Genomic DNA, 72,089 nt, shown 5'->3' with positions numbered 1-72,089 from the left:
CATGGGACTTTTTAGAGCAAATCCCATGTCTGAAACCAATATGAGTATTGCCTGTGATTAGGAATGACACTGAGTAATTTACAGAGAAAGTTAGTGAAATAAAGACCAAAACAGGGCAAAGGAAATTCATTTTGTTTAATCAGCTCAGCTCCTCATGTTCCTCTTACAGTGTTGCGGTTAAAAAGGCATTTTCTTCTTTCAGGTCTTTTCCAGTTAGCAGTTCTTTAGACAAATGCAGGGACCACTCATTTAAGGATGGCTGCTGTTTTTGCAAATTAATTAATTCAGCTCTTCAACACTCATGCTGCCAGTGGCCTCTCCTGCTGCTTTCCCACGTCTGTCCTTCAAAAAGAATCTACATTTTGACAAGTGTTATCCAGTCAGGAGCCACTGAGAGCTGAGAGCACTTCACTACAACAAAAACACCAGTCAGAACAATTTCAGTCACAGGGTGGCCATTAATTCGTGAAATCAGTTGCTGTGTTGTTTGCTTGTAATAAAAACCTTCATGCTCTGTGCCTTTAGTGGTACATCGAACATGAATCTTTTAGTATAACAATGTGTCAATTTACTATTATTTGCGTATGTTGTAGTTACACACTTAACTTAAACAACATGTTTGTGCACAGATTTTTGGAAGTGATCCTATGGTTCAAATTACTGAGAAAAAAAAACGATTTTATTGTTACAACATACTTTTGACTGTCTGATACTTTTTTTATCACAGCAAACTAGAAAAAAAGCAACATTTGGTTTGGTTTATGCTTGTGTAATCAACATATAAACAGAGTAAATGCAACACAGACAGCGTTTATCTCGCAATGATATACATTTGAACTTGAAGACTGCGTAGTCAGTTATTTGGTTTGAAATGAATAAACTTCATTCTCCTTGTATTGACCATTAAACATCTTTTTTTTTAATAATAAAAAACATGTGTAGCATCAAAAGGAAAGTTTGCCAATTTTTAACCACCCATCTATCATTACAATGTGTCCTCTATATGCAAATAAACAATCTTTAACTTCCCTTTATGTTGCCTGCTCATTCCCCGCTCATTTTCCGGCAAATATCGGCCAGATGCTGGATGATGCAAAATGTGGACAATGGAGATCTGCCTTAGACTACAAACTACATTTCCTAATTTTTTAGTAGTGGTGCCTTTTAGGAAGGTACAATGTGGGTGAACCAAAACAATCCCGTCCCATGTTGTGCCAGTGAAAGGGAAAAGCAGACACGAGATATAATGCTACTAAATACTTTCAAAAATCAGGATGTTTGGAAGACTTGTGCTGTTCAATCCTCTTCCACACACAATTGAATCTGGAAGGGGAAGCCACCACTGGACCAGAGCGACAGCTAAGCTAAGCTAAACTGCTACATTTATTCATGATACATACAGAAGAGCTCAGTCTAACACAAAGAAACATCTAGCTTTACAATATAATATCGGACCAGCGCTGTGTAAATTAGCGCTGTGTAATCAGACAAAAGAGAGCTGCTACGTTGCTCCATGATAACACTAACATTAACTCAAACAAACAACATAATATCAGAGAACAGAGGTGGTGCCACTATTACAACTGATGAGGCCATATATGGTGCTGTGGATTTAGACAAGTCAAGAATGTAGAGGAGAGGGTGCTGTAACAGTGCCTGGTGACTGCTGGTGATCATCAGAGAGACAAACTGAAAACTCTGCACTGCAGTAAAGTTTGTTTTGCTTTGGTGAACCTGACTGGTTTTTGGCAGAATATTATATCAGACCTTTCCAGTGAACAAACAACAACTGTGAACAGCAACTGTGTTACCTTTACTTATTTACACTTAATGTAACTGACTCCAGTATAGTGGTTTGTTTTATGATCCTTTGAAAACAGGATGATTTTCCCAGACTGTGAATTAAAATAAACCTCAGTAAAGAGATACGGCTATGCTGCTCACTAACTGTGTTTGAGCACACCATTAGTCAAGTCAGTCAGCCTGATTGGACGGGACAGGTGCAGAGCCTTGGAGTTGCTGAAGGATTCCCCCTTTAGGCAAGGCAAGGCAAGGCAGTTTTATATATATAGTGCATTTCATACACAATGGCAACTCAATGTGCTTTACATAAAACAGAAAAACATAGAAACATTAAAACATACAATTAATCCCCCCCCCCATAATAAAAACAAAGTACAGAAAAATAGAAAGAGAGAAATAAAATGCTAGAATAGAGCATTAAATATAAGATTGCAGCATAAAATAATGATTTGCATGAAATAATGAGTGCAAATGAAAGATTGAAATGTAAAGTGCTTTAAAAGAGCTCAATCATAAGCACAGGAGAAGAGAAATGTTTTTAACCTGGATTTAAAAGTGTTCACAGTTGGGGCTGATTTCAGTTCAGCTGGTAGTTTGTTCCAGTTGTGTGCAGCATAACAGCTAAAAGCTGCTTCATCATGTTTAGTTTGAACTCTGGGCTCAACTATCTGACCTGAGTCAGTAGATCTCAGAGCTCTACTGGGTTTATATTCTACTAACATGTCATTTATGTATTCTGGACCTAAACCATTCAGTGATTTGTAGACCAGTAGCAGAACTGAGCTGCAGCTGTTTAATGCTTTTTTGTGGGAGTCCAGTCAGAAGACCGTTACAGTAGTCGAGTCTACTTGAGATGGAAGCATGAATCAACTTCTCCTGGTCTGTTTGAGACATAAAACCCTCCACTCTGGATATGTTCTTAAGCTGATAGAAGGTTGTTTAGGTGATTGAGACTGGTATAAGGAGTCTACAAATTCTCTTAGTTGTCTATAATCATAGGGCACAAAACTAAAAAAATATTTGCACTTTTGTACTACATGAGATCATCATATTCACATCAGTACATTTTTCCCTTAAATTAATGAATACAAAAATCATAAACAATCACATTGCCATCATTGGCAGCATCTACTGGCTTTCACGCTGCATTTTACATTACAAACCACTGTATGTGATTTTGTAGGAGATATGCTGCATTGCTTTGTGGCAGAACAAAAAAAAAGAGCAAAAGCAACACAAACAGATAATATTTCAGACTTTTTGCTAATGGTGCATAATGAAACCAGAGAACAGCAGATGGAAAAAATCCTTTCAAATTTGTTTGACCTCCAAAAGATGCAAAACAATGTGCCTGAAGACGAGGACAAGTAGCAACATCTTTATTTCATCAGTAAGCATCAGTGTTTACTCCTAACATGATCTTAATTTCAGGAAGCACGATACCGCTGCAATGAGATAGAGGCTACCCGCTGTCAGCACTGTGGCCTCATTTGTCTACAGTAATTATACAAGGTATGTCCAGTGTTCAAAAATACTTCATGTCACACTTTTTTGTTTCATCATTGTCTAGTATATGGTTTCAAGTTACACAACAACTGCAAGAGAACATGTCATGAGAAATGGCAGATAGCTGTCATTCTGTAGAGAAAACATGCATCTCCTAATGCATATTTAAGGTGTAATTTGCATATTACTTCTAAAATAAGGCCATCAATAAGGCACTTTTATATACTGTATCCAACAATAAGGTACTTGATATCTTTCTGTTTGAGAAGTACAACTTATTTACAAGGCTGGGAGTCTCTGAGAGCATAGATTTGTGCCAGAGATCAATTACCTTGCAACAACATTTTCTGATATCTACTCGCAGTGTGACAAAAGCTATCAGGGGAGAATCCAACCAATACTGTTGTGAGCACATGATTGACTCTTTGTCTCTCTCCACAACCACTGATCTGCCGTTACATGACAACTTCCTCAATGAAAACAGAACTTGAAGTGCACATGGGAACCCCCTCCCTGGCACAGATAAGCCCTCAGCAAAGACAGGCTGTCATCTCAAGCACCTCGCATTCCTGCCAACACTCTGACACTCCTCTCCATCCCCACTCTGTGCCTCTCATCCTGTATGAAACATGTATGGGAGCCTCTTTCCTGGTGCAAACAAGAGATCCCAAAAGACTTGGGGTTGCGGTGACACTGACACCTTGAATGGTTCTCTCTCACCCTGCTGTGACCTTCGTGTTCACTTGTAGGCTTGCTTGTGAATAGATGCACATGGAGGGGGTGGGGGGGGGGGTTACTCCACTTAATTAAACTACTGAACACGTCCCAGTGGCGCTGAAGGGGTTTAGAAAGGTCACATACACACAGCGCTCACAAGGGAGAAAAGATGGAGATGTTTTTGGGGGGGTTTTGTTGTGTGCAATTTCATTCATTTATTACCCATACATCTGTGAAACTTCTTGATGTCTTCATTATCTTGAAAAAGTCAGATGATAGCAGATCTTCCTCTTTCAGAGGTTCTACAACTGGTTTAAAGGGCTGGTTCACCTTAAATATATGAGTATGAACTCATACATCTTGAGGTTACCTTGAACTTGTCAAAACCTTTTAATTTAGCCTTCTGTAATTTGTCCCAGAATTTCTTTTGGAGATAAACTTGTTTCACTGTAGCCTCTATGAATATTTCTCAAAGCTACAGTGTATATTGCTAAATGTTGCTTTTCTTCCAAAAGATTTTGAAATGGTGTTATGAATCATCTGTAAGATCGTGCGTCCAAGCGCGCCTGCTTTGGAGAGAGCTGTGCGTAAAGGAGGGGTAGGTCCCTTGAAGCGCTGCTGCAGCTACTCTCTCTCTCTCTCTCTTTCTCTCTCTCTGCTGTAGAGGCGTGGTGTCTCCCTCTCTTTCTGGCTGACACAGACGTCTGTTAGGCAGCTGTTGCAAGTGGAGAAGGGAAGGAGCTGCAGCCTGTCGAGTGGAGTCAGTGAATCATATCAGCACCAGGCAGAGCAGCAGTCAGTCCGCGGACGGGACAACCAGCTGCACGGTTAAAGACCCTTTTTACGCACCTGGGCGAATCACCTAGAAACGCAAATGTGGGCATCTTGAGAAGAGAGATCCCACCTGTTAAATTATCCTGGAAATATTCTGTTTGATTGTTTTCACAAGTTTTGATATTAGGCTAAAAAGGAAGAACATTTCTTCAGGATGAGAGGATTTACATCTTTCTTCAGCATGATTCTTGTTGCGCAACTTGTCGCAGTTTCAGCAAACAAGTTAAATGTGCCGCGCTTGAGACTGTCACACAAAGGTAATTAAGTCATCTATCTATCTATCTATCTATCTATCTATCTATCCAATCCAATCCCATCCATCCATCCATCCATCCACGCTCATATGCTCTTCATCACTCTTTATCCATGGTCGCGCGTGCTCTGCAGGTGGTGTTAATTGGCAATCCTGACGGTCTGGTGTGAAACATTTGGAGTCTTTTCTCAGTTTTTTTCTCAGCAGACATCTGTGTTTTCTGTGAATGTTTCAACTTAACACCCACCTCTTAACAAAGCTTAAAGGCTTATTTATTTCTGGTTTGTGCATTTTTCTCCAACTACTTTTTCTCTTCGCGGTGGTCGGCGCTGGAAACTTTAAATCCTTTTGGACATTTTGGCTACTGTTTTGGGAGGTTTATGTGTTGTAGAAGGCACGAATACGTCAGTTTACTGGTTTCCAGTTTGAAACAGCTTCGCAGTGCTGGCGGGGTGTCCAGCCAGAGGAGATTTTGGCGGAGCTTCATCGTTCTGCGGTGGGATGCACCGGGGTGCGATTGTCTCATTATAAAAGTTTATAAGGAGCGACAACCGCAACGAAACACCCAGGGAGGGAGTTAGATTTTTTTTCCCAATGAAATGGTTATTAGCAATACAGGGGGGGGGGGGGGGTCATTATAAATAGACACACATACCCTACAAGAGCAGAATAGCATACACTTGTATTTGTGGCCTTAAAAAAGTCATGTTGCATCTGCACAGTTCAAGTTCAGACAGTCCAGAATGACCTTTGATCTTTAAAACATTCAAAATGTTGTTTCTGCTGTTTAGCATTCATCATAGGATTATTAAACTGATTGTATTTTGATGCTAGCTTTTTCTATTCACATACTGAAGGTTAAATAGTTTGATAAATGCTAACATTTCCATATTTAGAATGTTTTTGGCCAGTTCAGTTACCCTCTCTCTTCCTCCCCTTCTCTCTAATCTAAACCCTGTTGTTGGCCATGACTCACCCAGGGTTAATGATAAGGCAGTAAAGGATCCAGGGTGTGTGTGTGTGTGTGTGTGTGTGTGTGTGTTTAAGTGCTGCTGCGTTGTTGCCAGACCAAGCTCATTGTTTCGTTTCACACAGGCTTGAGCGAGTCTGCAATCATCATCAGCGATAGATATCACACAGGATTTCCTCTCGTTCAGCTCCATGTTTTCGGGAGAAAAGTCACCATCTGAGCTCACCGGTCTTCCTGTTGGAATAAGTGGAACTACTGCTCAGAAAGGGGGACAGAAAAAGGGAGAGATGTAAACTGATAAAGAAAGTGGAAATTGAAATTCTGAAAACAGATAGAGGCCTGGGCAACAGATGAGAAATGCAAACACGTAAAGAATTAGTGAAATGCTTAACTTGTGCATACTTGTTTTTGGATAATTCACTGTCAACATACAGGAACTTTTTTTATTTAACAATGCCCTGGGCAAACACTTTAAATGGAAAAGGTAATGCCCAAGATTGTGAGTCACTGCATCACGAAAGCCTTTTTTTCAAAGTACCACAGTTTCACTTTGGTCTAGTAATAAACAGCACCAAAATAGCGTCAGGTTTTCACTCCCATCTCATGAAGTTAGTATTATGAGGAGTGTGGGAAGAAACTCTGCCTATAAGATTCTCATTAGTGTTCAACTGGTTCCTTGTTTCCTGTGCAGATGACCTCAAACCTGATCCCACAGTTTACACTCTTTTAAATAATTTCCCCCCGTGACTCAACTCTCTCTTTTCTTTGTCTCTCTTTAAACACTATCTTTCCTCTCTATGCATCTCGTATTCTCACTCTATAGTTCAATTTCTCATTCCTCTTTCTCACCTCTGTGTTCTTTCTTTCCCCTCTGTTTGGCTCTGTCTGTCTATTCCTCTATCGCCTCATCTCTCATTACAACTCGGAGAAGCCCAGAGGGTGTTTGTATTCCCAGGAGGATGCAGAGGTAATTTAGTGACAGGAAAAGCTGTCATTATCTAATTTCAATCAATTAGTGTGTAGAAGTTCAAGCAGGAAGACGGTCATTTTTACCTCCGAACTATTAAAGTATTTCCTCTCCTCTCCTCTCCTCTCCTCTCTTCTCCTCTCCTCTCCTCTCCTCCCAAACCAGACTAACTGTTTCAACAGCCTGTTCTAAATACATGTTTAAATAAATGCTGTGGAAACAGAAAAGGTGACCTATATGTCTAAAAAAATAGCTTTTCAACTAAATCTACCCACATAAATCATATTAATGCTTGCTGAGGCTTTATTCTTTTATTTATTCATTTACCATTACTTATTTATATTATACTATTGATCTGATATTAATATATATAATTTTTTACAAATCTAAACTGCAGTTCAGTGTGTGTGTGTGTGTGTGTGTGTGTGTGTGTGTGTGTGAGAATGAGTGTGTATGTTACGAAGTCACAATGAATCGTTGAGGTTAGTGTTGTGTGTGTGTTTGTGTGTGTGTGTGTGTTACGAGGTGACAATGAATCGTTGAGGTTAGCGTTGTGTGTGTGTGTGTGTGTGTGTGTGGCGTGTGTGTGTGTGTGTGTGTGTGTGTGTGTGTGTGTGTTACGAGGTGACAATGAATCGACGAGGTGGGCGACGTGTTTGTGTGTGTGTGTGTGTGCGTGTGTGTGGTTGGCGGTACTCCCAGCCTTTTGCCAAGCCAACCTCCCATCATGCATCTCTCTGTCTTTCTCTTTCTACATCGGTATGTCTTTCATTTGTCTTCCTCTCCCTTCAATCTGCCTACATCTTTTATTCATTTGAATTCCCTGTGTCCATTTGCGCACTCTCACACAAACAGAACCATGCACTGACTCTAGACACACCATCTAATACAATATTCACTTTGTCTAACCAAAGGCAGGGGGCCCTTGGAAGCGAGACTGCTCACATCAGCGTCCTGTTTTGATCGGATTGCATTAGTTCTCAGAGTGAAGAGTTCTGTTTGTTTTTTGCTCTCAGCCTGTGAATGAATGAGTTTGTTTTCTCAGTCAGCATCGCCCAGATGTAGATACACGGATGGGTGGTAGTTGTTCTTAGGTGTGTGTGTGTGTGTGTGTGTGTGTGTGTGTGTGTGTGTGTGTGTGGGGCGGGGGGGTAATCTGTCTCTGGGAGTCTGTTGATGCTGCTGGAATGTGGGGCATCTCCCATCTTTCAGCTCTTTTTCTTACTTTCTTCACTCTTCTTCATCTTTCTTTCCATTGTGCATCCCTCAGCCCTCCCTCATTCATTGTAATGTTCCTCTCTCCCTCTTTCAACTTCAGTTTAAGTGCTCCCAGGCCTCTGGATTGATGTAAAACCCAGCAAATGAAAGAAAATGAGGAAACTAAAGAGAGAAGCTTGTAGGTGTAGCAACAAAGCCAGCTGGCTTGTGAGCATTTTTATTTTTTATTTTTTTACAATGATGTATATAAGCTTCAGCTATCAGATATTGGAAAGAAAAGAAGGTTTTAGAGTTTTAGTAATGGTTGACATGTGTTTACATTTCAAATGTTTGTATAAGTTCTTAACATTTAGTTGAGGTGGGTTAGCCTGCAGGCTTAATCAAGTTTACTGTACATGAAGTAGTCCAAATACTTCAATGAAAGAAAAATAAATCAAAAGTAGAAATGGTAAGTAATAGTATGAAAATAAAGTCCTACCAGGTGAAAGTTGTAATTCTTTATTGATTTCAGCTGTAAAATCCACTTTAATAATGAGGTATTTTAAGAAATCTGATAAGCTTTCAAGTAGAGATGTAAGGATATCTTAATGTCAGTGACATGTTTCTCCATGCAAAGATTATGTTTCAGACTTATTCACTTACTCATAGGTATGTGTATGAAGTATATATATTTAAATCATTTATATGATCATATAAAATACTTGATTCCTTCAGCTGGTGTGTATTATTTAAAGGATGCTCCCTGACATGACGCACATACCGTTTATCTCAATGCTGACAATGACTAAAGAAGCACACCTTCTAAGAGCATATGGCCACACAATGTAATCCAATAATATAATAATGATTAAGGCAACACATTTTTGATTGCTGAAAGGAATGACCTCCTTAATAGGATTAGTAGGAAGTAAAATATAATCTTATTTGATAACTATAGTGCTACTCATGAACTGCATTTTAAATACTCATATGAAATGTGCTTTAAACACACATCCATATGTCCAGTTCAGAGTTTAGATTTCACTACCAAATCATGTTAAATGTTCATTTTAGTCTTATTTGTGGTTTAAATATTAAAACACAACCAAAATGTGCAAATTGTAAAATATCACATTGTATTGATATTTTGGACAATAGGTCTTTAAATCACATACATCATACACTGAAAATGTGTTTTTTTATTTTGTGCTTTATATAATACATGATAATGAAAGCAGCACCAAAGTGCTTTGTTCTGTCCTGTCCATAAAAATCACCTCTAGGCTATTTTGTTTGGAGGATACAGCGGCACAGTAAGAGGTTTTCTTTCTGGTATGCAGACCTGCTGACAGAGGGAAACACACAACATGTTTCTGATACCATGTACATGATGTGAGGGGTGAAGAAAGAGGGTGTGTGTGTGTGAGAGAGACCTAGTGGTATAGGTATCTGTGTGTGTTGAGGCGTTAGTGTGTAGTAGTTTTTGATCTGGAGTGAAGCATTTCTGTGTGTGTTTGTGTAGGCGTTACTGCGTAGGTAGAGGGCAAAATGTGCATGAGAGAGAGGCATTGTTTCTGATGGAGACATCTGTGTGTACCAAGCTGGTGGACTGTATGTGTGTTTGAAGTTAACTGTGTGTGATGGTGTTTGTGAGTGACAAAAAGAGAGAGCAATGGTATCTGACACAGACATCTGTGTTTCAAGATGTCACTTGTGTCATGTTATCAGCATCTCTATGTCTATGTGACTATGTGACAGCCTTCAGACGGTGGCCTGGCAAGATCACAGACAACACACAGATGGAGGGAACAGGCAGAGAGATGGAAAGTAAACGTGTGAGAGCTGCAGAGCTGGAAAAAGGATTAAGATGAATGCAGGGCCAGAGCAGAAGGCACAGATGGAGAGGAAGCTGGGGTGGCTGGATGTTTGAGAGGAAGGGAAAAAGGAAGGAAGGAATCAGTGAAAAAGGAAAGAATCAAAGAGAGACACAGCAATAACTAGTTACCAATGAAAGAAATTAGCGCATCAGAACAACAGAGGAAGTCCATGATAAACCTTTGCAATAAAAACACATGATCGAATCCTGCATGTCATTCCCCCTCTCTCTGCCTCCTGTTTCCTGTCTATCTCTACTAACCTGTCCATTAAAGGCAAAAAAATATACTTTAAAAAAAAACATGATAAACACTGTGGATCAATGTGGATTTGCTGAGATTGAACCATAATAACCTCCTCTACTGACTGCTCCTCTTGTTTCTCTCTGTTTTAATTAAATTTTATAAACAATCTGCAGCCAAAAGTAGTCCCAGACTAATGCACAATTTACTCTCGTTTGTGTAATGTTTGCTCAAACTACAATACCCAGCTGTTCCAATAAATGACTGAGCCTTCACAAAAATGAAACAAAATATTTGTGACCCTGTCTTAAGTATTTACATCTTAGAACAGGAATAAATAGACTTAGGGTTGAGTGCCACTGATGGGTAGGAAAAGTCAGAAAGTAATAAATATATTTTATATATTCAGGTATCACTAATAAGTCTGAGTTTCTCTGTATGGTTTCTCTGCTCACTAAGTGAAATATAAATGTTGGCTCCAAGTTTGGAGTTGTCAGTAAATGAGAGTGAAACGCACCTCTTGATCACGACTCCAGCCAGGAGTGGAGCAGCCATTTAAAAAACTATAGGGGTTGTAGGGGTGGGACGTAAGCACCGTAACCACCCGCCTTCGACCCCGTCCCAGTCAAATGACTTGCCAAATCTGAATGAATGCAATGCATTTTTACATTTTTTTAACCACCATCAAAATGTACATTGTAGCACCACGCCCTTCACTCCAAGATGCTATATCCACCAGCACTCACATACCATAGTATTAAGGAATGACTTTAGACTTTTTAGTGTTAGTTAAAAACATACTTTTCTTTTTTTTTAATAAAGAAGAATTGAATTCTCTTTTTTCTTATTGAAGGAGCTGGGGATTGATCCGTCAATCTGCCTATTAGTAGATGACCAGCTCTACCTCCTGATCCACAGCTGTCCTGTGAAAGTCTGTGAAAGTGGGGTGACTGTGATGCACCTGCTATTCAGCATTTAATTTATGGACAATATAAAACATGGACAAGCTTGTGTATTTTTACAAAGAAATCCTATTGCATCTTCAGGATAGAGCCTTACTGTGAAAAATTCCAATGTACAAAGTGTAAACTGTAGGGCTGGACTGCCTCTGGATTAACACCTACTAGTTATACCTCAGGGGTGACCTGAGCGATAAATCTCACACCTCACGAGATCCCTTAAAATCCAAGGGCAGGTTGATAAACTGCTGCAGGATTAAACTGTCTTAGCTCTGCTGCAAAACATGTCAAGATAAACACTACATTGATACACTGAAAGGTCGGTGCATACAGGCCTCTGCAGGGCTTAACCACGCCTGAACCAGGACTGCAATGTGAATTAAAACATGTGCCCCTAATGCTGGCATGAATCAACAGCCTGAAAGATTAATTGTAAGGATATAGCCATGAAAGAGAGAAAACATCAATGAATTTGAAAGAACAGAGAGAGAAGAGGACAGAGCAGAAAGAGGGAGAGTTAATGAATGAAAGATCTGTGAAATTGGAGAGAAAACAAATGATGGATCCATGAAAGCTTGAATGTAAATGAAAGGATGAGCGAAGAGAGGAAAAAGCGAGCATTAGACGGAGATGGAAATACCAGAGGAAGGAGGATAAAAAGAGGTCATAGTACCGTGGTGGAGTGAGATAAACAGATAGAGGGCTAAGAAAATTAAAAGCAAAGGAAAAGACAGGACGTTGAAAGAGTGGAGAGAAAGATGAGAGACACAGAAGAATGAAAGAATGACAGATAGATGGATAAAAAGAAGCGAGAGGCTAACCTGGAGCCTCAAAGACACTAGTCCCTTTGACAAGCAAAGGTTGAGAGTTCAGGTCCCAACAATGTGGCTTTGACCATCTGTCATGTAGATCAGGTAGTACATGTACTCCACTTACACACAGGAGTTAAAGGAGGTGTGTGTGTGTGTATCTGTGTGTATTTCACTGCATGTGTGTGTCTTGTACACATAGTGGGAGTAACCATATCTTTTCTTTGTGGTATTTTTTTTTAATATCTGTCCAATGGGTTAGGTTAGGGTTAGATGTGTACATGTGTGCATAGAAGAATACATGTGTACGTGTGTGTGCATGCAACAGGCCAGCCAAAATCAACCCCAGTGTCCACAGCGATGGCCGTTGTTTTAACATTCATGTTATAAATCACAGCAGCAAACTCCTCACCAAGGGGGGTTCAAGTCCTGACAAACTATTTTTCTAAACTTTCTACATTCTGCCACACCCTGAAGACTGAAGATAAATAACAGCAACTCTCCCTGCTGACTGACCCTGTAGTCTGCTGTTGATCTGATCTATTGTTTTACTTTGCTCTGTTTTCTTCATCCGGACTCCAAATGCTATTGAAAAGCCCCTACAGTATGTAATTTGTGTTTTCAAAAGTAATTACATTACCCAGTTCTTCTGGTAAATCTATTGGCACATTTAAACAACTCAACAGACCTACACTCACATACTCAACACTTAACACGTTACACACTCAGCCAGCCTACAGTTAGGAAGTATTTATTGACAGTCAGCTCTGAACACAAACACAATGTATTTATTTAAAAGACAGGTATGTAGGACAGCAACATCAACAACTAAAACACTATGAAATTGTGTAGGTTACATTTTGTGAAGGGGTCAATGCAGGGTGGATGGACTGTAGTAAGAGAGAGAAAGAGCGAACACATGGGCCAGTTATAGTCTGTAAAGCCTCAGTGAATTAAATCACCTGACACATCTCCCACTGATGCTGCTCTTTAACAGGGGTGTCACACTGTGGTCTACACATGTACCTGTGGTGTCACAGGTTCATTTTCAAATCTTTTATTGTCTGTTTCCATATGTTCCTTGCATCACTCAACTGCTTGTTATTTAACATGGGAAAACTAGTCATTCAACTGTACTGTACCAGTTAAGGACAGGAAAACATAATAATTGTTCAATGAGAAAAACTGTAAGACTATGATGCAAACCCACAACAGTTGAATGGCAAATGTTAACATCATGACATTTTTGGTGCTCTATCTGACACCTCTCTGTGCATTGGTAATGAATGCAGAATACAGCTTAAATACAACCCTAACCATAATCCTTTTTTTCCCAATATAAATATTTTTGGTTGACAGGTTGGCATTACATTTCAAGCCAAAATTGTTGCATATGAGTCAAATTTGTAGTAGACTGCATGATTGCTTCAATTTTCCAACCTTGCCAACAAACATTTTAGCTGAAAACCAATGTACATGCAGTAGAAATTCATAGAACTCGCATGGCCGTCTACAAATTCATCCAAAGCTTTTAATACTTTCAACAAATCTTACAGAAAAGTTTTTACTCGCCTGGACAAATGTTGAACTTGGCCTTCTCCCATACGTCACCGTCAAACAAGAGCATACTGGGTCATGGTGTTGAAATAACAGATGCCTTGCCAGTTTTATAGTAAGTCATGCAGTTCCAACATGAGAGAGAAACATCCCTTCACCGCCTTCTTTCTGAGAGAAACATCCTCAGCTCTATTATTGTATTTTTCACTGGAGACATTAAAGGATTAGTAGACATTACAATATTGTTCACTCAGTCCATCTGGACCCACCAGCCAGCAGAAAGCAAGCACACAAGAAAAGAAAGAAAGACAAAAAAAAAAAAAAAAAACTAAAAAAACTAAACTAAAAAAAGGTTATTTCTTCTAGTGTCATTGCAGTGTCTTACCATTTGTCACTTTGGCTCACAACCAATGCAAAGTGATAATGAAACAGGCCAGAGGTGATGGGAACCCTTTTTAATGCAGGATGGGAGACATTACATGTCACGCACTGAGGTATTGTTGCCCGCCTCTCATGCCACTGAAACAAACACACACCCCCTCTTGTAGCAATCAATTAGTTCCACTGGAGCTGTTGACAAGAAGAGCTGAGCACAAGGGACTCCACTGTGGACTGATGTATCTATTACACAGCAGCCGACAAACACATAAACACAAATATAACAGTTAACTGAGGCCAGTGTGTGTGCATTCGTGCATAGTTGGGCGGATCTGTGTGTTTTTATGTTTAACAGACGCAGAGTGCTGCCAACTATTGTGTAATGTAACCAGCTGTCTTACTGGTGTGCACTTGTACTGTAATTTGCTGCAAAACAGAACATCAGATGTATACTTTCACTATTTCATTCAGTTTACAATTGATTTCTGATATCTTTATGTTCTCAGTTTTGGTTGTTTTTTTAAAAAAAAATCAACTTTTTTGTTTTGAGACCTTCTTTAGGTGCTCTTTTTTGTCCTTGAAACAAGTTTGTAATGAAACATTGAAAAAATGTATTGGTTTTGTTTCTTTTCTTGAAAAATGCAAAAATACAAAGGAATAAAAGATGGATTTTTTAAACGTTTTTTTTTATTTTTTTATTTACTGTGATGCAGAAAACTTCATATCTTCACTCCAGCCCTTACACAGAAATACATGCATGTCTGTATTTTGCAACGTACAATTAACAATGCGCCTATGAGGCCAGCAGAGATCTGGCTGATCTCTTTGTGCTGAAAAACGTGAGAGCCAACGGAGAATTTAATAGAGAGTTGGAGCCCTCGGAAAAGGCGTCGGAGGAAGCGAGGGAGGGATGAGACGTGAAAGAGTTAATCCTTAGGAGAGGGTGAGGGAGAGCGATAGCATTGATCGCTATTGAGAGAGAAAATGTAGTATGGATACTGATGAGGTGAAAGGGAGTAAGGACGGGGGAAAATTGAGGAGGGAGGATGACTGATTTCTGAGGCAAAGGGAGGAAGGGTGAGATTAAGAAAGGAAAGAAGCAGGGATGAGGAAAAGGATGGAGGAAAGCTGGGGTTAAGAGAAGTGAAGTTTGTCATGGATCCTTTTGGATGATGGAAAGAGAGAGAGAGATAGGTGTGTGTGGTACGGGTGAGTAATGGAGTTAAGAGTGGAATAAAAAAGGGAGGAAAAAAGATGAAAGTAGCAAAAAGAGAAAGATGGATAGAGAGAAAGGGACGGGACGTCAGGGAGGGAGAGAGAGAGAGAGGTAGATAAAAGGAGAGAGAGGAGAGGGAGGGATGATGAAATGAGGGGAGAGGGGGAGGCAGAGGAGGGTGAGGGTTGATGAGGATCGAGGGTGATGAGGTAACACCCTGTGCTGTGTTTTGATTGGCCCAGCAGGGAAGATCGGGTAACAGGAACTCTGATAGGCATCCTGAGACAATAGAGAGTTTAAGTGTGTGTGTGTGTGTAGGTGTGTGTGTATGTGTGTGTGTGTGTCTAAGAGAGAGAGAAAAGAAGGAAGGAAAGAAAAGAAAAGAAAGAAAAAGTAAGAGAAAACTGAAACAGAAAGACAGACATAGAAAGAAAAATAAATGGAAATCATACTGTACAGTCACTAGTTGTGTGTGTGTGTGTGTGTGTGTGTGTGTGTGTGTGTGTGTGTGTGTGTGTGTGTGTTCCCTCTTTGGTGCTCATCTCAATTTTCATGGTTTTATCACATGATCACATGTGGCTCTGGTAAAAGATTGCACGCTGTGTGGGTAAAGTGACATCTCCAGTGAGGAACAGTAACAGGTTGGCAGGAAATCCCAGGATTTACTCTGCCATGAGTTATCTGCTTTATGGTATCTGAACAGATCCTGTGAGTTAACACAATGAAAACAGATATCTCAGTCTAATATCTGTGAATTAATACTTTCTAAGTAACCGAGCCTTACAAAGAAAAGCTGAAAAACATCATGTGAATCTCAGCAGATTTGCTCCCTTTGTAAAAACTTTATTAAGCAACTTTATAATGTGCAAAAAAAGAGATGACTAATAGCTTTTCATTCTAAGTACAAAAAGTAATTAAATTCAAGAACCTGATGAGGAAAATCAGAAAGGATGCACTTGCAAAGTAATACATGAGATCTGGGGGGGAAAACCCTGCCAGATTCTCAGAGAAGAAAAGACAACAATCGTCAATTCATAATAAAGTTTATGTGTGAGTCTGAACTTTGCCGTCCTGTCACTATTACTCTGTGCTATGACAGGCTGCAGCTGTGCCTTTCTCCAGCTGCTGCTGCTCTTTTACACAAGACACAGAGAGCTATAGAGAGAGAGAGAGAGGAGGTACATTTTCATTTAGAGAAATAATCAAACCTGTTTGTGGTCCTGATACTGATACCTGATCTTGCCCTGCTAATATTTTTCGCAATGGCCCCTTGAAAAACTCCAACGTATTTTCCAAAAGTAAAATTTCTGATTTATTTGTGTTTATGTCTGGTCATCAATGTTGCCTAATCCTTATATACGAGAGTTAAGAAGGATAGACGAAAGAGGTTAGACGATTCTTTTGATAAAATGTATTATTTTTTATACATATGCATGTTTTTCTGTTTTATGTAAAGCACATTGAGTTGCCATTGTGTATGAAATGCACTATATAAATAAAACTGCCTTGCCTTGCCTTACTAACTACAAAAATGGTATACTATAAAGATGGTATATAGTACATGCTGTGTACAGTTTGTTTGTAGTATTAAGTTTGAGGGTTTTTTTTACCATGTTCACGATATTAATTTAGAGTATTGATATTCGCTAATGATCAGAAATTGCACATAGGTACAACTAATTAAGGCTGAAGCTGATGGGAATGTCATGAGCTCTGCAGATATTCATTATCAGGTCAAAATTCAAGGGACCACCAGAATCATAGCAGAGAGCGACTGTATACCATACATCATACAGCAGCTGTCGACTTATTTTATTCAAAACCAATGATGTCAACTTCATGGCAGTGCTAGAGGAAAAGTCAGGGAGGTTAGTGGGATTTATCAGCTGGGAACCATTAATGTCTGTACGAAATGTTGTGCCAATCTCTCCTCCAAACACAGAGATAGATATACTGTAAGTGGAAATTTTGACCCGCTCGAGGCGCATACGCACATATACTGAAGTTGAGAAACTGTATGGAAATATATGAATTCACTACTTATGTTTAATATTTTAACTTTCTACACACTCACAGTTCAGATATGAATGATGTGACCTAAATTCTATGCAAGGATAACTTAATAAATGTGACAGTACTAAAACAATATTTTTTTTGCATACTCTTTCTTCACAACATGCAGTATGTATGAAAAACCCTTTTCATGAGTAAATTCAGATCAGAAAAAGATCCATTGTGTTGGTCATTAATATATTTATTATCTAACCCAGAAACCCATCATAAAGAAAAACTGTGTGAGGAGGTAAGAATGTATGGATGAGAGGAAATATGAGACCAGGGAGAGGAGGGTGAGGATGAAGAGGGGAGGGAGTGGTGATACAAGGAGAAACACTGTGAGATGACTTTTTGTGAATGCGGCAGATTCCAGAAATACTTGGCACACTGCAACAATATACAGCCGAGATCTAATGATACCCTGGGAAGTCTGTCAGTGGTGTAATGAGTCTAATGAGTCTTTATTTGTTGTGAGTGTGTGTGTGTGTTTGTGTGTCAGAGCTCATAAAAACAAAATGTCAAAGAGAAATATTTAGAGAGAGAGAGACTGACAGTGAGTTTTGTTGTCAGCAGAGATGGGAATAGGTATAATTGAACCAGGGACTGTTTGATTCACGATGTAGTGTGTGTATGAGTGTGTGTATGAGTGTGTGCCTGCGTGCGTGCATGTGTTTCTGGTATGCATTTTGTAGCACAGGGGGTCTAATAGGCTTCAGATGTGTCCCCCTCTCCGACTGAGCCAACAATAACACTGATACTGTAGTGTGTGCGTACGTGCTGGCATAAATGCACGTTTAGGTATGTGCATGTGTGTGTGTGTGTGTGTCTTAGTCTGCAGCTTATCATGGTTTACACTTTGCCTGTGCCTAATTTGTACATTAGAGATGTCAGCATGAGATTTGGAAGTGAACTTTTTCAATCTCTCTCGCTCAGTAAATCTTTTTCTCCTGATTCTCCTCTTGAACCCACTTTCACTCTCGTTTCCAGTCCTGTCCAGACCCTTTATCATTAAATGCAGTTATGGAAATATTGTGACCGTTAGTCGATGTTCCAAAACAGGGGCCCCAACAGAGACACTCCCAATGAAAATTGTTTCCTTCATGTCCTGTCCTGGGCTCTGTATAAGTGACGATCTCATACAATATGGAAGAAAAACACCTTTTCCAAATTTAAAGGATAGGATAGGAATGACTGTACATCAATTTTTTATATTAAGGATTTTTTTATTAAAGTGAATTCTGTAAGGTGTAGATTGATTCATTTTTGTCATTGCTACATTTGCTTTCATAGAAGATCAGATGATCTGTAAGGACTGCACAATGTTGGCATCGCCCAACTGTTCTGTTAGACCATCCATCCATTTTTCTATAAGTAGTCATACTGTTCACTAACACAAGGAGCTCTGTCCCAGCATGTTTAGGGCAAAAGGCAAAAAGGCAGGGTAACCCACATCAGTGCCTGAGCTGGTAAACTTGTTGGGTTTTGCCCTTGGATTGGTTTGTTTTCACATGGACAAATTTCAAGCGAACCAGAACACATCTCTTTGTTCCCTCCACACATCGTACATCGTTCTATCTGCCAAATAAAATAAAATAAAAAAATCATGTGCTGCACTAGTCAGACCTTGATTCACTCTCCAGCAAGCTGTGAGCTACTGTTGATTTTACTCATCTTAGCTGTTAGAGTATGCTTTGTAGTTGGGTCGGATCAAGGTCTGACGTTCTCAACGATCCCACAGCAAACGAATCGCTCCACTGTTTGTCCGGGATCAGTCAGACCCTCAAAGGGTCTCATAGGGGTTTTTGTCCACACCCGAATACATATGCTGTGTTCAGACCTTCCCAAACAAATCGCTGGATTCAACCAGACTAAACAGCGCTGGTCTGAAAACGCTCTCAAAGTCTTTGGACCATCAAAGGAGACCAGAACACCAGGTGGAAACATATGCAGACAAATAGAGAATGATCAATCTCCATAAACAAAGATCTTTGAATATCAGGAGGAAAACCTGCTTTTTCTAATCAAATGTTGCTGTTACAAAACATTTCATTACTCCAATTGCAGTTGGGAGCAAAATCAATATAAAATATTCATCCACTAATACTGACTTCACTTTCATTATAATACGTCTTTCCTCTGTCTTATCTTTATCAGAGATTTGATTAAAATGCATTGGTCTTTGGGTGATGAAAGAACCATGCAAGCCTCCAAATCAATCAAAAATAGCAAATATGGAAATGGTCTTACAGCAGCAGCAGCAGCAGCAGTGACTGAGATTGCAAAGTGCTCGTGTTTGACAGACACCAGGGCATGCCCCGACCCGACTGAGCTGAACGCTGACAACGAAAACAAATCCCAGAATAAATAATTGTGCACATATCCTTGTAGTGGCTGAGGGTGTGTGTTGCGATAGCTGAGATTTGACACGTACAGTGAAACCAGATGCTCTTTTGTGTGTCGCTTTGGTTTGGCACGGCTGCTGTTTGTCAATGCAGTGTTGGCTGGCTGCCTTTAGGGTAATAAGACACATTGGAGACAGATGTAAAAGTTTCCCTATGGATGCTGTGAGTAATTATGCCGATGTATAGGCTCTTAAGGCACAAGATGGATAAAAAGAGAGACGAGAGACAAATCTAGTAGCAAAGACGAGAGAGACAGGGAGACTGATGGGCAGACATGAGGGATGAAATTGAAGACATATTTAAAAGCGACTTCAAGAAAAAGGAAAATAAAACCAGAGAGGAAGTTGGAGGCGGATAGACAGAAGAGACAGAGCATGATGAAGTGTAGAGTGAGGTTAAATGGATAGATGGAAAGGAGGTGAAGATGGATAGACAGCAGGAGAAAGGATGGTGAGAGGTGAGACAGTGGTGTGGTTTCCACATTTGAAGCGATGAACTGCCGGAGTGATAACAAGCTACAGATGGAAGCTGTTAGCTCACCTTTTCCCTTCTGTTTATGTGTGTGTGTGAGTGTGTGTGTGTGTGTGTGTGAGAGTGTGTGTGTGTGTCTGTGTGTGTGTGTGTGTATGACTGTGGTATACATGTGCTTATATTTTTGCTGCTATTTGATGGAGATTTATGTATACATGTGAGTGATTAGTGAGATACAAAGGTTGAGCTCAACAAGAGAAAGAGCCATCAAACAAGCCTGTGCTTAGATGATTTAATGATGAAAGCTCAGGAAACTAGATTTCAGAAAATGTTGTGTGAGACAGATTATAAGTGATCTAACAACTTGTAAAATGCACCGAGACACTCCTGCACAGTGTAGCATATACCACATGTGATAATATACATGTTGAGAAGCTGATCACTGACAAAGACACAGAACATTTTAAATTCTGATCAGTACTCCAGTGCTCCTTTTTCTCTGAGTCTCACAGTGCCTGTTTTAAACCCACGATAGGTTTGTGCCCTAAATTCACACCAAGCTGCACATGTGGAAGAGGTGTACTTTTTTTCATTTTTGTGCCTGCCACTTGGATGCTATATATAGGTCCAACCCTGCAGCAAAGTTACTAGAAATGTAATGCTGGCTGAATTTCGTTCTCTCTCTGAATAATGAAAAAATGCTGTTAATTCACATATTTGTGACTTTTTCCAGAATGTGGCAAATCTACTGTACTTCAGTTATCAGGGGTTTAATAGTCCTAAATCCTCATATTTAAATACACAGGGCTTACAAATATGTGAAAGCTCTACCATAGTCCCAGACAGTATCCATCTTCCACAATCTTCCCTGTCAAAACAAAGAAGTGTGCTGTGAACATTAAATCTCGACCCTACACCTACAGTATCTGTGAAAGTTCACCAGCACAAACACTGCACACACATGGTCTTCTCACCGCACGGTCTCTTGTCAGTCTTGTCATTCGCCAGCCGGAGGTCATCTCAGGGCTCAGAGCTGTGTGGAAAAGGTTCAACATGTGGAGACAGACAGTCATCAGCTGAAGACGTGTAGAGCCGCCTGCATGTTGTTCTGATAAACGATGTCATGAAAGCATAGATTAGAGCTTCCTGCTGAAATATCTGGCTTCAACTGGTCTGTTAGGTATCAGTGCAGGTGTTTAATCTGCAAACATACTTAAATTGTTTCATATGCTGTGTAAATATGGCAACACTATCTACTTTTCATCGAACAATTGCCAAACATTTTACAATATCTCTGAAGAGAACATTTGGTATGAAAATGCGTATCATATAATGGCACAAATCTCAGTAATGTGAAACAGTCTTTTCTGTTTATGCTGCCAGTCTCAATAAATCTATCATGCATCACTACATTTTCTGTCTATCTTGTGGATTTCTCTGCACGTCTGTCTTACTACTCATCATTCTCTAACTCTTACCAGCCAAAAAAGCCACAAAGCCTCCAACTTTATCTTTCTTTCTCTAATTTTCTCTAACTCTCTGTATTCCCGCACTACATCCCTGATGTCTTGCTGCTTTTATATCTCCCATATTCTCTTGCCAGCAGCTTGAAACTTTTATATCCAGTGTTTCTTAAGAAAGCTCTCCCCTCATCACTGTCTTCACAAGATTTTTTAACATCATTTAACAGGGATTGACATTGGTTGGCCTCAGCGGAGGACAGTGTTTCACCAGAGTTGTCTGTTCATCCTGTTATTGATTTGGCTGCTGTAAAGACCCTATTAGTTAATATATATGAAACATGATAGAGTGTTAAACTGTTAAAAGTGTACTCCCCTCACTGTTAAGCTGTCTTCTGCACTGGTAATGAGCGTAATGTAGGGTGAGGCTCTTTGGATGTGCGTATGTGTGTGAATGCCTGCAGGCAAAGAAGCTAAACTGGAATAAGGGTAAAGAATGACATCTTTGTTTGTGTGTGTGTGTGTGTGTGTGTGTGTGTGTGTGTGTGTTGTAATGCTGAAATGATGACTAAATATATTTTTCGACTAACAGATAATGAATAATTGACCATTACAATCATTTATGAGGCAAAAGTCCCAAATATTCTCTGCTTCCAGTTTCTTAAATGTGAAAATTTGCTGCTTCTCTCTGTTTTATATCATGTAAATTTAATGTGTTTGGGTTAATTGGACTTTGACATTTTTTTTCCTTTTATGGACTAAATGATAAATTGAGTAGATCAGAAAAATAACTGAGAGACTAATCTATAAAAACAAAATGTTTTAGCAACATTTGTGTAGAGTATGCATGTGTTTGTGGACACTTAAGAGTTCGAGAAATAGAGATTTCTTGTAAAAACAGGTCAGCTGTGTTTGTGTTTGTCTGCAAGGCCTCCCTGATGGACAAGGTGTCACTGGTACATGGGGCCCTTACGCGTCACTCAGTCAATACCCTCGTTGAGTGGCGAGTGACTGAGGCAACTTTCTCACTTTGTGTGTGTATGTGTGTGTGTTGGGCCGTGTGAAAAAGAGAGATAGGAAAAACGAGCGTGACAGACGAGTGATGAGAGATAGACGGAAAGCCGATTCAGCCAAAGGACTCCTCCGCTGAGGATTTGGCATATCAGTGACGCCTACTCACACATATTTCTCTCCTCATCTCTTCACCTAGAGACACAAAAGAGAGAGATGCGAGGTGATAAAGAAGAGACAGAATGGGAAAGAGAGAGAAAGAGAGGCAGAAATAAGAGGTGTTTGTGTGAGAAAGTTAAAGATTTTTGAAGCTGTGGGAGGTGGAACAACTGAGAAGCAGCAGGCTTCAGGTTTATGTGCTGTATACACAGTGTGTGTGTGTGTGTGTGTGTGTGTGTGTGTGTGTGTGTGTGTGTGTGTGGGTAGAGGAGACACCCCACGTCTAGCTGAACTTGAATTCAACCCATTCTCTACTACTCCTGCAGAGTCGTTGCATCAACCTTTTGACTTTGAAGCTGGTGCCAGATCAGAGAAGAGAGCCAGGTGCAGCCTGGTGGTTACAGACAGACTCCTGCTTGCCCACTAAAGAGAGTGTATATCATGTGTATGTACCCTCATAAAGTCAGGCACGTGGCAAACTTAACATAACTTATCATCATGACTAGATTTAAATGGTTAGCTCAATGTGACATTTTTGACATTTAGTAGTATGAATTATTGCCAGCTTTGGCCGCCTACAGTTGCACATGAAGAACACTAACCCAACCAATGTGTGTTAGAATAAATATTTCTTGTTCTGAGACTCAGTAGTCGCTGGCACTCAGGGAAACATCCTTTAATGTTCAGGAATGATTTGCCGACAGCAGCAATAGGAGCATGTTTAGAGACAATACAGTGAAACAGAGGGCAGTCTTATATCTGGATTCCCACGAGAAACTCAGGAATCTTGTAGTACGGAGTGATTTTAGTGATGTCTCTACCTATTCATTTCCATTAAGAAGGTGATGAATATGGTATGAATCCTCTCACTGCTGCAACTATATCCCTCCTTGTTCAATCTGATTGACATTCTGCCTGCTAAATGGTGAGATCAACCTCTATTGAACCAATCTGACAGACAGGATGCTACTTATTCAGGAAACAAACACAGGAAACTTATGGAGCCCACTGTACTAGACTCGCTTACTGAGCTAACACAAAAGGAGGACTCTGACGCACAGAAAGAGGCTGAAGCCATTATCAGTCTTATTAGTCACACGTGTGTTTGATTACTTGAGAACATCCTGCTGTTTCCTTGCTGCTATAAATGCAAGCAGCAGAGTAGGAGGGATGCCACTTGCTGCGCAGCGCAGGGATAAACACAATAATAGTGTTTTATATACATTTGTAAAAGGAGCATATTGTTCATCTGTCACCACAGTGTGCAAGCAAAGGTTTTCTGTCCAATTCTAAGGTGAAAGCAGTTGTAGAGTCGGGAGTTGGGTGAAATAAAAGGATAACAAGCAGGTGCAGCTGCAACAAGCGAGGCTGATTAGCACTCTGCTGTAGGGGCAGGATGCAGAAATATTCTCACAAACTTTCTTGACTTCTAAGAAATTTGAAACAAGTTCACTCAGGGCTTTGATCATAGGCCTGAGCAAGTTTGGGTAATCTCTTTAATGATGTAATGTAGCTTTTAATGATGTTCCATTTAGTTGTTCTTTGGTCTTTAATCTGTTTTCTTTCTCTTTTTTTGCTGTGTGCAGTTAAGTTATAACTTGTTATTTAATCTTCGTGTGTAGTGTCTTGCATTTTTGGTTCCTGCTGCGATCGTATGCTTTATTACTTGGCAGGAATGTATTACAATCTTCTGATAAGTGTGAAAACTCCTCCACCGCTGCATCATTATCTCTCCTACTTTCCACTCCTCCTCATCCTGCCAATACTCATCCTGTTCTCTCCTCTCTCTACAGACCTGCTAGCAACCAACAGGTCATCTATCTTCAACGGTCATCAGGGCCAGCTCTCTCTTACTGCCATGTTCCTGGATGAGTACCGTGACCGCCTCTTCCTAGGAGGGAAAGATGTCCTGTATTCTCTCATGCTGGGACCCACCAGCAGCGAGTCCAAAGAGGTGAGGTCATCGGAGTGAATAGCTTCAATCACTTTAAGTTATTTTATTAATGGTGTTCTCAAGAGTTTTGTTCTGCTCTAATGATTGATGTATTGTAAAAGGTTTGTTAATGTACAGTTTGTTATTCAATTTTTGTTTTAAGTTGCAGTAACTCTGCAAGTGGTTCTAATCTATAAAAGATGATGTATAACATGAAGAGGATTTTCAGGTTTTCCAGATTCCCCCTTTGCGGAACATCTGTTATAACACTCTGTCATAAATCAAACATAAACATGGTGACTCAAACCTGAACAACCATTTTATTGTATATTACTGCCATTGCATCATCACTGAAACAGTGTCGGAAGACAGTGATGAAAATATTTTTTGAAAGCTTGAAGAAAGCTAATTTCTAGTAAAATAAAGCATTGATCAAACACCTGTTTCTGGGATCTGCAACTCTGGACTAATCATTTACTGAATTAAGTATATTTAGAAATGTCTTTAAAACGTGTGAATAAACAAGCACAGTTTCAGTAGGATGTATAGCATCAGTGTTATTTTCAGCTCTACTTTACCTCTCTTGTTGTGTAAATAGGCTCCTTCTAACCTTAACCTCATCAATCACATTAAGTACTGTATGGTTTCATACCCTTACTGCTGCAGGCAACATTGTAAAAGTGCACCTTTAAAAAAAAATCCAGCTCACCTTTAATATGAACATTCATTTGTCATTCAAGCTTGTCAAACACAGCTTTTTTGCAGTGAGAGTTACAGTCACTCACCGGAGAAAAATGAGAGTTGAATAATGACCCTGAAGTCAGGGGCCATATTTGCAGAAGATCTTATTTTACCACTAGGAGTCCTCCTAAGTGGTGCTAAAAGTTCCAAAGAGTTTTCTCCTAAGAGCTATTTTCTGCTAAGAGCTATTCATAAACCTGAGAGCAACTTCTAAGAATAGAGAAAAACTTGTAGGCTAAGAGGAGTGGGGCTGACCCGTGTGTGACTTACACTTACAGTGACTTACACAGTGCATGAATACATCCTGTCAGAGGACTGAAGCTGCTGCTGCTGATATGCTGCATTCACTGCACACCCTGTGCTGACATTGTGTTCGGATGCTTTGTGAATTCAGCCCCAGATTTACTCTGTCATCACACACCAAGAGTCTGCTGACAGAGAGAGAGAGATAAGTAGCAGAAAGAATGCCGTCGTTCTAGGTCTGTTTTACTTAATCTGCAAAAAGATTGGATTTTTGATTTTAAAACCTAACTGTTGAAATAAAGTCAATTTATTTTGGGGTGATATCGACAATGGTTTAATTCAAGAAGACCAGATATATTAACAATCATGGAAAAACGTGTGTCTCTTATCAGAGTGGAATTTATATCTTATGTAATTTATTCAGTGCAAGAGAAGAAGACATAGATATGAGTTTTGCTGTGATTTGTGGAGTTATACCTTTTGACTTATATCTTATGAGCTTTCTGGGAGTTTTTATTGGAAAGCTTTGACTACAGGGAAATGAGTGAGTTTAAATGAAAACGAGATTTCATTTCATCTACATGTGTATCTGTTGAAGAATAGTGCTGGGAAAATATGCAGCATATATTTATACAGATATTACTTTGCAGGAGGGTGCACAGTGTACTCTGTGTTTCATTAAACGGGTTTCAAGTGAGCACAGAATAAAAATATCTCCTCTCACTAAAGCAGAAATCCCTGATGTGCTTCACCACTTTAGGAGCAGCAGAGTGTGTGTGTGTGTGTGTGCGCGCGCTCATGGGTCAAAGACAGAGTGAATGGGGAAACTGGGAATTTAAGTACACAGTGAGCCAGATGTCGCCCACCTTATCCACCCTTTAATTCCCCTACATCCCTCTCTCAGCCTCCTCTCACTGCTCTCCGTCTTGGCTGCTGATCACACATGAAGCTCACTGATATTTTAGTTTGCTGAACGCTGAGGTTTAATGCCCATGCCTCTATCAAAGGCATCCATTGTGAAATCTCACTGTGATGCCAGGTCAATGAAACAAAGCTTTACAAGACGAAACACATCTGCCAAATACTTCATAAACCAGTACTGAAAGACAGAGAAAAAGAAGGATAAAAAAACACCCAAAATGACTGAATTCACAATGTTTCCTTTCACATAAGGGATTATCACTTAAGCACAACATGTTGACGTGACAATGCTGCTATGACAACCTGCATTGATGATGAAAACTTGTCTGTCTCACAACTGAACCCTGCATCATTTTGTAAAACATTGTATCTTTCTGACATTAAAGGAGTTGTTCAGCATTTTGGGAAATATGCATAGTTTGGTTCTTTCTGAGAGTTTATTGAAAAAACATTATGTTGCGCCTATTTCCAATGTCCAAATAATACAAGACATTATTAGTGAGCTATGAAGGTGATGATAGGCACATTTTCTAATTGTTAATATAGAGCCGGACTAGCTGTTTCCCTGCTTTTGTATTTGTATTATATTTTTAAACCCAGCATTCAAAGTTGGCCTCTCCTCCACTGCTCGACCAGAATGAGCTGAGAAAGAGAGATCAAGCTCGAGAGAGAATGAAGAGAACAAGCAGCACTGACGAAAACACAATAAAAACCTTATTTTCTGATTGTTTCATGGTGGTTTCATGGCATCTTAAAGCAGAAATAAACACGCCCGCACCTCCTCACAACCCTGTGGGAAGGTTCTGCATGGCTGGATTTTGTTTGAATGCAGAGCTTCATCCTGTCCGCTGTGGTCTCTCTGCTCTGTGTGTGTGGAGCTCAGCCCCACCCTGAGACGAGAGTGGAGTAGAGGAGAGAGACGGAGACACCGATGTAACCTGGTCACTACGCTATGAGTCTAAACCTCACACCCTACATGCTGTTATTGGCTTGAGGCTAAAGACTTACTGCCCAAAGGTTGATGGCCAGAAATGATGCCCAGAAATGACCCAAACACAGTAAAAGGGTCTCAGGGTCTCTGTAGATATATAAACCACCTCACACTTCTAGTGGGTCATAAATGATGATTGAGGGCTTTTTTCTGGATGAGTCTACACATTGTTTTGTTTTAAGGAAAATCTTGTATGCCTATAAATTACAAATAAGAAAATAAATCATTATCAACCAAACCTTATTCTTTGTAATATGTCTGATTAAATATGTAGATTTAATTGGAAACTGTTGCAAACCACTGCTGCACCAGATTGTAATTTTCTAGGTCAAACTCTGTGGACCTCAGTTTACAATATCTGCTTGGCATAAAAGTCAATCTGCCACCCTTTCCACTATAAATGTGACTAACAGTGTAGTAAAATTGGAAATTGGAGCTAGGTGTTATTCTTAACACAAGGGTTTGGTTGAAAACAAGTCAGACTGCTTTAAATCAATGAGTCCAGCGGGTTTCTGCCTTAAGTCTTAAACTGCATCCAGTTCCTACTGAATCAAATCTGGGAATTGGAACACTTCTTTAGTGATGATTACCCAGGAAAAACTAAAACAAATACTGATTTAGTTTATGTAAATGTTTCACATGATGGAATCAATATTCCACTTTCTCTTTACTAAAGGATAAACAGATTGACTGGTATGAGATATACCATCTTTGATTATTTTATATAAAACATTATTGTTTGTTTTTGGTGGGGTGTTTTTTGTTTTGGCCTGAAAATGTGGTTGGCACCTTGTAAAGACTTTGTCATAAGTTTCAGCATATTCAGAAAATGTGTTTATTTTGCTCAGGGTCTTGTTACGTACAGTGTATCTTGTGTTGCTGTGCTTTCTTGGTGATTTTAGAGATGGCTTGTGGCCCAGCATAGTGCAGCTTTATTGTAGAGTAATCCCTTTGGCTTCCAAGGAATACACTACGCACCGTAAAAAGTAGTATGTTGATAAAAGCAGAGGTTGTGGTGAAATTTAAGCCTCCTCTCTTGGGACTTTTTGCTCTTTGGGTTTGTTTGAGGGTTGAAGAGAGTAAAGGTTCTTTAAATATTGTGATCCAATATTTAAATCAGGTAATTCTAGTCTTGTTGCATCCTGCTTTGTTCAAGAATAAGTTAATTACATCCCGTCATTCTATCTACTGTATCTCCAATGAAACAGCAACAAACATTGCTAAAATCAGCATGCTGCAACATGATGTTGCTACATACAGTACAGTGGTTCCAAATATTTTTCTGCTTTTAGAGTTACAAAAAGTAAAAGTTGAGTGCACTTAAACAATACAATAATATAATTTGACAGGGAAAATGTATTTTATTGTGCCATCAACGACCACAGGGCATAGGGGACTCTTGTCAAACATATAAAAGTTATTTTTCTGTATTGTTAAAAACAAGTGGGGCTAATCCAGATCACATTTCTCATTCCTCTTTAGGTATAATGTTAGCCAAAAAGACAATAGTATACTGGAGTTTGTTGTTGTATTCCAGGTCGTTTAGCACCTAGTATGTGTAGAAAGACTGATTCTATCCTAATTTGAGCTTATTTCTCAAGAATTGTGTCTCTGGGAAAACTCCTTTCCTTCCTCCTTTCAAGGTGCTGTTCGTTGACAAGAGTGGTTTCATTGTCAGAAATGAAAACCAGTTTCAGTTTGAAGTTAAAGGACTGTGTGTGTGTGTGTGTGTGTGTGTGTGTGTGTGTGTGTGTGTGTGACCATTTTGCATAGCTCACTTGTTTCCAGCTCTGAATAGACTTCTTTACTGTTAAACACTGTTCCAAGTTCAAAGGACAAAGAAATAGCAAATGGAAATTATGTTTGAGGGTGGATTAAAAATTTAATAGCACTTTGAAGAGGCTGAGTCACAGTGATGAAGTGCCGAGTTAAGATAAATAGAGGAAGAAACATGGATGGCTGGTGGAGATCAGCCATAGATCCTAAACCGTGCGGAGCAAGAATCTTGGATGGAATATTATACTGACTCAGACCACTACCAGCCAGGTTTTAGGCAAGGCTTGATTTCATGGTATATCAGTATCAGTCAGACATGCTATCAGGGTGCTGTAGGTCAGAGTGTGTGTGTGTGAGAGAGAGAGAGAGAGAGAGAGAGAGAGAGAGAGAGAGAGAGAGACCTATCACCAGGCACACATTCATATCAGTCCAGCATCCTGGAAAAGAAACAGTTCCAGAGAGTAAAACCATTTCAAGCCAAGTTTTAGAGCAGCCATACTTAATCTAATGGATTCCCACAAGCGCAAGCCAGATTTTAGAGAAAAGCAGGTCAGGCGTTAGACACACCTTCCAATCAGGTGGTGTCTAACAAAAAACAAATACTAAACAAAAATCTTATCCTCCTTATCATCCCTTATTATTAAATCCCATAATATCTCTATTAAGTACAACACTGAGTGATTTCCCACAGTCCCTGTAGGAATATGGTAAAGTTGGCACAGTAACATTGTTTCTGTTCAGGTTAATCAAGTGAAGTGCAACTCAATATGTTCTTATTGTTGGTTTTCGGATATTGTAGATATTAAAAACATACATAATCACATTAAAGAGAGTTCAAAAGTAAACTGAAGCAGAATAAGACTACTATTTAGCAAATTCCCCAAAATGCAAGTAAAACACTTTTGTGCAAAATCTAACCACAGTGCTGTCAAATCATTACGCAGATTTATTTTTCTGCTTTTTTTATTTTCAGCAGTGATTTTTGGCTGTATACTGCTGGACTGGATTGGTTTGACTTTTCATCATCCTCTCAGTTTGATTCATATTCATTTATCTAACACTGTGAATTTTCATTGAAATGGTTTGTAAGACTAGTAAACTTCATTTTAGGGATTGATTGGCTGAGATTTTGTTCTTTTGCACTCCACTGTATTAAAGCATATTACAGTGGTTAAAATATGTCAGTGCCACATCCTTTATCTGTATAGGCCTTTAAATGAAGTTGACTGCGTGTCAGAGAATTTCAATCTGCCTGAGCCAAGTTTCAGTCATCCTGATTTACAGTGACCCACCATGCTGGCTGTGATAACCTGGGGTTCATAACGGAGGAGATAAAATATGTCTAGAACTTTTACCGGTGATATAGAAATTTAGTGTGACAATCAAAAGAGGAGAATGTGGTTCAGTTTTGAGCCAAAGATGCAGAAACAGAGATTCATTTGTTTCTTAAATTCAATTCACATTGTCCATTTTTGTTTCTATCACTTCATCACGTCAAATTCATACACACTCTATAACAATCCCATACAGTAGATACCAGAGCAGCCAGACACACACACACACACACACACACACACACACACACACACACACACACACACACACACACACACACATTCACATGCTCTCTATACACACACCACTAAACAGAATCAGACATAGTAATGCATGTCAGGAACATTTGTTTTCCTCTCTGGTTTCTATTCTGTTCCGTTAGCCAAAACAAAGCAGTTTGCTACTGGACCAGACAAAGACTTATTGTCTGAGAGAAACCCTCTGGTAGTCTGTAAGAAACTACAACATTACACACGTCATTGAACTCAATACTAAGACAGACTTGTTCTTTCCTCTGCAGTGGCAATTTGATTTCATTTTTCATTTGCAGAAAGCAATATGGTGAAAAGTAGCTCCATTGTTTCAGGTCCAAATTTTAATTCATGACGATCTGAGATTGACCTCTTATTGAATTGGCAGAATGAGAGGAAGACTTTGGGACTTTCATAATCAGGCAATCTTGGATCTATACTGTGAGAACTTGAAAACTGAAGAGAGTTTTATTTGTTTGTCTTTTCTCTTTTTTTTAATCTCCAGATGGTCTTCTATGGATACACTGAGGATTTAGCTGAGCGCAGCTTTGCTGCTTGTCTATAGCCAAAGGTCCAGTTTTAAAATTAGAGGGGACAGAGCAATAACTTAGCAGATTAGCATCTAGTTTTCATAGTATTTAAAAGTTTTTGTATGTTATTGTTGCTGTGAATATTGTATAAGGACTGTTGCTTTAATTCATATTGAGCAAGTAGTTCTGAAAGCACACGGTTAATCTGATGGACTAGTCAATCTTAATTACACTGTGGGCTAATTAAGATTTGACTTTTTTCTATTCTATTGCAAAATCCTGCTGCCTGTTCCTCTGAATTTAAGAATGCTATTTTCAGTACAAAGTAGTCCAAAAGTAGTACAAAGTGACAAAAAGCATCATTTATTTGAAATATCACTTCATCACTGGTCAGTCCACAAAGACACTGTCAACAGTTTTCAGCTTCAGCAGAAAGTAGTTCCAATAAAAACTGTAAAGTAACTGCATTATCCAAAGGAACCGGTACATTAATTTTTATTTTAAGGGATTTTTTGGGGGGGGGATAGGGATATTTTTATATCTTTGTTCCATGCAATGTACAGAGATGACCAGAAATAAGGGAAGAAAGATTTAACAAAGATCCCTGGTTGGACTTACACAGGGGAAGTTGCAGGTAATGGTTGGCACTGTAACCCCTGAGCTTTGGGAACACCCTGTGAAGTTTTGATCATAGTTTTATTTCATTGCTGTGAGCATGACAAAGTACACTCACCTCCATTGTTTAAGGGTGGAGGCAGAAATCTCAGAGACAGATTATCTCAAAAACTGGGCAAATAAAACCAAATTATCTGCATGACTAGATACCATTAGAGGTAAGTGAGAAAATATGTTTTGACGTAATTTGGGTGAACTGATCTGGCATGAGCTTCAGCATGTCCAAAATGATGAATGTGTCTGTCACGTCTCAATCAGCACTACAGCTTTCCAAGCCAAAAGTTAAAGCCGAAAGTTTTGGGCTCATCATTCCAAAGTTTTTCCTTCATCATATGCAAAAGATCCACTCTGCTCAATTGGCTTCTAATTGCTATAAAACAGAATTTGCAGGGACAATAATTCAAATTTAATGACACATGCTGACAATTGTTTTGATTGCATTTACAGTCACATACTGTAAAGAGTGTGTGGCTCCCACACAGCAATTACATTTTGCAATACGACTGAATAAGGTGGTTATTTGCATTACTTAAAGTTATGAGGTCATTAATCATTGCACTGTTGTTTCTCTTTCCTCTTCTCATCCATCTTTCTCTCTCCATCTTCTTTCATAGATCTATTGGCCACCGAGCAACAGAGAAGACTGCATTCAAATGGGAAAGGAACCTCAGGTAAACAATTTACATTGTACGAATGTTTGCTGTAGCTGTTAGCTAACAATGTGCAAACTGTCCATGTGTAAAGAGTCTTCAGGTTCTCTGCTTTTTCTTCCTGTTTTTATGTGTTCATAGTCATACATCATATGAAACATTTTCAGTTCCAACACTTATCCACAGTTTACTCTGTCTAGATTACAAAAAATCTGTTTGTGCCCACTGTTGCCTCCCCGTGGACTTTATATGCATTCTTTCCTCACCCAAAATTTCATCTTTATCAATCAATCAATCTTTATTTGTATAGCACCAAATCACAACAGGGTTATCTCAAGGCACTTTACACATAGAGCAGGTTCTAAACCGAACTCTTCAGGTTTTAATTTTAAAGAGACCCAACATTCCCACATGAGCAAGCACTTGGCAACAGTGGCAAGAAAAAACTCCCTTTTAACAGGAAGAAACCTCAGGCAGAACCAGACTCAGAGTGGGAGAACATCTGCCTGGACCGGTTGGGGTTGAGAGGAGAGAAAGGAAGGATAGAGGAGAGAAGCACAATAAAAATCAACAATGAAGCTAGAAGGTCCGGGACTGGAATCTGTCATCCGGACGTCTACAGGCCCAGATTACCTGTGAGACCAGAAAGCACAGACAACTCCGGGGAAGACGTTTAGGTTATTGAATGCAATTAATAGTACATGAATGTTAATGGATATAGATGGATGGATAGAGAGAGAGAGGGAGGAGGAGAGAGGAGCTCAGTGCATCATGGGGGTCCCCCGGCAGTCTAAGCCTATAGCAGCATAAGCTAAGAGCTCTAGGGGCCCTAACTATAAGCTTTATCAAAAAGGAAAGTTTGAAGCCTACTCTTAAATGTAGGGAGGGTGTCTGCCCCCCCGGACCAAATCTGGAAGATGGTTCCACAGGGGAGGAGCCTGATAGCTGAAGGCTCTGCCTCCCATTCTACTTTTAGAGATACGAGGAACCACAAGTAAGCCTGCATGCTGGGAGCGCAGTGTTCTAGTAGGTACATAAGGTACTATAAGCTATTTAAGATATGATGGAGCCTCATCTTTATCTTTCCTCTCGCTGTATCTGCTCTGTCAAGTTTCCATTATAGAAAGGTCACCTGAGCCAGCCACGACTCCTTATTCCTTATCAGTAGACAGCATATATTGTACATCCATTAGTGCACACTTTTTGACCAGTCTTTTCAAAATTTTCCATGTCTTTTCAAAATTTTCCATGTCACTTGCTGGTTATTCTTGCATGTATGTTTCCTACTTGTATCTTGTTGCCAATGTCCTTTGTCCTTTGTTTGTCCTGCACGCCTGCCCAATATTTAAGCTTTTCACTCTGCCAGCTGAGTCTTCTTGTGCTCATTTGGTTACCCATTTCTGTTGCCAGTAACCTGATCTTTGACAGTACAATGTGGCCAAAAAATGAAGTGAACAGACCCTGCTTTTTCTTTAAATGAGGTGACTAAGTTGACTTACACCTTCTTCCAAATGGGTCCAGTAAAAAGCAGAGAATCATCTCTCTCTATGGCACTTTTGTCCTCCAGAGCAAGTTGGTTGTTGGGCTTCCAGAGATTCTCCCAGCTGAATCTTGTGTCCACATCAGTCTCTGCCCTCCTCTGCTCCCACTGTTTCTCCTGTTTCTTCCTTTTTATGCTTGAAAAACGAGATAATGAACCATAAGGTCCTTTTGTTAGCCACAGTCCCCAGATGACACGTGTGACGGGGAGTGCAAAATGTGCCTCAGGCTGTACTAAGCATCATTAAATGGCATACTAACACTGTTTAGTGCCATATTGTGTTGTGCTGACTCTTCAGTTTCCTACCCTACAGCAGCTGGTAGTCTAGTGTCTGCTCCCCCACATCTCCTAAAAGGTACAGTCAACTTTTAATGACTTGGTGGCCAAATAAAGTTGGTCTCTAATGAAGTCTACAACTTACTAGCACTGTCAAGATAATTTAATAATCCTAATGAAATGTTAAAGTTGTGGTGGATAAGACCAGACTTTCTTAATGAAGAATTTCAGGGGCAGAGGGCTCTTTCAGGAGAGTATTTCTGCTGTAAGTGAAGACTTTTATTGGTTTTGTGAAGGAGGAATGGGAGGTAGGATTGAATGTGGAGAGGGTAGGAACAAAAATAGAGAGAAGTAGGGAGGAAAGTAAAGTATAGGAAAAGAGTAGAATATGAGTAAAGAGAAACAAACATAGGGAAGAGAGTGCTCAGCTTATCATGTGTATGCTTATGACAAGAACACTGAAGGAATGGATATTCAGAAAAAGCAACCACCTCAAATTATGTCCAGAAACAAACCACGTATCGGAATTATAAACTGGATGACACACACATGGGAGTACAGTGTACCAGTGCGTTGAGCTGACTCAGCTTTCTGCATGATCGCCTGGAGGAGGTTAAAGAAGCAACTTTGTGGAGAAACAGGGTGATGTAATGAGGAGGGGATGATTTTAAGAGTATCTTAAAATGGGAAAAATAACTCACAAAGTAAAGCGCAACTGGCCACAAGGCTGAGTGGTTTGATGGTCTGAGAGGAATTAATGAAAGAAAGGAGGAAAGTAAAAGAGGAAGTAAGAAATAAGTGAAGATAAAGGAAGATATTTTGTAATGAAGTCATATCTTTGATGTACTGAGACATCGTTAAATTAGGTCCCAGTAGGAGGAGACGGTCTCAGTGGCTTTAGTGGTGCCCAGAATACTTAAACTGGCACTAATTACTGCTTTACACACATACAACACACACTCTCATACACACACACACGCGCGCGCGATGAAGACACACTCTTGTTAGAGTTGTAAAAGTGGTGCAGCTTTTTGTGCCTTCTTGTACTTATAGCAAGAAGTCTTACAGCCACCTCCATCTGGAACTGGTTAGAAGGTGTGTGTGTGTGTGTGTGTGTATGTGTGTGTGTGTGTGTGTGTGTGTGTGTGCGTGTGTGTGTGTGTGTGCGTGTGTGTGTATGCTTGTGTGTGTGTGTGTGTCTAGGTATATGTTCTCTGTGTTTGAAGTGGCAGGTGTGTCTTGGGTGTCTTATATCAGTTTTATTAGGTGTTTCCTCTATGTGTTGCTCGCTGGGCTCACACCACACTAGATGTGTGTACTGTGCATGTATGTGTATATGTGTGTGCATGTGTGTGAGCTACTGTACTGTCCATAGAAGAGAGGAGGAGTCACAAAGCATTATTGCACAGGTCATAAAACAGCCTATGTGTAACTCTACCTTACGTGTGCCAAAGGAGTCATAAAGAGTATGTGTGTGTGTGTGTGTGTGTGTGTGTGTGTGTATGTGTGTGTGTATGTGTGCGTGTATGTGTGAGTAACAGATAGAGATGTCTACTTATGTTAGACTACACAGACATCTTTCTGCATTCCTTCACGTCTCTCATTTTCTGTGTGTGAGTTTTTTGGTGTCACATTAGATGGATTACTGCTGTATTCTGTGGCATCGACAATGCTAAAGACACACACAGACACATATGGTCCATCTCATATGTTTGCTGAGTCTGTTAAACATAACTTGAGTTTGACTAAAAGTGGTAGAGGTTGAAAGGTGAAAGGTCTTCACATTGTTTCTTTGGACTATTTTGTGTGAGTGTGTGTTTGGTGATTGAGAGAAAGACATACCTGAGAGAGAGAGACGTAGAGGCAAAGAAAGGCAAATTACAGGTTTTGGTTATAATCAATCTAGATTTGATCATTCAATTGAGAAAAAACAAGATCAACAGCACTTGATGCACCTTAGCTGGATGAATGTCTTCATAATGAACATACCTTGACTTTAAAAGTGAGCGAAAGATAAATAAAGTAGGGGGATGTCCTCTTTATCCCTAATGAAAGTCTCTGTTTCCACAGTCTTCTACTGACAAGTGTTTTCCACCATAAACATGTTTTTATTGATAGTGTCTCCTCCCAGAGTCACAACCTCATGACCTTCACCATCATTAATTACAGCTCAGACAAATAAATAACTGGCAGTGGGGGAGGCACTCACTGTCTTCAGCCAGGCGTGTACTGTCTTGCTGTGGCTGTCGACACATTTTTGGCTGTACCGCAACAGCAGGGCCAGCCCTGTAACTGTGATTGTCTGTCCGTCACTGAGTCACTGAGTCACTGAGTGACTGACTGAGTGATGAAGTTACACCATTGGTTGGCAGAATGCAGCCCAATGAGGCTCACAAATACATGTTACACGAACTGACAGCAAGCAATGGTGGAGATTAAGTTGTTGGAAACACTCAACAGTTAATTAACTGTGGAAACAGAGGCTCTTAGTTTAATTTTCCTTCCCTGCATTTCTCCCTTTCATTCATTCATTATGTATATCCAACTAATGCAGCAGTAAATAAAAAGACAACAGGACAAGTTCTGTGGAGTTCAAATCTGATGTCTGCAGTGGGCCATAGGAGCATTGATTGACGCACATCAAATGAGGCATGCTGGTTATGGATTTCAGTGCATTTGCACCTTACATCTTCAACCCTTCTAACAACACCATATAGTCTATACCAGCATTTTTTGGAATGTATTTAATGTTTTTTTATGTGTACAGCACCTTGAATTACAATTGCTGTATGAAAAGTGGTGTACAAATAAATAAACTTAAACTTACATTAAAACAAACATTAAAATTGCTGGCGATGTCCATGTCTGATGGTAACCAGGCGACCTACAAACTAAAAAGCCTCTAGCATTTCATACATGGTCCAGCCACATACTAGGTTTCAAACTTGTCTAGTTTTTCTTCGTCTGTATCTTCTGCTTACCATCAGTATAATCAGCCCAGTCAGTGATTTCCTCCGTCTCTAATGGGCTGAAATTGTGACGAATTATAAATCAGAGCATGTGGAGCATGAATTTAACATTTTGACCACAGATGTATTGTTCATAATCCTGGCCTCATCAGTAGATCAACTCTATTTTGCTTGAATCAAATTTTTGCCTCAGTGTAGAAAAGCTTATTCTTAGGATTAAGCATAGCATTTTAATACAGCATATAAAAAGTCTTTAGATGATCAGAGTGAATAGTAGATTGACTGTAAAAGGTGTGTGATTTTAATACTGAAGATGTTGTTTGTTTCCTTTCTCTTGCAAACTCTAGTGGCCATTGATGTGGAATGATTAAATCATTTTCAGTGACACATATTTCATGTCACTGATGCTTAAATATGTTTTAGGTTACCTGCTTTATGTTAGGCCTACTGCAAGCTTCCTATAGCATCAGTAAGAACATAATGTATAACTTACAAAATGATCGTGTTCTACATCCAATCACTTGAGGTGACTGAAGCAAGGCCATTAAACTATGTGCCATCTGTGAATGTCTCATTCTCTATAAAGACTTATTATTCAGTAAATCATGTTTATATTTTATGAAAAAATCTTGAAATCTCTAAGTCAGAGAGTTCATTGTACACACTGACAGTAAAGACAAAGATTCGGGAAGCTTATTTTTATGGCCCTTTATTGTTTTTTGTTTTATATTAATGATAAAATAGTTGAAGCAGAGGCCAGAAACACAGACACAAGGTGTGGTCTTTTCCTGACAGTCTCCTGCTCTGCTTTATGTCAAAATGTTGGTATCCTTCAGCCCTTCAGTCTGCCAAGAAGCTGAGTAGGTGACTGTGATTTTCTTTTTGAAAATAAATATGTCATTGGTTACAAGGTGGGAGTAGCTGGTAGATTTTTGGAAAAATCATCTCATCATCAGTTTGGCGAGAGATTCTTGCCATTACTGAGTGTTTTCAGTGCTGTCTGGAAATAATTGATGGATATGCATAAAACTTTCTTCTTTGAGGATCAAAACGCTGCTGAGACCAAAGACTTGGACAGACGGAGCTCATCCAGCTGTCCAGCTTTGAACTGCCTTCTTTGATTGTGTTTGTGTATGAGGTCCTGTTGACTGTAGTCTTGTCTATATTTGTGTATGTGTGAGTCTGTGGGAGTGCATGAACGTGTTGGTCTTCATTTCCTGTTTGTATAACAGAATGTGACTTGTCTCCACTGAACATTGGCTGTTTATACTGGAAACTGCTCTCCATGTCCAAACGTGCCTCTCCCTGCCCCGGTCAGTAATCATAGAACATGTTTAACTGCTGGAACCTTTCTTCGCAGTTTGCTCCATTTTACCTCAACCATCGTGCTCCGTGTACATTTCCTTTAAATTGCTAAATGATCACAAATATAAATTCTTATCAAGTAGAATTCTCCAAGCGGTAACTCACGGGTGGCCCAAACCTTGAAACATGCAAGTAAAAACAATAAAAGATTATCCAAATTCCTCCAAAATGAAGCTTTATTGAATATAAGGCTAATTCTCAGTTGCTGACAGTTGAAATTTCATTCAAACTTAAAAATACTGGTCTGTAGAAAAATATGTGTGTGGTAGATAATGCTCTGCCATTTAATAATAGTTACTGTAATTGTTTCTGACATGGCATACCAATAAAAATCCATTGAGAGTCCATTTTTTAAATCTTTCAACTGCAATACATCAATGCAATATTTTGGCAGCTACTGTTACATTTTTGTTGCAAGCGCCTTTAAATTCCCCAAAATATAACATGTGTGTGACAATGAGGTTGAAAGGTCGGAATTCTTGGCTCAGACAGGACAAACTTGGAGAATAAATAATATGAGAAACATATCCCACTTATTTAAACATTTGAATATGTCACTGCCAAACTGTGATGCCTTGTTATACTTACTGCAATCAAATCAGACCATAATTGAAATGATTTGTATCCTGTGGTATTGCCACCACTCATATGTCTCAAAAATAAAGACCACATGTCATCATGAACCTTGTTTGTTTCTGTCATGAGGAAAACATTTTCTCCATTTCTTCTGCCTGGAGTCACCATTTCTGCTTCTTCAGCACAGCTTTTATTCTTTCAATTACTGAAATATGTTTAAAAGATTTATCATATAGGTATTCAGTTGTCAAATGGAGTTATTTCATCCATCCATTGGACTGGATCAGCAGTACAGTGGTTTGACCCTTGTTTGGGAATTTTTCTGTTGCGTTTCATGTTGTCAACCATTTGCCACTGAACTTTGAAATCTTGAGCGTTGTTTGCCCTGGAAACACAACGCCCTACTGTTGCGGGCATCAAAAGCATCACTCTCTGCACAGTGGATTTCATGGGAAATCAGACCTGGTAGTGCACACTGTAAGGCTGCCAGAGATCTTGGCAATACTCATGTTTGTTTATGGTAATGGCACTTATGTCTCGGAGTGATTGTGGTAATAATTTTTATGTTTGAAACACTATACATAGCTATTTTAACCCCCAAGACAGAAAACAGTGGTTTTCATGGGCAGCTTCAATGTCCGAACTGTGTGAATGAGTGGCAGAGTATTGCTGGGAAAGATTACTTGTGGTCAGCCAAGGTTCCTTTAGTAATCAAAGGTTAATAAATGAACATTGTGAGCTTTGTTTTCACTAAGCAGCCTTGACCCTAACTATTCAGGCAGTGATGAAACCTTTCCATTTTCATTCCTGGCTAGATGTTAGGACTACTCCCTAAGAGACCAAACCCGATTTAGTAATAAACCACTTCATTTTATGTTTAACAGCACTCCCTTTATTGCCACTTAATCTCAGTAAGACCACACAGATATGTAAAACCCAAAATCCCAGATTGGGAGAGCTCAGACATATTTCTTTGTTTTCAAAATTTCATTCCACTCTTTGCTCTCCGAGGCCACACAGATCACTACGGCGACTCCCTGAGTAGTAGAACGGAAACACAGTAGAGAGAGACAGATTTTTATTCATTCGGCGGCCACTTGGTAGACTCTCTTAGACCTCATATATCTTCTGCAAGCACGTAGAGACATAAGTCCAGCCTTTCATTTTCTCCCCCAAGGAGATTATTCCAGTAGGCTGGAGATAAATTCTGCTCTGTTTTATCAGGCGCACAGCCATCTAACATTAATTTGGGGTTAATAATTAGGCGTGACAGAAATCCTTTTAAAATCATGCCAAATTTGCTCTGTGATACTCTCTAACCCTTGATACAAATCCACTGGCATATTTAAAAATCAGATGCTGCTTTCTTGTGTGTACTGAATAATTTGAGGCAAATTTAGATTTATTGAGAGTCTTCTTAATACAAGTATGTTTCTGTTTCGCTTCTTACTGCCTTGGTTTTGTTAAGGTAGAGAAATGAGCCAGAGGGGAAGGGTGACAGGATGATGTAAACTATTTCTTGTACCACATTGATGTGGTTTACATCAGGTCTGCATTGCCATATAGCACTCAAGGAAATGTTTGAGTGTCTGACCCTGACTTTGAGCGGGATGCAGGGCAGGCCACACACAAATGCAAAAGGACACTTAGAAAATACAATGCACCTGTAAAAACACCAGGAGACTAGAAATCAGCCTCAAAACCATGAAATGACATACACACCCACAACACACAAATGCAAAAGCAGGGAAATATACAAGCACAGATCAGGCAATCATCGTGCAGATATGAGTTTGACCTTGTTAACTTGAGAGAATGATACTCAGCCAATCCCTTCCTTCTCAGCTGACACTCGTTTTGTCAGCTGTTGTTGTTACAGACAGGAAGAAGGAAGTCGTCGTGCCCTCTGCTTCCTGTAGACCTCTGTGTAGTAAAGAAATGTCTTGATTCAGATTTCCTCAGGCACCCCTGCTTTTGTTTTCTCTCTTATAGGTGTTAAAGTGTCTGTGCTTGGCCTTTTAAACTGTATTTCCAGTTGAAGTAATAGTAGTCTATTTCTGTCTTGTCTTTCTGTCTATCTATGTCTTAATCTTCCTTATGCCTTCACAAAAATCAAAATAAACTATCCATTACATTTTCATTTTGGCATTCAAGCATTCCTGATGCTTTACAAAACTGGACTTGACAAAGTCCTCGGACCACAGTGTGATGAAGCTTGTTCTACAACACCAGCATGTCACTTTGGCTGAAATCCAAAAATCAGATATACAAGTCCTATGCGGGACACTGAGGCTATCACATTTCATCTAATAAAGCTCTTTTCTTGGCCCTTATTACCAACATATGGGATCAATAAGCCTTGTTAAGAAATAATTTTGTTCTCTTCGCAACCCTGAAAATCAACTTATATGCGCTTGGATGACAGTTACTATTGCACTGTGTATTTTTGATTTATTTAACTGCCCTTCCTTGTTGTGTAAAGAGATAACTGTATTCAAATGGTTATTACAAAACATTTGATTCAACACATACAGTATCGAGTTTATACAAGGTTTTAATCTGTGCATGTATCTGTATTTTGCAGACGGAGTGTGCCAACTTTGTCCGCCTTCTTCAGCCATACAACCGCACTCACCTCCTGGCCTGTGGCACCGGAGCCTTCCAGCCGATGTGTGCCTTCATCTATGTGGGGCACAGAGGAGAGGTAAGATGGGTTGATAATAGGTAGTGTGTGAATTTTTGTGTGAGGAGGAGAAACTGCTGAAAGTCTCAGTACACCAGTCACTCATATACAAAAACACACTCATAAACTACATAAATACACACATACACCCATAAACAGACAGAAAAAACACATATCCCTTGTGTTGGCATATACATGCATAAAATAACAACCACTTGGTGTTTTTGAGGAAAACTGTGTGATATACAGCTGTCAGCAGTTGCGTAAGACTCATATTTTATTGTATGCTGAACCACAGCACTCTCTCCATTACCTAAAAGAAATGTTTGGAAACAGTAAATTATATGGACTTTTTATGCACTGTGCAGCCATTAGAATGACCATTCAGTTTGGACTGTGCAGTTTAGCTCAGTATAAACTGACTATATGCTGAATTTTAGAACAGTCACTCCTTAGCATGTCCAATGATATTAGGCTCAATACATTACATTTACTGTTGCAATAAAATACACACAACTATAGGCTAAATATGAGTCTCAACTGAGAGTGTGATAATAGGAACTTCAGGACAAATTATTAAGAGATGATGCTTGACAATGATTTAATTAAAACACTGACGGTTATTGGAGAAGTTGCATGAAGCTATTTCTGACTGCTAGTGGGCAGATTGACTTTACAGCAGTGGCCAACTTAAGTTAGCAAACGGCTCCTTACTTACACATCTAGTGCCATTCATTGTGTTTCTGTCCACTTGATAAATGTAAGTACAGGTTTAGCTTTCATTTTAGGTCTGTGTTGGTCTCCACCAATCCACAGTATACTTGCTCATGGATTTATTGTGTAGTGGGGGGGTTCTGAATGGTAAATATGCATGTCTGAAAACCAAAACTATTGGCTAAAGTAGGCTGAAATATCAGTTAGGGTATAATTTTATGTAAGTTCAGTTTAACATTACATTCTTTATTTACATTACATTTTTTATTTGACTTATATATGATTCACATTAAATTAAATTAAATGAATTAAATTATTGCTCAATGACACAAGACAAGTTGATTCTAAATTGATTGTGTCTGTGTGTGTGTGTGTATATTTATACATATAGACTCTTTGACCCTACTGTATATATTATAATGTACATATGAGATGATAAAGAATCACTGGGTGGCCTCCAAATGTTCCTGTTGAGGAAATCAGGCTAATGGAACAAAGGTGATTGGTGCCAAAATGTTCTTTTTAGAAATCCTCAGCCTGGACCAGCCTGTTCTGTGCTCAGATCCCCGGGGTTCAAGGTTAAGCCTCAGCGGACAGCTATGCTTGAGTTTCTCTGTCAGGCTACTCAGCTGCATCATAAGGCCCTCTACACATCTTTTCAACTGCACAGGCTGGCTCTCCATGCAACCACTTAGCTCGTGGGACCCTCTGCAGAGTCTCACACTTGGAGCCATTTGAAAGGCAAGAATCAATGAATGGAGCCATTAAGACAGACTCATAGCTCGCTGTTTCACAGCGGTCCTCCAGATTGCAGTCCCATAAGCCCACATTGGCGGCCCCAGCAGGAGGGGGTCAAACTGGGCATGAGGAGAGTGGAAATGCTGGCAAAGAGCCGCGGAAGGGAAATGAGACATTGTGGTGGGAGAGTGCCAACCTTTTACTGGGAGTAGTGTGTATGTAGTGGATTGTGTGACTTATGTGCACATAAAGTACAGAAAGGTGTATTACAGGGCTTTTCATGTCTGTGGATTGGGTGTTCGTCACAGTCAGAGTTTTCTCCTTCGTGCCATTTTCTGCCTCCCTCTCAATCTGTCATCCTCAGTGTGGGTTTTTTTTTTTTACCAGACCGGGTTTTATGGCCTTCATGAAAAACACTGCTAGTACTAAATAACTTTGAGTCCAGTAACAATATACAGTGGTCTGAATGGTTGAGAACAAGGAGAACAAAAAATGGTGATACAAAATCAATTCAGCAGAATCATGAAAGGGGATATGCTGGGCTAAAGAACTGAGCAGCCATGTTAGGTCATCTGTTTGAATCCTCAGAGAGCACACAAGCTTTTATCCAGGGACTTTTTAGGAAAGGCAAAACAAGGCAAGGCAGCTTTATTTATATAGCGCATTTCATACACAATGGCATCTCAATGTGCTTAACATAAAACAAACATTTAACAGTAAGAATTGGAAATAAAACAATATAAAAACATGCAACCCCCCCCCCCTTTGCTTTAAAATCATTAAAAGGACATGCAATGCAAATGAAGGATTAAAATGTAAAGTGCTTTAAAAGAGACTGTTTTCAGTTCTGCTGGTAGTTAAGCACAGCTCTTGAAGACATACATTGCTGGGAACCAATCAAATGCCATGTGTAGATATTTTTAGCTAATTCAAGCAAACAAAAACACACTTTGCTTTGTAAAACCCACCTGTGTGGACAGTGGGTTTGCTTAAAAGTTTTACAAACATTGTCCTGCTTTTAATTTAGTCTTTTTTTGCAGTGATTCATCTAGGCAAGCGTGGCAGTTTTTGCAATTTAAGTGTAATTTAGTGATGATTCAACTCTGTTACTTGAGGTTTGCAGTGCATTTAACTCAGAAATATTTGCATATAGCCTACGAGAGGGCCTAGAATGACAACTTTGAAGCATATTTGTTCAGACAACTCTTAGCCTTCGCAAGTAAAAGATTGTTATCCATGTTTGCAAATGGCAAAGTTGTAATTTCTGAGTTAAAACTCATTGTTGACTAGTTTATGATGCTGAAAGTGGTGCAACCCTCTGTGCAAACATTTCTGCATTTGTTTTACTTACACCAGGGAATGTGGATGTATATGTTTATGATGGGGAGATGGTATGTTTGTGTGTGTATCTTTGCATGTTTAGTTGTGTATGGTCTAACTCCTGGATTGTGTCAGCTGTATGTGTGTTAAAACTCAGACCACCTCAGCTGTACTGACTGATGTTAAGACACCAGCTGTTCTCCAGCCCATGTATGTGTGTTCAGCATCACGCTGACCACACTGTGTCCCTTCAACTAGTCTGTCTGGATGGATGACACCACAGGGAGCCTGTCCATTTATTTAACCAATAGTTAACTAGTGGAGAACACACACCCATTTGTTTGTCTGACCCCTCCAGGGAACAAAGGCTGTGAGCCATCTGACTGGACTCTGGGTGGGATGACCTTTGACCCCTTAGGTGTTTCATCTCAGTTTAGGGCAGACATAGACATACTCTTTGTGTCTCTTTCATACCACCTCTTTCTGTCTTGGTCTTATGTTGCCATCTAACTGTCACAGATTTTACACTAAACCTTTCAAATGTTGTTAGAAATGTAAGTTAGGTTCATTTTACATCAGCTGCGCTTGAGTAAAGAAAGAGGCTATTGTGCTGTCAATGTTTTAAAAAAAATATTAGTATTGGACAAGCTATTATTGTTCTTTAGTGTCAGCTAATCTTAACTTTATTTCATGCTTACATTCAAAGATAAAAACAGAGAAGAAGTGTATTTTCCAACCACCAGTTATTATAAGAACACGATGGAAGTGAGTTTTCATATTTTTCTGAGGTTGTGGTTAAGATTTCAGGACCACCAAAACCACTTTGACACTGTTGAGCAATAAGTTTGAATTTTGTGAATAAATGTGTCACGGAGTATTTTACATGATTTTTTTTTTACCTCATACAGATGTGTATCTTAATTCTTAAAAAAAAGTCCCATGTGTTTCTTCCTCATTCACTCTATCCACACACACTCACAGGAGTCCCCATGGTGAATGACACAGCTGCCGGAGCAGTGTCATAGAAATGAAAATAAACCACCGCACTCCAGTGACGACATACAGAGAAGCAGACCACACACACATGCACGAATACACACACACACACATACACACACAGTCAAACCAAACAAATGACACAAACTTAAACGAATAAATATGCAGAGATACAGACAGAAACACACCAAAACATGATGAAAGACATTCTCATATACACATAAATATATAAAAGCAAATGCATGGAAAGACACAGATTGACACACACACACATACAGTAAAGCAGACATTTATAGAAATGTAACAACAACTAACAGAACTGGAAAAAAAGAGTCAAAGCTATACACACATGAGAACATACAAATAGCCTTAGAAGCAGTTTGGAAAATCATTTTTTGGTTAAAAGCCCAAAGCCCAAAGCTCAAGCCCATTTTACTTAATAATCAGCTTTTTGGCATTTAGAAAGTAACTTTCTGGGTAAGTACGTGCTATAAGACATAAGACACTTTTAAGGGCAATAGGGTGGAAAAGTGGACTGAGAAAATTTGAAACATAACGAAAACTTAATTGCTCATATATCATCCTTTCATTTGTTTACTCATGCATGTTGCCTTTGGATCAAAGCTCTAAAAACTGGAGATAAATGAAGCCTCTTTCAGGCTTACTTTACTGCTTCTGCCTTTTTGGGTCTTTTCTGCTCCTTTACTCTGCATCTCCTATCAAACTTTCTCTATAATGATCACCATGGCTCTTAATTAGCTCTTATATCTGTCTCTCCCTCCCTTTTTCCCTACGTTATCATCATATTTTTTATCTTCTCTTTCATTTTCTTCCCCCAACTTTTATGTTGCTACCTCTCTGTTCTTCTCTTATAGCCTCTGTGTCCTTCTCTTTCATTTTTCCCTTCTGTGAAAGGAAGATAAGACCTCTTGAGACGGAGATGAAAACAAGATCAAAACATACAAAAATTGAAAAACAAATTAGAGATCAGAGTTGAGTGAAAAGCAAAGAATGATGAAATTGGAGAGTGAGCTTCTCATGCTTTTGCTAGAGTGATAGCTGAGTGCAGAGAGAGGGAGCCCAGTCGTGATCTGACTGGACAGGGAGGAAAAGGCCAAACACAACATGAAGTCAAATGAGGTCTGTCGGTTGGCCAAGTTGCCTGTAAGTAGCTTGGAGTCTAAATATTAGACTTTTTGAGACATTTCACCTTATTTTAAATTATAGACTGTGTGTAGGTACTATAATATGTAGCCAACTTGTCAAACGGACAACTTAAAAGACTCATGAGAGAGATTAAAGATAAAACCTAGAACTATTGACAGATGATTCAAATCATGAAACTTAAAAGGGAAGCCTCTGTTCACTTTTTGCCATATTTTATATGCTCTTGTGGCATAAACTTCTACTTAACATCAAATCGTGCACAGTGAGGGAGGATGAAGATGAAAGGGAGGGAGTACAAAAGGTGGATGTCTGCTTTGTTTAACTCAGTGGGACAGAGGAAGAGGACAGACAGAAATGGGAGCCAAGAAGCTGTGACTGGGTGGTATGACATGATAAAACCTCAAAGTGTTGTTTTTTCTCCTCTGCTGCTTGTAACATACTTTTTTTCTTACACTGGTGGAACCAATGTCTTCACGAAGACAGAAAGACAAGGAAAATTAAGAACAAGTTCTTCCACCGATGTCAAAGAAAAAAAACACCTGAGACTCTGCTTGTACTGTAACTGCATTTCAATCTTACATGCTGAGTGTACAGTATGCAAGGGCGTAAATAATTAGTTTTTTCCTTCTTACTCTATAGATTATGTACCTCTATATCCTATTGATTTTGTAAAACTACTGTCTGTAACTGCATCTGTGGCTCTACAGTACAGTGGATTGTTCCCTGCATTGTTTTAACATAGTGAGTCTGGAAAGAAGCCTAAAGAACTCTTGGACTCTTAAGAACTAGTAACAAAAAGATCTGTTGCTGTTAAAAAATTGCTTTTACTGTTTTACAGTGGATTGTTATCTTAAAACAAGACTATCTAACTATGTTTAGCAATAGCCCCTGTGACAATTAGGGGGTAATGGTAAATGTCAGTTGTATACAGTTGTATCTAAAGTTTGCTAACGTTAGCAACATAACCTTGGCCACCATGAATTAGTTATCGCACCAGACCAAGTAGTGTGATCCAAAACTCCTGATTATATTATATTTGGTCAAGGTAGCATCTAATGAATTCCAACTTTTCATTTGTATGAGGACTTCCTTCTTTTTAAAATTTACATCGTCTCACTTTAGAGTGGTTAGGTTGGATAGGATGGATGATTGAATAAAATAAATGAAGGTTCTCACAAGTTAAATGACACAAATGTGTGTGTATGTGTGTGTGTGTCGGTAGTCTCTTGTCTAAATGGTTTTGTAGTGGGGGCCCTGATGTATTTGGCTTGGCACAGCTGACTACAAAGTGGCCTGGATGTCTTGCTCTCTCTGTATCGCAGCACTTGTGTGTATTTATCTTGGTGGAGGTTGGCCAAAGTGATTCTGACAGTCTAATCAGCTGCAGAGGCAGCCACGCCATTCCTCTGGATCGTAATGAGATAACGCAGACACACACTTGCGCACACACAAACACCCCCAATCAGGCACATTCTCTTGCAACGATGATGCACATGTACGCTGAGAAAGGTTGGGCACAACCATGCAGTGCACAACCATGCAAGCACACACTCAGATGGTGAATTTAGGGACACAGTGAAGTTAACTTCTGTAACAGAAGGGGTGAAGAGGTGCTGAAAGAATAAGGATGACTAAAGACTTAAAGATTTCAGCAGAGAAAGCAATGAAGAAAAGAAAACTGATGGGAAAAACAGAAGAAATTCAAGATAAGGGCAGAAGAAAAGTGATGAGACAGATGTAAGAAACCAGGGAAAATGTTTACTGGGCAACAAAAATGAACAAAATTATATAAACAGCATATATTAATTCAAAGAGACATTTGTATCGTTCAGTATCTGTATGATTTAGAAAAACACTCATGTGTACACTTAACAATCATCTTCTATTCGCAAGTGATTCATCTTTTGGTTCAGTACTGTATCAATTTTTGCAAAATGACGCATTTCTCATCTTGGGGAAAAACAGCACATGTGGAACAAATTTAAAATGAATGAATAAATAATCATACCTTACATAAAGTCAAGTGAGAAGGTCAAATGAAATCTTCTGATATCATACTGATGTAAAGGGCTGGAAGAAAAGTGGTCCTTTTTTCTGTGTAGAACAAGATTCAGAGTACTTTTTAAATATCCCCCATCGTCTCAAATGTAATGAAGTGTGAGTGTGTGTATAAGCATTGTGCATGCTGGTGGGCTGTATATATTCACTTTGACACCTGTAAAACTCATTCAAACTTCTTCACGAACATTCAGAAAACTTCATCTGGATTAAATAAAAAATGAACTGTCTCTGCTTATTTCCTAAGACGTGTTGGATATGCCAGTGTATATATAATTTTGCCTTTGTCTCTGACAGTAGCAATTTGCTACATCCATGTTACTCAACACGTATAATTGCACAAAAGAGTTTTGGTGCACGTACCAAACTTGCGTATTGTCCTCTGTGTTTCTTACAGCGGACTTCAATGTCATCATCTCCCTTGTGATCTGTTCAGTCTGGGACTAACCCTTCCCATAACAATACTCCATTGTCTATTATAGGAACAGAGAGTGAGACACAGAGTTCAGTGGGAGGACACTTAAATCAGTAATATGGACCTGAATCAAACACAAGGTCTTTCCCTACGTCCTGTCGCTTTCCATTCCTTTTTAAGCCTGGAGAGTGGAGTGCTTTGGACTCAAACTGATCACACCCAGACTGCACTGGCAGCCTGGTACAGTGATGCCATTGAAGTGGAAGAAGAAAGGCTAAAAACAAAGGGTCTTCTGTCCACAGTGACCCTGTTTTGACCTGACAAGTCACACAATCCAAGGATGTGGTCTGTGTTCGTCAGGTGAACTTGACCAACTAGTGAATGACGAAGAAAGAACCAATTTGTAAGTTTAATTGCTTCCTTCCTGGAAAAAAACTATATTTAGTTTAATGTAAAATGGTGATCCATAAAATCTTCTTAAACTTTGTGGGCATTTTCTTTGCTAAGAGCCCACATGTTGAGTACTCACTGGTATTTTCCAAACAGTCTATAGTGTTACTGTTGCTGATGACATAAACCACACCACCTCCTGTGCAGCAGAATATTTTTCCCAAGAAAAAAACCCCACACCTGACTCCAGACTCTTCTCACAGCAAGTGAAAAAGATTCCATGAATAGGGTGTTGCTTCAGCCACCAATAAACTGTTACCAGTTGGCAAGACAGCATGGGAATTTTTTAACATAGAAATGTCATGGATTATGACTTTACATGTTTACGGTCAGTTACTGCACAGAACATGTTGATTGAGTCATGGTACCTGTTGTCATATTAACTGTTAGCAGTGTTGTTCTGTTGATAAAGTTTGTAGTTTAAGTGTATTTTCTGTTCGATAACAGTGTTATGCACGTCCTTTTATTGCCCTGCTGGCTCCTCAAAATGCAGCTCAGCTCTCAGGGTCGATCTAGTCTGGGAACCGGGTGGGAAACTTGTCTAAACTCTGGAAACTACACTGATCCTACATTTCCTCGTTACTCAGACAGCGTCTAAATTCTCAGACAGACACAGGGTTCAGTGGAAGGACAAATATATCTGAAACGAAGACTGAAACTGAAATCAGGCCCCATTCTTAATGTGCACAATAGAGCATATAGAGGCATAAAAATGACCTTAAATGGTTAACCCCTTATAAAGGATTGCCTGATCAAATTTTCTTCAACAACATGCTGCAGCAGACGGACTGTGTTCTTAGTGTGAGAAAAAGAAGTCCTTGTGGAGGAGTGATAAAAATAAAATAAAATACACAAATCTAATCCAGTTAATCATACATTGCAATTCACAGTAGGCTATAGTTGTCAATACCACTATTGAATTTGAACAATGTTGAGGTATTAGTTCTTTAACTGCAAGATCAGGGACAAAAAAATAGTAAACAACAATTTTGGAAATCTCTATTTAATGAGATGAGCAATAACATATGTAAGGCATTTCAGTTTCATAGTAATACAGAAAGCACCTTCTCTGTGTGTGTGTGTGTGTGTGTATTTTGTCATTTGTTTACTTGATGAAGAGACAAACTATATACATAATCTCTCATACTATTTACAATAATGTAAAGAGAGTGAAAAACTGGGGCCAAAGTCTGCATAATTTTGAATGTTTGAAGATCAGAGCCATAAAAGATTACCTTTTATTTTTCATAATTCTTTATTAAATGTCATTACTGCAATGCAACATAACAACATCTGGCAAAGACATGAGAGTTGGCAAACTGTGGAACAGAAGAATATGCTAATCCTCTGTGTCTCTTTCTTCCACAGCATGTGTTTACTATGGACCCTACAAATGTGGAGAATGGACGAGGGAAGGTCCCACATGACCCCAGCCTCCCCTTTGCCAGCACCTTCAGTGGTATGTCCCATATTATTTTCCCAGACCTTCATCCTGTCTGCTGTGGTCTCTCTGCTCTGCGTGTGTGTAACTCAGTCCCACATTCGGTCAAGCAGACACACAGACCTCTTTATCCATCACTGACACATAGACAGAGAGCAGAGGAGAGAGACGTAGACAGTGATGTAACCTGGTTGGCTGGGGGCAACACACCCATTGCCCAAGGGTTGACACCCAGAAATGCCCCAAATGAAGCAAATACTCATTTTGAAAATACATACAGAGGGGAGGGTCTCTGCAGATACATATACTGCCATACACTTCTAGTGGGTCATGAGTGACTGAGTGATTATTTTTGTATTACTCAATACATTGTTTTCTTTGTTTTTTGGGGATGTTTTGTAGGAAAAGGAGTACCAGTTTTGACCTGCTGTGAAAAACTGTCAAATTAATGTTGCTGTTTTTAAATTATTTATATGCCACATCTAAAAGCAAAGCACAAACAGTCTGTTGGTCCTTTCACCTCTCTGCAGAGAGCACTGCTATGTTTGGAAATGACAATAGCCCAGCAGACTGCAACAAGGGACACACTCACACACGCACTGGAAGTGTGCTGGAAGTGTTAAATAATTCTGGGTGTTTCTCTCTGAATGTCATTAAGTATTTAGCTTGTGAAATAACCCTGATTTATACTAGTGACAGACAATCCTCAGAGCCACTGAGGCTGTGTGTGTGTGTGTGTGTGTGTGTGTGTGTGTATCCCTCTGTCTAACCTTCCTCTTTGCAGCTGTATGCTTTTAGCATCAGAATTTGTCCCACAATTCACTGTATTTGGCAGGAAAATGTTACATTAGAGCCAAATACTCACTACCTCAATAGATTAAACAGTGGACCGAGTGGACACATACAGAAACAGAACAATACACACAAAGCTGTTGAACTGTTGAGATCTTTAGGCCTGCATAAGTTCAGAAAAACTGAAAGATATAAAGAGAAAGAAAGTTAGGAAGATATAAAGTGCTACGTGCTGGGAGAGTTTTGTGATTTGTGTGAGTTTGTTCACCTGCACCAGTTTAACTGTCACTCACTCTCCACATAGGCCTTTTCCATTATAGGAATTTAACAACCCATGACTTACAGTGTAGCCATTGTCACGGGTTCTGCTTTTGTTTCCACTGTACTCCCTCGTTTTCGAGGCAAGTTCCTGAACCTAAATTCCAACACTGCTCAGGAGGTTTAATTATTTAATTCCACCAGCCTAGCCGTGTGGTAATAAAAGAAACTTGAACTTGAGGTGGTACCAAACCCAGGTCCTACTGTAGGTACTCCCGGGGGGCAGGAATGCAACAGCTGGTTAGCAAAACGGAAAACACTACTATTACTACCACAGGAGATGTGTTTAGATAAGACCTGCAGAGAGAGTGTTTTAAATATTCAGCCAATATCTGATCCAGAATATCCAGAGTAGCATAACCAAGCACTGCATTGCTACATTTTATTTTCTCTCTTGGGATAAAATATATATATATCACATGTACAGCACCCGTCAAAAGTTTGGACACAGTTTTTCATTGGGAAGATGTGTCCGAACTTTTGACTGTTACTGTATATTCAAAATATTCTGATTTGTAAGACATAATTAAAAAACAAGGCAGTACCTAGAACCTTACTTAGACCTTACAGGCCTTACTCCTTTAACCAGTTCAGATTAGGGGAAGCTCCAGGTTGTAGGTTGTTAAGTTACTATAATGGAAAAACAGCTAATGGTGAAATTGATTCAGCAAATTCTGTGTAGAATGACCAGACGACTCGAGTTCAAGCTCCTATTACAGGGCTGTCCTTGAGTCTGAATGACAAACATATTCTGAGATTGTGCTCTTTCTCTGACCATGACCAATGACCTCTCTGTGGATTTTCTACTCAAGGATCAATAGTGAATAAAAAGCCAAAAGGTTCCAGTTCAATAAGAAGAGACTTCAATTTTACAAGTGACAGTGATTTTTTTATGAACATGCATAATAAGATGAAAATGTGTTTTTGGCGTTTAGACCCCCAAGTGATGTAATCATATTTATAAAAGGCGAGAGTAGAACAGAGTCCAGACACCGGTTTTGGTGATGAATATGGGAATGTTGAGATCTTGGGAATGAAAAGAGGAGCAGGCTTGTGGCTTGACTCTCAGACCTGGGCGCTGACGTGATAAAGTACAAGTGAATTGGGTGGAAGATGCACGATTCGTACTGAAATGACAGCTGACAGTGACAGAGAGAAGAACAGACATAATAGGTTCATAGAAAGTATGGCAGAATCTGATGTGTTAACTAAGAGTAATACCCTTAATCAGCTGATATGAGCAGGAGAGGCGAGGGGAGAGAGAAAGAGGAATGAGAATTAATGAATGAGTAATATGTAGCCTTGAACTGCTTGAACTTGTGTTAAGCTCCATTTGACCTTTGCTGCATACCAATGTACTGAAATAGACTTGAAACCAAATTATTACAATTTAGAAAGAAAAAAAAATAGATACACATATACTAAAAGATGATGAGAGCACTATTCATCATTTTCTTCTTCAAGGCTTGTCTTCAATTTCAGGATCTCCTCCCAAAAACACAAAGCTCAGCTCCCCAGACTCTGTCATCGCTTATCTCTGTGTATCTGTTTGCTTGTGTAAACACGTCATACCGATTGATTTAGTGTTGCCCGTATGTGTCTTTTGGTAAGGTTACAGAAAGATCTTTGTGTTAACACCACTAGGGCAGCCAGAAAAGATACGAATACATTTATATCCATGAAATCACTTAAACCAGTGATGTCATGGGTATAAAAGAGGGGTCTAGGAGCCCCAAAGGGGTCCCTCAGGGGGTTCCAGGGTTTCCCCAGAAAATATGTTTGCTATGAATACATAATTTTATAATTACAGAATGTGTGACTATTTTGGTCATAGGTTTCATGCACTTTCTGTAATGAAACATATGAAAGCAAAAATCTTATCAGATGTTGGACCCTGACAACATTTTATCAAATGGGTGCAAACTACTGAATACAGTCTGACCAGATTCAGTTTCTACACTGGGTAATATACTGTGAAAAACTAAAAACAACTGTGTCTTAAAAATAGGCTGAATAGGTGGAAAAAAGGCAATCTGGAAGATGATGTAGTGATTTCTGTCCTGAAGTGTTTTCAAGCCTTGTCTACTGACAGATAACCTTCACTTCTAAAGGTTTCTCTTAGGGTCATGTAAGAAACATGCCAAAGGACAGATTCCGTATTTTATTTCTACTTACAGGAAAATCATTTTTCTGAGTTGTTGAAATTGAAAGTGATTCAGCTGCTGATGGTCTCAGTGGAGGACTACGAGTATGTTTGAGTTTGGGTTTCAGATTGCTCTCCCAGCATGTTCTATATTGGATTTGTTCGATTTCCTCTCCTCTTTTACTTCCTCTGCCTCATTTCCCTAAACCGCAAAATTTTTCTCTGTCATCCATGATTTCCTTATTGTTCCTCTGTGCCAAACCTTTTGTCCCTAATGTCTTTTCCTTCACTGATGCAGTTCCTTTACATTTTCTCTTTTTTCTTTCTTCTTACTACAAATCTCCCGCCACTCATCCTGTTCTGTCTCCCACTCTGCCTCTCCCTCCTTATCAAGGTGGGGAGTTGTACACAGGACTGACGGCAGATTTCTTGGGAAGAGACTCTGTGATCTTCAGGAGTATGGGAGATCGCTCTATCATGAGGACAGAGACTGACCATAAAACTCTTCATGGTAATGTTTCACTGTTTAATCCATATGCTACATTCAGTACTGAAAACAGACAAACAACATGATGAATAAACAATAATACACAGTTAGATGTTTGTTATTTTCTATATCAGGACACCTTGTAGTGGATTATCATTCATTATCAGCCACTTATCACATAAAAAATAAACAAAGCACCGTTGCCATTGTACTCTCTCTAAATTAGGTATCCATGGTATACAGTGTTAATGGAATGTACAGAAATGTGTATTTGTGTGAAGCCATAGAAATTTTGAAAATTTGATCAAATCACTTACATTTTCTGGAGGGAAAAGAGATTTAAAAAAATGAGTCTAAATATGATATAAGAATGTAATATTAACAATACTGTAATTAAGACATTGAGACACTAGTATCTCTGTGCGTATGTGAGAAGTGCTACACAGGGAAGTGAAAGGATAGAACTTTGTTTTAGTGTGAGAAAGTTACAGGAGTTAATGGCATTGCTGTGGTGCAAATGATAACCAATCCTTTTGATGGTCTGTGCTTTTTTCTTAAAATCAATTACCCTTTCCATGTGCCTCATTCTAACATCCACCCCTTTCTTTTCAATCTTCCTCTGCAGACCCTAGGTTCGTCGCAGCCCACCTCATCCCAGACAATGACGACAGAGACAATGATAAAGTGTATTTCTTCTTCACGGAGAAGGCCACGGAGGCAGGGGACAGAGAGGGGGCCATACACACACGTGTTGGACGAGTGTGTGCGGTGAGACACTTAAGTATTTATTTTGTGTTTGGTCATTACATAATGAGCATTTCTGCATTTTACTGTTGGTTTGGCATCCTCTCCTCTGTTGGCTCAGTGGAAATCTAATCAGTGGCTACATATCACACCAGAATTTTGTGTTAAAATGTAAGCTTCCATTTAGGGAAAATATAATGATCCATGTCATTGTAAACACACTTTGTGATTTACAATAGAGGTTAATTAAGTCAATGGTCTTAAAGCACTTAAAAATGAGTAAAATAAGTCTTATTTCCTCAGAATAATCCAAAAACCTCAGTTAAATACAGGCGCACATAGAAAGATTAAGATTTTTGTTGGCAGGTGGGAATGAGTGAAGCCAGATGGTCAGGTGAATTACACAATGACCAGTCAAACATCCAGTCGCAGTTTGAGACATCTGCAGAGGTGTTTCACTTGAGGAAGAAGTTGTGGAGTTGTGATCTGGACGAGTCTTGGAATCCTTTTGGGCTTTCTTGTTTTCTGGTAGATTCGTCATAGGTTTCAAATCTTGAATCTACACCAGACATTTGTGTGTATGGAATTGCACTGCAATTGAAGTCCCCTGGAAGAAGGTTAGGGCTAGGAATATAAAGACAGAGAAACAGTGGAGTTAATGCTTTTATGGGTTTATCCTCTTATTATGACAGTTCCAAACCTCTTGTGGTAAAAATGAATGTCTTTTTGGGCAATCAAATATTTACATTTTCCCAAAGGACTGCGAAAGCATCATGATATACACAATGATATATGAATCCTTTTTCTTTCCAAAGCACAGACAGCTGTCAAATTGCCAAAACGTGATCCCCATCTGCTCTGAAAGCTCTCTCGCATTCTTTCACGCATTGAATTGTGTGCCATATGCATGCAACACAACCATATGTGTGCTGTATGCTTCACTCATAATTACAGGTATGCATACAAGAATATAAGCAAATACACACAAACGCACAGACAAAGGATTTCTTTAGAGACTGTTTGACAGTGCCAAGAAAAGTTTGCACAAACTTCTCAGACAAAATACCCCCTAAACCTGGAAAATCTAACTTTGTCTGTCTTCCTCATCGTCATCTCTCCTCTTCTCCTCTCTAGATCTGTTTCTGTTTCTCTCCTTACATATATATATAATAGCATTTCCTCCATAGCCCCCTTTTTCTTCCTCGGGCAAATTTGAACAGTTGTCACCACTTCCCCATGTGGTGCTTCTTTCCAGACAGGCAATTATCACCACTGATCCTCAATACACACTTACACACACACACACACACACACACACACACACACACACACACACACACAAATGTCCATGCATCTTCTTAGACTTACACACATAGCTGAAAATTTCCCTATGTTCCCACATGTAGGATTTAGGGGGATCAATTAGGAGAAATGGAATATAATGAGTCCTTTACAGTATATCTACACAGGGAGCAGGTCCTTCTTCCACTTCTATAGTAGCCAAGAATGGAAAAACCAAACACTGGCTTTAGAGAGCTTTTCTCTTGCATGCTTGGAAGAGGAGGGGAAGGGAGATGTATTCAGTTGGTTGCAGTCCTCAAATGTACTATTAGATGCCACTAAATCCTACACACTTTTAAAATTGTATCAAAAAAGGAGAGTGAAGGACACACACACGCGTACCCCAAAGCACACACATACTGTATCACTGTATACATTTATTCATATTAAATGATTCATGAGACACTGCATTCTGCGTACATGTAGTTGAATCCACTTCAAGTGTTCAGTCAGCACAGTTCAAGAATGCATTGTAGTGTGGTGGTGTGACTGTGCTTATGTGGTGCTCTGGGAAGAAAAAAAAGCGATACACAACATTTGACGAACATGAACACATTAAAAAAGAAACATCACAAACAGCTGAATGCTAATGCAGAAGGTTGATAGAGAGGTTAAATTCTGAGGCAGGCAGTAGTGTAGCAGTGAGGTCAGGACTCCACATTGTTATAAGTAGACTGAATGAACACAAACTGTTTATAGGAACCGCCTGTTGAAAGAAGTTACATGATTGGAGGGTGTGTGGAGTATGTGACTATAAACTGACTTCTGTGCTTGCATGACCTACCGCAATGCTCCATTTTTGTCTCAAGTACTGTAATATAATTTGAGGTGTAATTTGAAAGTTTACATCCAAATGATATGGGACAGTGTGGGAATTGGGTCCCTGCTGGTACTCCACCACTATTTTTATGTGTTGCTTGCATCACCAGGTGACACACCTGATCATTTTCATCAAGGTCATGTGACTGACTTTGCAAATCAAGAACATTTCACATTTGTCTCAAAAAATCTTGATTGCCTTGCTTATGTATAAAATAAAAAAATAAGCACTTAAACCTCATTATATTATTTTATTTCTGTGTGCTGAGTAAAGAGCCAAAACAATGAAAAGTGTTTCTGCTTTTGGAAGCATACAGAGCACGCTACAGCTGTGTTTTATAGATATTTCTGTATATGTTTCTGTTTTTCTGCCAGAATGATGTGGGAGGCCAGAGGGTGCTGGTGAACAAGTGGAGTACCTTCATCAAAGCCAGGCTGGTTTGTTCTGTACCAGGACCTCATGGCATTGACACACACTTCAACCAACTGGGTGAGATACACACTGACAGCATTACGACTACTTGATTTTGCACATATTTGAACATATTGTATATGTAACCAGAAGCTCTTTTTTTACCCTGGTTCCACAATATGGAACAATCTTCCAACACCCTTTAAAATATCATAGAAGTCAGGTCAGACATACTTATGGAGCAGAGTCAGATTTGACATTTTTACTTCAGCTATCAAGTTGTCCGATATGGCTACATTTTAATTTAATTTGTGCTGATGTAATTTTGGATTACAGGATTTTGTTGTTTACTTTTATGTTGCATGTCTTGTGATTTGACTCGTAATGCTTTGTAAGCATATTGGAAATGTGTTTTTTTCAAGTTATCCTTTGGATTTTGCAAACCATAAATAAATCATGTCATATCATATCATATTCCCCCACCACATGAGCACACACCCTAACTGGCATTGTCTTCTTACATTAAACAGAGGATGTTTTCCTTCTGAGGACCAAGGATGAGAGGAACCCTGATGTCTATGCAATCTTTAGCACTATTAGGTAATCACACCCACACACACACACACACACATTTGTCTTTATATCTTTGTGAGCATATTCATTGGCATAATACATTACCTATCCCCTTACCCTAACCTTAACTGTCACAACAAAAGGCCGAAATCCTTAAACTGGACCTAAACCCAATTCTGACTTTGACCTCAAAAACAAGTTTGAACCCTCAAATTGGCCTGTGAACACTGGTTTTCAACTGAAATGAGATAGATAGAAAGATACACACCCACACACTAGTTATTTCCCATTTTAGTTTATTATCCACTCCAGAATAACTGTACAACAAAACAAACATTAGCGATGAATTATTCTTAAATAACTGAAAAAACAGATTTAGTAAGTGTTAGTGTCCCATGGTGGGTCAGCATACTCCTCTACATGCTTCTCCTCAGACACTGAATTCCTGTCAGACATGTGAATGATGTTATCTATACTGATGTCTATTATTGTTAAATGCTATTAGACTCGAGAATGTCATGTATCCGCCTACATTAGAAAATAGAAACTAGTGACTTTCCAATTTTTTCCTCTCTCTTGTAAACATAATTGAATCTGCTTCCATTTATTATCTAATACAGGATCCAAATAAAACTGTGATTTGTCTACAGTACATATTTAGCTGTGACACTGGATGTCTCCCTCTCTCCTTCACAGTAATGTCTTCCAGGGTTTTGCGGTGTGTGTTTACCGTATGGCTGACATCAGAGAAGCCTTCAATGGACCCTTCGCTCATAAAGAGGGCCCCGACCACCAGTGGGAGGCCTATGAGGGCAGGGTCCCTTATCCAAGACCAGGCGTGGTTAGTCATGGTTCACCAAGTGTATTTAATCTAAACCTAAGTTTACTCAAATGTTTTTGTTGCCCAGTTTTAACAATACATTAACCATACTTAACTCACCTTGACCCCAATGACTCTAATATGTGATTGTTCTTGGCAACATCATAAACATAATTACGTTCTTTCCTTCATATGCTGATAACACACCATTTTACATTTCTATATTTTGTAATCTCAGTCTGGTAAGGCAGAGGTTTTAAAACTGGGGGGCACAAGGTAGATGAAAGAGTGGCGTGGAGGGAGAGAATGAGGCATATCATAACTCATCATACTCATCATCTCTGATATGTGCTAATAAATGTTCATAAATCTGCTGCTGCTGCTGAAATATACAAATCCAGAACTTGCCAGAATCAAAATCTAACTTGGTATACTTTTAATGATGCCAATTTTCCAAAAAAAGGAAACTCACATAGGCTAAAAAAGGGGGCTTTATCCCACAGCATAATCAATGGCAATGTTATACTTCCTCGTGTTATACTATTACCCCAAAAACATTTTGGGAACTGTAGTTACAGAAGTGAGAAGATCTGAAGATCATTTTCTGAAATGACTTAGATTAACCAGACATGAGGTGGGTCCCCAAAACCTATTTAGCTACTATAATGCAGTATACAAACATACTGTATGAATGTAACTCACTGTATGTGCTCAAACAGCATTGTACAAAGGGGATAAGAAACATTAAAAAATGAGGTGCAGAAAGTTTCCATATCAGTAAAGTAAACTACTGTATGTACTGTAGCAGTGCAGCTGCAGTGATTGTATACAGCACAGACCTTTCTCCTGGTTTACATCTCAACTCTCTGTGGAACTCTTTTTCTTTCAACCACATCACTGTAATTTATATACACAAACACAAGTGCGGAGATAACACACACATACATACAATCACGTTGCACATGTAATTTCACCTCATTACCAGAATAAGGGGGAGCCTGTGGAGGCGGAAGGCATATGAATAATATGAGAACAGAGCAGACACCTCTGTGGTCTCACGTCGCTGAGTCTTTGATTAACAGGAATGTCTTGGCCCACAACTGTGAGTGAGGCGGAGAGGAAGTAGGAAAGGGGAAGAAGGTGATAACTCGGGGCAGGCTGATGAAGAGGAACAGATGGGAAGAAGAGAAGTAGGCGGAGAAGAAAGAGAAAATGAGAGGGGAAAGAAAATAGGATGGAATTTCATTGGATCCAAGAGCCAACTGATTCTTATCCTTGAAGTATGCATCAAAGCTAATTTGATCACTCACTTGTTATCTAAATTGGATATTCAGCTCCAATTAAAATATTAACTAGTCTCATTTTGAACTGTTGACAATGATTTTTTTTGTCTTACTTGAACCGTACCAGACAGACTTTTAAAATGCTTTTTTATTGTCTTTGATTTTTCATCATAACAGATTTAAGCTCGATATAATTTAATACCCATCCTGGCTCTTTACTCAACAGTCAAAATTCACCAAGGAGTGGAAAATAAAACTTCCATCTCAATCCCTGAGTACATTTTCAGAGTGATGTGGTGGATTTATCCTCCCTAGATATTTATTTTGGATTGAAATATCACTGTACTTTGTCCGAATTAGTGTCAGAGCTCATCCTGTAACAAAGGAAATGGTGGGATAGGTTTTACTGTGGATTTACCAGAGCTTTAGTAATCCTACCTGGACCTTGGGATGAAATGTCTTTAATATCTGAACTTCATGATGGATTTATCTGCTGTCTTTTTTAGCCACATATTTTATATCATTTTTGTCATAAAAGCCCCATGTTTGACACTTTAACAACTTTGGGTTGTTACCAGACAGGTTCTTATCCTAGATCATCCCAATAAAACGCTTCATTTACCTGGGTGTTTGTCTTGGATTGGGACTTCATTTTTGACATGAAAATCACTTTTCATGGCATGTTTCAGATCAACCATATGGTTTTACACTCTCACCTCGATGATATGACAGTCTACAGTTCTGAAGGCCTGTAGCTGACCTGTGTTATCTTCTGTTGGATTAATTCATTTCATTTAGCATTTTGTAACACCGGGTTGACACTCCAGGCCAATCAGCTTGCCAGGCCAACAGTAATTCTGCTGGTGGTCCCAATGGCCAGTCCAGGTCTCACATTAAGAGCTAAGCATGGTGAGGTATGAAGAAAATGGTCAATACACTTGTGTAATAGTATGTGATATTTTTACATTATTTAAGGTTTTTATACTAAATATAATGTGAAATTATGGTATTCTTGAAATTATAAGGTTTAGTGTAATTCATTGAATAATATATTTGCACACATATCAAAACATTGCTAAGTTTGCCTAAGTGGTACTAAATGAAGAGCTGTTGGGAGCAGAAAGAGCCAGTTCTTATTGTTGAGCTGAGCCAAATGATCTGGCTCATTGAAAAAAGCCAGACATCCCATAACTATTTCCTTCTACTTGTCTATACTGACAGAAATTTCCGGTAGGATTACCTAAGAGTGTCAGAATTTAGTTTTCCAGATTCATCTTTTTAGGGATTGTCAACTGCTTGTTTTGTTTTCTTGAAGATTTTTGGGTCTATTGTTTTATATCCATCAGCAAAAAGGTGTATGAAAAAAAACAGAATATGTGTTAATCTACAGCCAGAGAGATTGATGTAGAAATGAGAAGCGTAATCTTCCAGGATTTGAACCTTAGCTAACAGACCTGCTCTTTTGGGTCTTTTTGTCATAATAGATCAATTTCCTATATGCAACACAAGAAGGGCTTACTCTACAATACTGTATTTAACACACTTACTCACGCAAACACATCCACATACATATATACAACGATAATGGAAGTGAATAGGTGTCAGACAAATATGCTCACCTCTTCTCCGCCTCATTAACTTTGGCTTTCATTTGGAGATTGAAAGCAGTCGACCAGCTGCAGCACAGTTTGAATGGGTTGAGATTAGTCTTTGGAGCTGTTCCAGTTTAGGTTTTATGTGCTATGCAAACAGGAGAGGAGTAGTTTAGTGAAGTTTAAAACAGACTGACATATCAAGGATGTGCATTGGGAACTGCATAAGTGAGTTTGTAAATGTGTTGAAGAAATTTTAAATAAATACATGTTGAAAAGTTCCTTCAGTTCCAAAATGAAAGTGCCAAACCTTATTTCCTTTGTTTCTTTGTGTTAAAATTACACTTCAGTTGATTTATCACAGAGTTTTATTCACATATTGGCAAACATTAGTGGAAAAGTTGAAGTTTTCACAAACATCACAATCCATGCTCATAGTGAAGTCCTCTCGTCAACAGATGCATGTTTTAAACAATTTGAAAATTGTGCTTTGATGTTCTGCAGTAAAAGATTTATGTCATTTAGTTAAGTATGCTCAGAGTAATGTACTATTATCCATCAACAGTTTGGGCATATTTGAGTCTAACTTCCTTTCTCAATTCAGATTCCTCTACTGTAACTGAATCCACACTATTACAATGCTATTGTGAGGGTCAGTTACTGTTGTGATAAGGAGTAACAATATTTTTACCATATGGAAATACAGTCTGGAAAAGCAATATGAAGTAATACGTTTCATACAAATTCCTTACCTGCTATTATCATGTGGTCAAATGATCAGGAGTCCTCTATAGAATTTTGACTGTGAAAGGAAATCAATCTCAATTCAACCCTGCTCCTTCCTCAGCCTTAGTTTATGACATTTGGCAAATGTGTCAGATGAATAAGTTTGACATATGCTTTCATTTTAGACAGTCATTGCTGCTGTGTTTTCTTTCTTTACTGGTGTAGCTTCTCACATCCATATTTCTGTCATCCCAACCTCTGTCTTCATGAAATTATCAGTTTGTCAATTTGTTTGTTTCTTAAACTCTCTGGACAGTTTTTAAAGTGAGTCACTTTTTCTTACTTCTCTTTTGTAATCTGGCAGTTTATCATAACATACATACACACCCACAACAGCTTCCTCTCTCCAGTATATTCCAAGTGACACTCCTGAAATCAGTTCCAAAAGCAACTGTTTTATGACTGTTTTAAGGTGCCCATTGGTGTCAATGGAGATTAGATTGGTGTTTTGTGAATCCAGGCAGGGGGTCTCACTGTTTGTCACTGCAGTCAATGATCTTGCATGAAAAATCAGGTAAAATCATTGTTTAATTCTGACAGAAACATAATCCCAGAGTTTAAGAAAAGCATCATTTAAGTGGCAGTTTTCTGAAGAGGTTAAATCAGCTGACAAACAAACCATCAATAAGGATGGTTTAAGGATGGCCACCTGCAGAGACAGCAGAGCCTGTTACTTACCAAAAAAACAACTAACATTTTCTAACCATAGTGGCGTTAGGCAAATTAAAAACTGTTGGAGTGAAGACATTTTACAGCCAGAATCATTAGATCTGAATCACGACCAAACTCAGAAGTCGTACGGTGTAAGTTAATGCTTTTATTTGTTCAATCCACTTAATTATTTGAGTGATACCAGTTCCAGGATATTTTATTCTCTCATTACTTAAGTGAGATTTTTAAGTAACAGCAAGCTCTATAGAGCTGTTTCCAAACTAACTTTATAACAGTGGTTGTGAACCTTCATCCAAAAGTTTTCAGGCACAATAAAACTACTAATGAGGGTTCTTTGAGAGAAGTTTAGGACCATAATTAGGCTTTCTTTGGAAAGCACACACCAAGTGTGGTGAAATTTTTTGGAAAAATAGCGCCCCAGAATGTTGCTTTAAACTTGTTCATCTGTCTTGCTTCTTTCTGTTAATCACTCATCTTTCCATGCCTCCATCCATTTCTCTCTTCCAGTGTACCATCACAGTGTAGCAAGCCAAGAAGTTCAAGAAATTATTTATGTTTTAATGTTATAAAATTCCTTTCCAGTCATTTTCCTTCGTTTCTTCACATCACTCTCCACCTCTCTCTCACTCCCCAGTGCCCCAGTAAAATCACCAACCAGCCTGGCAGAGAGTTTGGCAGCACAAAGGACTTCCCTGATTCAGTGCTGCAGTTTGCCCGCAGCCACCCGCTGATGTGGCGACCAGTATATCCTGCCATGCGCCAGCCTGTGCTTGTAAAGGCCAATATACCTTACAAGCTGAAACAAATTGTGGTGGACCGGGTTGAGGCAGAGGACGGACAGTATGATGTCATGTTCATTGGCACAGGTAAGTCATTCAATGCCTTCCCAAATTCCCAAATACATTTGAAAAACATTTTCAAATTGATTTTTTTTTTCAGAAGCCTGGTTTTGTCTAGCAAATGGTTTAATAGTACACTGCTTATGGTCTTAAATCAGGCCCTGTGAAAAAACTGGATTGTTAGGGCGGAGAGTACTATGGGATAAAATGCTTTATCTCTGCTTGTCTTTCAGACATTGGCACCATATTGAAAGTCATTGCCCTGCACAGTGGAAACAGTCTGGAGACAGAAGAGGTCACACTGGAAGAGCTACAAGTCTTTAGAGTGAGTTTTACTTTATCTTCAGCCTTAAAGAAAATCTGTTTCAAAACTTAATCCCATATTTCTCCTCATTTTCTTCTATCAATATTTTATATAATTCACTACTTAGAGTTGCTCTCTATTATATCTGCTTTGGCTTTTATTACTGTAAGCTTTTCACACATTGTAAAATCCCTGAAGCCAATTATTTTCATTATTGCAGGTGCCAACTTCAATTACATCGATGGACATATCAGTCAAAAGGGTGGGTTGATATGACTGTAATTACTAACATAAATGCTCATCTCTGTTAACTTAAATCAAATGTTATTTTCATTATTCATGTCCATTACTTTTTTTTTTACCTCTCATCATTTCAAACAGCAAGCCCTTTTCGTGGGCTCTCCTGTAGGTGTGGCCCAGGTGAAGTTGCATCGATGTGAAACTTATGGGAAAGCCTGTGCTGAGTGCTGCCTTGCCAGAGACCCTTACTGTGCCTGGGATGGATCATCCTGCTCCCGATACATTTCCAACAGCAAACGCCGCTTCCGCAGACAAGACATTAGGCATGGAAACCCTGTGCTGCAGTGTGTGGATCAGAATCTGAGTGGTAAGTGTGATATTACCTTCCTCTACTGTACCCTGCAAGTATTTCTTTGACTTTCATTACAAGCTTGTTAATATCACTTCATTCATTCATTCATATATTTTTTACACTTATTATAACTGCTTTATGACAGATTTGCCCTGTTTTTAAAGACATATTTGACTTTTTTTGTATCTGCTAGCAAAGATTTTTCAACAATCAATAGAAAGTGAATGTGTTTGCGAGAACACTGCAGATAAGCATTACTTCTTGTAGCGTCTAGACAGGGGCGGCGTTCCTCTTACACACTCTAAACTATTTAGGTGTAGACAGGAAGAAGACCCGTGTCTGTATATTGTACATGAGTCTGTATACACCTGAGGGCGAGGGAAAGATGTCATTGGACTTGTGCCAACCTCTTTGAGTGAAGATTGTATGCACGTGTTTGTGTCTGTAAAGGTCAGTGAATGTCTGTATGCCTCTTTCTCAGGATGAAAGCCAAAGAGTGTTTATGTAAGAAGTCACATTTGCACAATTTGTCTGTCATTTTATCCCAAGCTGTGTGTGGCAAGAAATACACACAACACAAACATAGACTGCATGAAGAACATACCAGATCTTATACTTGTATGTAATATAGTACAAGCATTCAGGCATGTACATGCTGTAATATGAGTCTGCAGATTTTGGCCACTAGTGATCTTTAAGAGCCATGCTAAGACAGAGTGAAAGATGGTGTATGTGTTTGTCTGTGTGACAGGAAGAGAAGAAAAGACTGACAGATGAACTCACACTTAGACAAATATCTACCACAAAAGGACAAATGAATGGGAGAAAATGAATAAACGTAATTTGGAGGTAAAGCTAAGAAAAAGTGAGAAGACGGGCAAGAAATAGAAGAACAAGGCCATCAAGAGGCAGGGAAGAAAGGGTCTGTGCATGTGTTGAATGAGTGTAGGTATAGAGCTGAGGTGATGAAAGATTTCTCCCTCAAAGCCCCTGAATGAACCCAAGTTTAACAAGGTTTCTTTGTGTCAGGGTGTCAAGTTGTTGTTACAGGTAAACTTCTCTGAGGCATGTGTTTCCTTTGCAAATACTGAAATTTCATCCTAAATTCATATGCTCACTATTTGTTCAACAAAATATTTATTCATATTACTACAGTCAGAAATGTTGCCTTGTGTGTAATTTGTGTCTCCAAATCAATATTATTTCAGGCTGACATTATCAGTATTCTTTGAGGAATGCATTTGAGGTTGCAGTCATAGGCGCCACAGCAATGGAGAAGTAGAGCAATAGCATACCCATTATTCTATTAAGAGGAGCAAAGTTTTGGTTTTATTACCACACTTTTTGTACTATAACATAAACCTATCATCATACAGTCTCTGCAGTCACATGATTATATTTAAGCTGTCTATATCAATGATCATTTTACTATCTTCAGACACTGACAAAAGTAAAAAAGAAACCACATATTTCTGGACCACCCTTTGAGTTGGTTCAGTTGAACTCGTTGCTGATTGTTTGCCACAGCATGCTTTGGCTGTCAGTCACAGTCTCAATCCACACAGGAGTCTGACTGTTTACAAAGGAATGAAACATGCCATTTAGCTTAACTGTGATCACTGACCGTATCGTATGTTGAATGAACCTGCTTGCCCCACTGATTCCAGCCAAACTTGAAATTAGCTAAAAGTAGCTGATCAGACAGGATTCAGCTGTGATGTGGGTTGTTTGCAAAAGACGCTCCCACGCCACACATCCATTTTCTCACATAGTGAAAAATGAATTCATAACATGAGATAGCGTTCTTAATGCATTCTTGGTTTGGTTAACTAGTGCAGGTGGCTGTCGGCTGTCTTCACTCAATCCAAGGGGTTAGGTCATGTAGAAATGCAGGAAATTTGTCTTAAATTACGATATCTTTTCTTGGACAGGACATCCAGACCCTCCTGCCAGTTATGTAGCTTTCCAAGTTTGCTCCCCCATTGCTCTCCCACATAACCAGGCACCCATGGTTGCAGCTTTTGTAGGTTGTGTTTGCGATTGGTGTTCTTAGATCTTTATTTCAGGTCACTACCAGTCTTTTTAGTTTTTTTCCCCCCAACAACAATTTTAGATAGAAACACATACTCTCTGGACTATTATGACTAGGTATGTTTGTGGAACCAGGCACTATACTGTACATGTATGTGTAATGTTTATATACTGTATGTATACGTAGGATACATATAGTAAAGGACAATAGGATGATAAAATACATCCAATAGGAAAAAGGAAATACATCCAATACTGAAACGATTAAAATTGAAAATGCTATAATGAAAGGAAAAAGAAAATAGACAATTTGTTTTTCTTATAAACAGTAACTACACTTTATAGAATTCACCTGTTACAGATTTACAGACATAAAAGTGCCTCACTGTCTTGGTTCAGTGTGTTGGTCAAAAGAACTTTAACAATACTGTAGCCTACATAATGGATGGTTACATACATTTTAAGCATGCAAGAGGCATAAGGAGAATCTAATCTTTACTGACTAAGACTGTATTTTCATTCTTTCACAACCATTTAATTTCTCTTTGAACCAGAAGAACTTGATGTAACAGAGGACAGGGTGGTCTATGGGACTGAGAACAACAGCACATTCCTGGAATGTGTTCCTCGATCTCCACAAGCTTCGATTACCTGGCTTGTCCAACGCGACGACCGCAAAGAAGAGGTAAGACAATCATGAAAGAGCCATCTGATCAAAATCAAGATCAAAAAATGTCATCCTGTCCAAATATACCTATGTTGGGAGAAAGCTTTGGGAGACAGATGAAGGGTCCAAAGAAACTTCTGGCAAACAGTGGCCTGAGTAACTGCCTTTAAAACTGAGATTTGCTTGCGAACTTGGCACACAGTTGACACATTTGACAGCCATTTGACATGTGGTCAAAATTAAGGAGCTATATTTCAAAGGAAAAAAGCACAAGCACTCGTTCTCTTGTATAAACAGTGAATTCTTTGCAAACCTTGACCACATGCCACAGAAAGCTAAATTGTCACTCAATGTCTACAGGCCACTGTGACTTAAAGGCAGTATTGCAAAGTCCCATTAAAGCGCTACTTAGAAAATTGTGTTGCTCTCTGTGCCCACACCCACAGTAATCATTCATCTGTTTGAGGTTATGTTTCTCCAAGCTTAACTGAGTGGCTCGGTCAGCCATGCAAGTATTAAGGCATTACCACCCCTCTCCATTTCCCTGCAAATAAACATTTGGCTGCCACTCTCACTGACAAGACTGCCATGTTTGTGTTGGCACCAAAGTATAGTTAGAGACGCAGAGGGATGGAGTAAGAGAGAGGGGAGGTGGGAGGTAGATAGAAAAAAGAGGAAAGGAAGAGGTGTAAATGAATAGATGAGGTAGAGAGACTTTGGGTGGAGATGTGGAAAAAAAGAAAGAGAGGAATGAGAAAATCTTATCAGTGACTGAATTTCATGGTAGATTCTTACTGTTTAGGCTAAGAAAACAGTGTAAATAGCCCCTGTTCTCTCTCATTCTTTTATCATGCTATGAAGTAGATTACATGTTCTTTATATTCTTCATGTTTTTCACATTCTTTATAATTTTACTGATTTGTGTTTCATTCTTTGTTTACATCAGTGTTTGAGTCTTCAATGTGTGTTTTCCCCCCCTGGGGACAGTTTAGAGTTTGAAATAATTGAATTTAATAACTTATTAGCAACCATTGACCACTCAATTTCCACAAGTTTTGCTTCAGGTATCATCAATAAAAAATTAATTCATTTGATTAATTTGAAAGATTAAATTGCTATAATCTCATGAAAATGGTACATATAGTGCCTTTAAATTCCTATGTGTCAATTGTCAGATATTTGTGGTATATGCAAACTGGAAATACTGTCAGTAAATTGAATTGAATTGAATATTGAAACTAACACCTTGCTAGCAAAGCTTGGCTAATTTAAGGTGTGTTGCTGTTTGCAGTGTAAAATGTAAAGAGAGAACCTAGATATCTTGTTTTGAATTACATTGCAGCTATCTCACTAGGCCAGTCACAGCAAAATCTGAAACATCTGAAAGTGTGTGTTGATTGGGTAACGCCAGCATTTTTTCACATATCTGCTAACTGTCTCTGCCTTTACCTCATCTCACACACATTCTCTCTCTGCCCCACTCAGGTGAAGCTCGATGATCGTGTGATGCATACTGAGCAGGGCCTCCTCTTTCGTCGCCTCTTCCGCCATGATGAAGGCACGTACATCTGCCGTTCAAGAGAGCATGGCTTCACGCGGACCCTGGCCCGCCTCACCCTCGAAGTCCTTCAAGGGGACACTGTAGATGAGCTCATGGCTCGCGACAACGCCGGCCTCCCTGACTCTTTTAAAGACCGATCAACTGGAAGATACAGGGACTGGATGCCTTGTAGCGCATACAGCAGGAGTGGCACATCGGGCCAAATAGGCCAATCGCGTACGTGGTTCAAGGATATCATGCAGCTGATCGGGCCCTCAAACCTGCCCCATGTGGAGGAGTACTGCGAGAGGATGTGGTGTAATGACAAGCTGAGGAGGAAACACAAGAGCATGTTGGAGAAATACCGCCAGGCGCAGGACAGCGCGAGGAAAGCACGTAGCAAGAGCTCCAGCGAACGCAACCGAACACCGCGGGACCTCAGCGCATGGGACGAGTAATGGAGAAACAACCAGAAGGGGAAAAAAGAAGGAGAAAGTGAAAGAGGGAAAAGGGACAAACATTTAAAATACAGAACAAGATGAATGGGACAACATACAAAGATTAAGACCAGGATCAACTCTTAATAGTTGAAACTTAAACACCTGGATTTTTAAGAAGGAGGTAAATGGATTTTATGAAATCAGTGTATCTGTACGTCAGGTGCCAGACGTTGGTTCTGACTCTGGCCCAAAAAAGTGTTCAGTTGTCTGGGAAGACAGAACAGAGACTAAAGGCTAGTGAACAGAATAGGTTGCTGTTGATCTCATGATGTTGGCCATTAAGTGGAGACTAGATACAATCTTCCAAATATACTTCATTCCTCCACCCTTCACATCTTTGCCCTCATTTACATTTACTACCAAATGACAGAAAATGAAAACACACCACTTTCATTTAATTCATTTATAGTCATTCTTCATTGAGAAAACAATCAAAACTCATGTAATCTATGCATGCCTGTGGATTGACTTTACCAACAGCAGACTGTTTTCTGTTTCACGTCTGCCATTGTAGCTTCATTGACAGTTTGCTCATATCATTGTGCAAAAAATCCATGCAAATTGAGGCTTCAATAGAGCGAAAAATCACATTTACATATTTTTCATCTTTGGATTACAAATTAGCTTTTTTTTGCCAGTGTAGCCCTGACAAACACAGACACAAATAAACTTGCTTTGCATCTTTTGTTTCTCACTACGAAGTTCACACAATACAATCACTGGATTATTTCTTTATCACTTTGTACTTAATGGTCCATGCCTTTTTGGATTTGTTAAGAAATGTTCATGTGTGACTTAAACTCAAGATATACTTTGCTGTATATTTGTAAGAGGCATCTGCAGCCAATGGAACACACTGGTTTAGATGCTCACTGTATCTGATTTTGACAATGCACAAGGACACACACACTCACATAAACTGGAAGCTCACTTGCCCATAACACTGAATACATAAGCTCATCTAGCTCAACCTGGAAGCTACCATGAGACGACTGTTGATGGTTCAACAGATTATAGGCACAATGCTTTGTTTTCACTGCTGCGGGTTGAACTTTCCATTAAACACCAACTAGAGATTACAATTCCTCCTCATTGACCCTTAAAGGGATATTTCACAGAAGCTTATTTTCACGCTTTTAGGTACATACCGTAAAACTTACTGGAATGTACCAAATGGCCAAAGTCAATCTCTGATATTGATTCCCCTGAGGCTCTTTAGGCACCTCAACTCAATGAGGC

The 72,089-nt window shown here is 39.2% G+C and overlaps 1 protein-coding gene across 1 annotated transcript; it reads left to right on the top strand.

Annotated features, from left to right (window-relative positions):
• Positions 1–20,187: 20,187 nt before the first annotated feature.
• Positions 20,188–70,808, top strand: sema3bl (sema domain, immunoglobulin domain (Ig), short basic domain, secreted, (semaphorin) 3bl). The gene is made up of 15 exons (XM_053317925.1): positions 20,188–20,197; positions 24,635–24,795; positions 42,198–42,317; positions 51,523–51,613; positions 55,243–55,359; positions 55,961–56,103; positions 58,615–58,729; positions 59,182–59,251; positions 59,921–60,065; positions 65,012–65,243; positions 65,450–65,541; positions 65,741–65,782; positions 65,902–66,127; positions 68,698–68,828; positions 70,296–70,808. The coding sequence occupies exons 1-15, from the start codon at positions 20,188–20,190 to the stop codon at positions 70,806–70,808; spliced, it is 2,208 nt and encodes a 735-aa protein (XP_053173900.1).
• Positions 70,809–72,089: the final 1,281 nt, after the last annotated feature.

Source organism: Scomber japonicus, chromosome 4 (genome assembly GCF_027409825.1).
Source record: "Scomber japonicus isolate fScoJap1 chromosome 4, fScoJap1.pri, whole genome shotgun sequence".
NCBI lineage: Eukaryota > Metazoa > Chordata > Actinopteri > Scombriformes > Scombridae > Scomber > Scomber japonicus.
The sequence above is the reverse complement of the archived record's forward strand: the minus strand, read 5'-3'. Positions and strand labels throughout refer to the sequence as shown.

What these genes read in the sequence shown, in the direction of transcription:
- sema3bl (XM_053317925.1), top strand. An exon ending in TGTCATGTTCATTGGCACAG is followed by an intron (nt 65,244 to 65,449) that starts GTAAGTCATTCA and finishes CTTGTCTTTCAG; the next exon opens with ACATTGGCACCATATTGAAA. An exon ending in TGTGGATCAGAATCTGAGTG is followed by an intron (nt 66,128 to 68,697) that starts GTAAGTGTGATA and finishes TCTTTGAACCAG; the next exon opens with AAGAACTTGATGTAACAGAG.